Source organism: Pseudophryne corroboree, unplaced genomic scaffold (assembly GCF_028390025.1).
Source record: "Pseudophryne corroboree isolate aPseCor3 unplaced genomic scaffold, aPseCor3.hap2 scaffold_375, whole genome shotgun sequence".
NCBI lineage: Eukaryota > Metazoa > Chordata > Amphibia > Anura > Myobatrachidae > Pseudophryne > Pseudophryne corroboree.
In genome coordinates this window covers 188,626-260,714 of record NW_026970025.1, presented here as the reverse complement: position 1 = coordinate 260,714, position 72,089 = coordinate 188,626, and the positions used below count along the sequence as shown (strand labels likewise).

At 42.9% G+C, this 72,089-nt stretch overlaps 2 non-coding genes across 2 annotated transcripts; one reads left to right on the top strand and one right to left on the bottom strand.

The window, feature by feature from the left end:
• Window positions 1-35,188: 35,188 nt before the first annotated feature.
• TRNAN-AUU (transfer RNA asparagine (anticodon AUU)) lies at window positions 35,189-35,262 on the bottom strand. Its single transcript has one exon. It is a non-coding gene; the product is annotated as a tRNA-Asn (tRNA).
• Window positions 35,263-47,407: 12,145 nt separating this feature from the next.
• Window positions 47,408-47,481, top strand: TRNAN-AUU (transfer RNA asparagine (anticodon AUU)). Its single transcript has one exon. It is a non-coding gene; the product is annotated as a tRNA-Asn (tRNA).
• The last annotated feature ends 24,608 nt before the right edge of the window (window positions 47,482-72,089 follow it).

The window sequence follows — 72,089 nt, the reverse complement described above, 5'->3', positions numbered from 1 at the left end:
ACAGTGGAGTTAAAATATCTCACATGGAAGGTGGTCATGTTATTAGCCTTGGCTTCGGCTAGGCGAGTGTCGGAATTAGCGGCTTTGTCACATAAAAGCCCATATTTGGTATTCCATGTGGATAGAGCGGAATTGCAGACCCGTCCTCAATTCCTACCAAAAGTGGTCTCATCTTTTCATATGAACCAACCTATTGTGGTGCCTGTGGCTACGCGTGACTTGGAGGATTCCGAGTTACTTGATGTGGTTAGGGCTTTGAAAATTTACGTGGCCAGGACGGCTAGAGTCAGGAAAACTGAAGCGCTGTTTGTCCTGTATGCAACCAACAAGATTGGTGCCCCTGCTTCAAAGCAGGCTATTGCTCGCCGGATTTGTAACACGATTCAGCAAGCGCATTCTATGGCTGGATTGCAGTTACTGAAATCGGTCAAGGCCCATTCCACGAGGAAAGTGGGCTCTTCTTGGGCGGCTGCCCGAGGGGTCTCGGCACTACAGCTGTGTCAAGCTGCTACTTGGTCGGGTTCACACACCTTTGCAAAATACTATAAGTTTGATACCCTGGCTGAGGAGGAACTCATGTTTGCTCAATCGGTGCTGCAGAGTCATCCGCACTCTCCCGCCCGTTTTGGAGCATTGGTATAATCCCCATGGTCCTTACGGAGTCCCCAGCATCCTCTAGGACGTTAGAGAAAATAAGATTTTAAACCTACTGGTAAATCTTTTTCTCGTAGTCCGTAGATGATGCTGGGCGCCCGTCCCAAGTGCGGACTACTTCTGCAATACTTGTATATAGTTATTGCTTCAATAAGGGTTATGTTATAGTTGCATCGGTCCTGCACTGATGCTATGTTGTTTTTTCATACTGATAACTGGGTAGTTTATCACAAGTTATACGGTGTGATTGGTGTGGCTGGTATGAATCTTGCCCTGGATTAACAAAATCCTTTCCTCATACTGTCCGTCTCCTCTGGGCACAGTTTCTCTAACTGTGGCATAGAGGGAGGAGCCAGTGCACACCCAGAACTAAAGTCTTTCTTAAAGTGCCCATGTCTCCTGTGGAGCCCGTCTATCCCCATGGTCCTTACGGAGTCCCCAGCATCCTCTACGGACTACGAGAAAAAGATTTACCGGTAGGTTTAAAATCTTATTTTCTACTTTATTCTTTTCTATCCTAGTTTATTACGACCAACTCTCATCCAAGGAGTTTGATATTCTACTACCTGCATGCAATTTAAATTGCTTAAATTGTTTATATGGTTGATTTGTCCTTCACAATCCATAATCTGCAACTTGGATGTACTTGTGTCATTGAAAATCTTATAATAAAAATGTATATACAGATACTCAACCTGTATATTGAAAAAAAAAAAAGTTATAAGACATATGCATTCAATATTTGAAGAAACAAAATAAAATAAAGCTATCTATTGGGTTTCACTAACAAGCACATTGGAAGACTTGACTACTGTTAAAAGACATGCATTACATGGTATAGAGCCACAAACCACAATGTAGTAAAATAAAAACAAACTTACATGTGTATCAAACCTATGTGAGGCTTACATTGATAGTGCAAGATCAACACTCTATCAACTGTGCAAACTAGACTGCACATAAATGCCATAAAATTTATCTGAGATTTTAGTAAATAAGGCCCGTTGCTGTCCGGGTCACGCAGCCGTCACGGCCCGCCCCCATACGGTCCGGTCATGTCTGCGTTGTCCTGACTGTGCCCCCAAAATGGCGGCACAACGCCGCTGGCCCGACTCCTCCTGCCCAGTGACCGCCTCTGCCTGTCAATCAGGCAGAGGCGCTCACTGGGCAGAGATGCTGATCGCATCTCTGGCATGTGCCGGTGCACTGCGGCACCAGCACACACGCACTTCAGACCTGATCTCCTGTTGTGTGAATATGCACAGCAGGGATCAGGTCTGAATTAGGCCCTATATACAGCTGTCAGTAAGGCAGGGATGTGCTGCTGCCAGTGAGGCAGGGATGTGCTGCTGGTAGTGAAGCAGTGATGTGCTGCTGTCAGCGAAGCAGTGCTGTGCTGCTGTCAGCGAGACAGGGATGTGCTGCTGTCAGCGAGGCAGGGATGTGCTGCTGTCAGCGAAGCAGGGATGTGCTGCTGTCAGCGAAGCAGGGATGTGCTGCTGTCAGTGAAGCAGGGATGTGCTGCTGTCAGCGAGGCAGGGATGTGCTGCTGTCAGCGAGGCAGGGATGTGCTGCTGTCAGCGAGGCAGGGATGTGCTGCTATAAGTGAGGTAGGGATGTGCTGCTGTCATTGAAGCAGGAATGTGCTGCTGCAGTGAGGCAGAGATATGCAGCCCACTATCTCCCTATCACCCCTGCCTGAGTCACACACTTTCCCTGTCACCCCTGCCTCAGTTACCCACTATCTCCCAGTCACCGCTGCCTCAGTCAACCACTATATCTGCGATCCCTGCCTCAGTCACCCACTATACCAGTCACCCCTGCTTTAGTCACCCACTGTCACCCTATCACCCCTGCTTCAGTCACCCACTATCCCTGTCAACCCTGCCTCAGTCACCCACTATCTCCCAGTCACCCCTGCCTCAGTCAGCCACTATCCCTGTCACCCCTGCCTCAGTCTCTTACTGTCCCTGTCACCCCTGCCACAGTCATCCACTATCTCCCTATCACCCCTGCCTTAGTCATTTATTATACCTGTCACCCACTTTCTTCCCATACTTACCCAACCCCTTCCTATCACCCCTCCCTCAGTAACCCACTATCTCCCTGTCACCCACTATCTCCCAGTCACCCCGGCCTCAGTCACCCACTATCTCCCACTCATACATGCTTCAGTCACCCACTATCTCCCAGTCATCCCTGCCTCAGTCACCTACTGACACCAGTGCAGACATTTCTGCTGCGGCCTCTCCACTCTCCAGCGTGAACGTCCTGACGACTGAGGAAATCCGCTTCCTAGTTGAGGACTCCGGGAATGAACACTGCCGATATTGCTGTCAGATGACTTTCTACCCAACGGAGGATTTTTGATACTTCCAGCTTTGCCATGCAGTTTCGAGTGCCGCCTTGATGATTTGTGTACACTACCGTGGTGGCGTTGTCAGATTGTACTTGAACAGGCCTGTTCTGTACTAGAGGCAGGGCCAGTGTCAATTAATTGAACACTGCCTGCAATTCCAGAATGTATATCAGGAGGAGAGATTCCTCCCTGGTCCACCGACCCTGGAGAAAGTGTTGCTCCAACACCATGGCCCAGCCCAAAAGACTGGCATCCATTGTCAGGAGGACACAGTTGGAGATCCAGAAGGGATGGCCCCTGCTCAACTGTTGGTCCTGTAGCCACCAGCTCAGTGTCAGACGAACCTCCGGAGTCAAGGAGATCATTTGAGACATCATCCGATGAGGCAGGCCGTCCCACTTGGAGAGGATTAACCTCTGCAGAGGGCGGTAATGAAATTGAGCGTACTCTACCATATCGAAAGCCGACACCATGAGGTCTAGTACTTGCATCGCTGTGTGTATCAACACTCTTGGGCGAGAGAGGACGATACTGTCCTGAATTTTCAGGACTTTCTCTGGAGACAGAAACAATTGTTGGCTGTGTGTGTCCAGCAGTGCCCCTAGGTGCACAATGTTCCGAGCAGGGACCAGCGAGGACTTTTTTCAGTTGATGAGCCACCCGTGGACTTTTAGGAATTGGACCGCCAGTTCCAGATAACTGTGGAGAACCTCTTGGGAGTTCACCAGGATCAGCAAGTCGTCCAGATTTGGCAGGATCCTGATTCTCTGATGGTGAAGGGTCGTCATCACGGCCATGACCTTGGTGAATATCCGAGGTGCCATGGCCAAACCAGAAGGCAGGACTTGAAATCCAAAAACAAACCAGGCACAACACTGCTTAGCTTCCATCATCAGATGAGATTGGACCAGTGGCGTAACTACTGCCCCCGCAGTCCTCGCGGTGGCTTGGGGGCGAGAGGCTGCGGGGGCGCCACTGATTTACAGCAGACTGACATGCGGACGAGCGTCCGCATGTCAGTCTGCAGTCTCCTTCCCTCCGCCGCTTTTTGGAGGGACACGGAGGGCACACAGCGCGCCTCCCTGTGTCCCTCCTGCTGCATCATCTCCGGCGGCCGCGGGTCTAATAGGGGGAAGTGCCGTCCGTGAGCTCTAATTGGCTCACGAACCGGCACTTCCCCCTATTAGACCCGCGGCCGCCGGAGATGATGCAGCAGGAGGGACACAGGAGAGACGAGCTGTGCCCTCCGTGTCCCTCCAAAAAGCGACGGCGGGGGGGGGGGGGGTAAATATCTGGCACTGGGGGCATATATGGCACGGGGGGGGGAGGGAGGAATATCTGGCACTGGGGCATTTCTGGCACTGGGGGGAATATCTGGCACTGGGGGCATATCTGGCACTGGGGGGGATATCTGGCACTGGGGCATATATGGCACTGGGGGGGAATATCTGGCACTGGGGGCATATATGGCACTGGGGGGGGGTATCTGGCACTGGGGGCATATATGGCACGGGGGGCATATATGGCACTGGGGGGAATATCTGGCACTGGGGGCATATATGGCACTGGGGGGGAATATCTGGCACTGGGGGCATATGTGTACCTGGCACATGGGGGGACGACTATATTTGGCACTGGGGCATGTAAGTACCTGGCACCGTGGGGGAATATCTGGCACTGGGGACATATGTGGCACTGGGAGCACAGCCCTAGCAACAAAGACTACCTCCTAGCAACGAGCATGACACCCAGTGCATGAAACATCTGGCAACGAGCATGACACCCAGTGCATGAAACACCTGGCAACGAGCATGACACCCAGTGCATGAAACCCCTGGCAACGAGCATGACACCCTGAGCATGAAAACCCCTGGCACCGTGCATGGAACCAAGAGCATGAAACCCCTGGCAACGAGCATGACACCCAGTGCATGAAACCCCTGACAACGAGCAGGTAATTGAAAAGTAATTAGAAGCCTTACTGTAGGACTTAATGTGTAATGGGCATTACGGTGTGTGGCATAATGTATCACGGACATTGCGGTGTGTGTCATAATGTGTCGCAGGCATTACGGTGTATGGTATACTATATCGCGGGCATTGTGATATGTGGTATAATGTCTCAGGGTCATTGCAGTGTGTGGCATAATGTATCACGGACATTGCGGTGTGTGTCATAATGTGTCAGGCATTACGGTGTGTGGTATACTATATCACGGGCATTGTGGTATGTGGTATAATGTCTCAGGGTCATTGCAGTGTGGCATAATACATAACGGGCATTGCGATGTGTGGCATAGGGTATAACGGGCAGGGCATTGCGGTATGTGTCACAGGCATTACGGTGTATGGTATACTATATCACGGGCATTGTGGTATAATGTCTCAAGGTCATTGCAGTGTGTGGCATAATGTGTCACAGGCATTGTATGTGCTATAATGTATCGGGCATTGCAGTTAGAGATGAGCGCCGGAAATTTTTCGGGTTTTGTGTTTTGGTTTTGGGTTCGGTTCCGCGGCCGTGTTTTGGGTTCAACCGCGTTTTGGCAAAACCTCACCGAATTTTTTTTGTCGGATTCGGGTGTGTTTTGGATTCGGGTGTTTTTTTCCAAAAAACCTAAAAAACAGCTTAAATCATAGAATTTGGCGGTCATTTTGATCCCAAAGTATTATTAACCTCAAAAACCATAATTTCCACTCATTTTCAGTCTATTCTGAATACCTCACACCTCACAATATTATTTTTAGTCCTAAAATTTGCACCGAGGTCGCTGTGTGAGTAAGATAAGCGACCCTAGTGGCCGACACAAACACCGGGCCCATCTAGGAGTGGCACTGCAGTGTCACGCAGGATGGCCCTTCCAAAAAACCCTCCCCAAACAGCACATGACGCAAAGAAAAAAAGAGGCGCAATGAGGTAGCTGTGTGAGTAAGATTAGCGACCCTAGTGGCCGACACAAACACCGGGCCCATCTAGGAGTGGCACTGCAGTGTCACGCAGGATGTCCCTTCCAAAAAACCCTCCCCAAACAGCACATGACGCAAAGAAAAAAAGAGGCGCAATGAGGTAGCTGTGTGAGTAAGATAAGCGACCCTAGTGGCCGACACAAACACCGGGCCCATCTAGGAGTGTCACTGCAGTGTCACGCAGGATGTCCCTTCCAAAAAACCCTCCCCAAACAGCACATGACGCAAAGAAAAAAAGAGGCGCAATGAGGTAGCTGTGTGAGTAAGATAAGCGACCCTAGTGGCCGACACAAACACCGGGCCCATCTAGGAGTGGCACTGCAGTGTCACGCAGGATGTCCCTTCCAAAAAACCCTCCCCAAACAGCACATGACGCAAAGAAAAAGAAAAGAAAAAAGAGGTGCAAGATGGAATTGTCCTTGGGCCCTCCCACCCACCCTTATGTTGTATAAACAAAACAGGACATGCACACTTTAACACCCATCATTTCAGTGACAGGGTCTGCCACACGACTGTGACTGATATGACGGGTTGGTTTGGACCCCCCAAAAAAAGAAGCAATTAATCTCTCCTTGCACAAACTGGCTCTACAGAGGCAAGATGTCCACCTCATCATCACCCTCCGATATATCACCGTGTACATCCCCCTCCTCACAGATTATCAATTCGTCCCCACTGGAATCCACCATCTCAGCTCCCTGTGTACTTTGTGGAGGCAATTGCTGCTGGTCAATGTCTCCGCGGAGGAATTGATTATAATTCATTTTAATGAACATCATCTTCTCCACATTTTCTGGATGTAACCTCGTACGCCGATTGCTGACAAGGTGAGCGGCGGCACTAAACACTCTTTCGGAGTACACACTTGTGGGAGGGCAACTTAGGTAGAATAAAGCCAGTTTGTGCAAGGGCCTCCAAATTGCCTCTTTTTCCTGCCAGTATAAGTACGGACTGTGTGACGTGCCTACTTGGATGCGGTCACTCATATAATCCTCCACCATTCTATCAATGTTGAGAGAATCATATGCAGTGACAGTAGACGACATGTCCGTAATCGTTGTCAGGTCCTTCAGTCCGGACCAGATGTCAGCATCAGCAGTCGCTCCAGACTGCCCTGCATCACCGCCAGCGGGTGGGCTCGGAATTCTGAGCCTTTTCCTCGCACCCCCAGTTGCGGGAGAATGTGAAGGAGGAGATGTTGACAGGTCGCGTTCCGCTTGACTTGACAATTTTGTCACCAGCAGGTCTTTCAACCCCAGCAGACTTGTGTCTGCCGGAAAGAGAGATCCAAGGTAGGCTTTAAATCTAGGATCGAGCACGGTGGCCAAAATGTAGTGCTCTGATTTCAACAGATTGACCACCCGTGAATCCTTGTTAAGCGAATTAAGGGCTCCATCCACAAGTCCCACATGCCTAGCGGAATCGCTCCGTGTTAGCTCCTCCTTCAATGTCTCCAGCTTCTTCTGCAAAAGCCTGATGAGGGGAATGACCTGACTCAGGCTGGCAGTGTCTGAACTGACTTCACGTGTGGCAAGTTCAAAGGGCATCAGAACCTTGCACAACGTTGAAATCATTCTCCACTGCGCTTGAGACAGGTGCATTCCACCTACTATATCGTGCTCAATTGTATAGGCTTGAATGGCCTTTTGCTGCTCCTCCAACCTCTGAAGCATATAGAGGGTTGAATTCCACCTCGTTACCACTTCTTGCTTCAGATGATGGCAGGGCAGGTTCAGTAGTTTTTGGTGGTGCTCCAGTCTTCTGTACGTGGTGCCTGTACGCCGAAAGTGTCCCGCAATTCTTCTGGCCACCGACAGCATCTCTTGCACGCCCCTGTCGTTTTTTAAAAAATTCTGCACCACCAAATTCAAGGTATGTGCAAAACATGGGACGTGCTGGAATTTGCCCATATTTAATGCACACACAATATTGCTGGCGTTGTCCGATGCCACAAATCCACAGGAGAGTCCAATTGGGGTAAGCCATTCCGCGATGATCTTCCTCAGTTGCCGTAAGAGGTTTTCAGCTGTGTGCGTATTCTGGAAAGCGGTGATACAAAGCGTAGCCTGCCTAGGAAAGAGTTGGCGTTTGCGAGATGCTGCTACTGGTGCCGCCGCTGCTGTTCTTGCGGCGGGAGTCCATACATCTACCCAGTGGGCTGTCACAGTCATATAGTCCTGACCCTGCCCTGCTCCACTTGTCCACATGTCCGTGGTTAAGTGGACATTGGGTACAACTGCATTTTTTAGGACACTGGTGAGTCTTTTTCTGACGTCCGTGTACATTCTCGGTATCGCCTGCCTAGAGAAGTGGAACCTAGATGGTATTTGGTAACGGGGGCACACTGCCTCAATAAATTGTCTAGTTCCCTGTGAACTAACGGCGGATACCGGACGCACGTCTAACACCAACATAGTTGTCAAGGCCTCAGTTATCCGCTTTGCAGCAGGATGACTGCTGTGATATTTCATCTTCCTCGCAAAGGACTGTTGAACAGTCAATTGCTTACTGGAAGTAGTACAAGTGGGCTTACGACTTCCCCTCTGGGATGACCATCGACTCCCAGCAGCAACAACAGCAGCGCCAGCAGCAGTAGGCGTTACACGCAAGGATGCATCGGAGGAATCCCAGGCAGGAGAGGACTCGTCAGAATTGCCAGTGACATTGCCTGCAGGACTATTGGCATTCCTGGGGAAGGAGGAAATTGACACTGAGGGAGTTGGTGGGGTGGTTTGCGTGAGCTTGGTTACAAGAGGAAGGGATTTACTGGTCAGTGGACTGCTTCCGCTGTCACCCAAAGTTTTTGAACTTGTCACTGACTTATTATGAATGTGCTGCAGGTGACGTATAAGGGAGGATGTTCCGAGGTGGTTAACGTCCTTACCCCTACTTATTACAGCTTGACAAAGGGAACACACGGCTTGACACCTGTTGTCCGCATTTCTGGTGAAATACTTCCACACCGAAGAGCTGATTTTTTTGGTATTTTCACCAGGCATGTCAACGGCCATATTCCTACCACGGACAACAGGTGTCTCCCCGGGTGCCTGACTTAAACAAACCACCTCACCATCAGAATCCTCCTGGTCAATTTCCTCCCCAGCGCCAGCAACACCCATATCCTCCTCATCCTGGTGTACTTCAACACTGACATCTTCAATCTGACTATCAGGAACTGGACTGCGGGTGCTCCTTCCATCACTTGCAGGGGGCGTGCAAATGGTGGAAGGCGCATGCTCTTCACGTCCAGTGTTGGGAAGGTCAGGCATCGCAACCGACACAATTGGAGTCGGACTCTCCTTGTGGATTTGGGATTTCGAAGAACGCACAGTTCTTTGCGGTGCTACTGCTTTTGCCAGCTTGAGTCTTTTCATTTTTCTAGCGAGAGGCTGAGTGCTTCCATCCTCATGTGAAGCTGAACCACTAGCCATGAACATAGGCCAGGGCCTCAGCCGTTCCTTGCCACTCCGTGTGGTAAATGGCATATTGGCAAGTTTACGCTTCTCCTCCGACAATTTTATTTTAGGTTTTGGAGTCCTTTTTTTACTGATATTTGGTGTTTTGGATTTGACATGCTCTGTACTATGACATTGGGCATCGGCCTTGGCAGACGACGTTGCTGGCATTTCATCGTCTCGGCCATGACTAGTGGCAGCAGCTTCAGCACGAGGAGGAAGTGGATCTTGATCTTTCCCTAATTTTGGAACCTCAACATTTTTGTTCTCCATATTTTAATAGGCACAACTAAAAGGCACCTCAGGTAAACAATGGAGATGGATGGATTGGATACTAGTATACAATTATGGACGGGCTGCCGAGTGCCGACACAGAGGTAGCCACAGCCGTGAACTACCGCACTGTACTGTGTCTGCTGCTAATATATAGACTGGTTGATAAAGAGATAGTATACTCGTAACTAGTATGTATGTATAAAGAAAGAAAAAAAAACCACGGTTAGGTGGTATATACAATTATGGACGGGCTGCCGAGTGCCGACACAGAGGTAGCCACAGCCGTGAACTACCGCACTGTACTGTGTCTGCTGCTAATATAGACTGGTTGATAAAGAGATAGTATACTCGTAACTAGTATGACTATAAAGAAAGAAAAAAAAACCACGGTTAGGTGGTATATACAATTATGGACGGGCTGCCGAGTGCCGACACAGAGGTAGCCACAGCCGTGAACTACCGCACTGTACTGTGTCTGCTGCTAATATATAGACTGGTTGATAAAGAGATAGTATACTCGTAACTAGTATGTATGTATAAAGAAAGAGAAAAAAAACACGGTTAGGTGGTATATACAATTATGGACGGGCTGCCGAGTGCCGACACAGAGGTAGCCACAGCCGTGAACTACCGCACTGTACTGTGTCTGCTGCTAATATAGACTGGTTGATAAAGAGATAGTATACTCGTAACTAGTATGACTATAAAGAAAGAAAAAAAAAACACGGTTAGGTGGTATATACAATTATGGACGGGCTGCCGAGTGCCGACACAGAGGTAGCCACAGCCGTGAACTACCGCACTGTACTGTGTCTGCTGCTAATATATAGACTGGTTGATAAAGAGATAGTATACTCGTAACTAGTATGTATGTATAAAGAAAGAAAAAAAAACCACGGTTAGGTGGTATATACAATTATGGACGGGCTGCCGAGTGCCGACACAGAGGTAGCCACAGCCGTGAACTACCGCACTGTACTGTGTCTGCTGCTAATATATAGACTGGTTGATAAAGAGATAGTATACTCGTAACTAGTATGTATGTATAAAGAAAGAGAAAAAAAACACGGTTAGGTGGTATATACAATTATGGACGGGCTGCCGAGTGCCGACACAGAGGTAGCCACAGCCGTGAACTACCGCACTGTACTGTGTCTGCTGCTAATATATAGACTGGTTGATAAAGAGATAGTATACTCGTAACTAGTATGTATGTATAAAGAAAGAAAAAAAAACCACGGTTAGGTGGTATATACAATTATGGACGGGCTGCCGAGTGCCGACACAGAGGTAGCCACAGCCGTGAACTACCACACTGTACTGTGTCTGCTGCTAATATAGACTGGTTGATAAAGAGATAGTATACTCGTAACTAGTATGTATGTATAAAGAAAGAAAAAAAAACCACGGTTAGGTGGTATATACAATTATGGACGGGCTGCCGAGTGCCGACACAGAGGTAGCCACATCCGTGAACTACCGCACTGTACTGTGTCTGCTGCTAATATATAGACTGGTTGATAAAGAGATAGTATACTCGTAACTAGTATGTATGTATAAAGAAAGAAAAAAAAACCACGGTTAGGTGGTATATACAATTATGGACGGGCTGCCGAGTGCCGACACAGAGGTAGCCACAGCCATGAACTACCGCACTGTACTGTGTCTGCTGCTAATATATAGACTGGTTGATAAAGAGATAGTATACTCGTAACTAGTATGTATGTATAAAGAAAGAAAAAAAAACCACGGTTAGGTGGTATATACAATTATGGACGGGCTGCCGAGTGCTGACACAGAGGTAGCCACAGCCGTGAACTACCGCACTGTACTGTGTCTGCTGCTAATATAGACTGGTTGATAAAGAGATAGTATACTCGTAACTAGTATGTATGTATAAAGAAAGAAAAAAAAAACACGGTTAGGTGGTATATACAATTATGGACGGGCTGCCGAGTGCCGACACAGAGGTAGCCACAGCCGTGAACTACCGCACCGTACTGTGTCTGCTGCTAATATAGACTGGTTGATAAAGAGATAGTATACTCGTAACTAGTATGACTATAAAGAAAGAAAAAAAAACCACGGTTAGGTGGTATATACAATTATGGACGGGCTGCCGAGTGCCGACACAGAGGTAGCCACAGCCGTGAACTACCGCACTGTACTGTGTCTGCTGCTAATATAGACTGGTTGATAAAGAGATAGTATACTACTAATATTATATATACTGGTGGTCAGGTCACTGGTCACTAGTCACACTGGCAGTGGCACTCCTGCAGCAAAAGTGTGCACTGTTTAATTTTAATATAATATTATGTACTCCTGGCTCCTGCTATAACCTATAACTGGCACTGCAGTGCTCCCCAGTCTCCCCCACAATTATAAGCTGTGTGAGCTGAGCACAGTCAGATATATATATACATTGATGCAGCACACTGGGCTGAGCAGTGCACACAGATATGGTATGTGACTGAGTCACTGTGTGTATCGTTTTTTTCAGGCAGAGAACGGATATATTAAATAAAACAAACAACTGCACTGTCTGGTGGTCACTGTGGTCGTCAGTCACTAAACTCTGCACTCTCTTCTACAGTATCACAGCCTCAGGTCAATCTCTCTCTCTCTCTCTCAACCCTAATCTAAATGGAGAGGACGCCAGCCACGTCCTCTCCCTATCAATCTCAATGCACGTGTGAAAATGGCGGCGACGCGCGGCTCCTTATATAGAATCCGAGTCTCGCGAGAATCCGACAGCGTTATGATGACGTTCGGGCGCGCTCGGGTTAACCGAGCAAGGCGGGAGGATCCGAGTCTGCTCGGACCCGTGAAAAAAACATGAAGTTCGTGCGGGTTCGGATTCAGAGAAACCGAACCCGCTCATCTCTAATTGCAGTGTGTGGCATAATGTATCACGGACATTGCGGTGTGTGTCATAATGTGTCACAGACATTGTATGTGCTATAATGTATCAGGGGCATTGCAGTGTGTAGCATAATGTATAACGGGCATTGCGATTCCTGTCATAATGTGTCACAGGCATTACGGTGTGTGGCATAATGTGTCACAGACATTACGGTGTGTGGCATAATGTGTCGGGGGCATTACAGTGTGTGCATATTGTGTCGTGCATTATTGTGTGCGGCATAATGTCTAAGGGCCATTGCAGTATGTGGCATAATGTATACTGGGCATTACTATAAGGAGGAAAAATGACAAATAATGTAAGGGGCATGAATCAGGATTATTTTTCTTTCCTGTGGTGGCCAACGTATGGGCGTGCAGGTTGCAAAACTGGGGTATAAGGTAGTCTTTCCCTGCAATGCCACGCCCCTTTATGTGAAACCACGCCCACTCCAACAAAACCACGCCCCTTTTTTGACGCGCGCGCCTTAGGCGCGCGCATATTTATCCCTTTCTTGCTCCCAATTATGGAGCATGAAGGGGGGGGGGGGGGGCGCCGAAGAATTTTTTGGCTTGGGGGAGAAAAATTTCTAGTTACGCCACTGGATTGGACATATCCAGTGTGATGCGGCTGTAGATGATTTTTGCTGTTTCTAACTTCTACATCAATGAATAAGTTTCAAAATAGAATGCATCAAGAGAACGGTGTTGGTAGTATAAAACTACCTACAGCACCTGGTATTCCCAGGTGGTCTCACATCCAAGAACAAACCAGGCCTAAGATCAGGTGATATTGGGCATATACAGTGTGGTGTGGCTGTAGATGAGCTTAGTGGTTTCTGTTAGAGTTCTTCTACTTCTAACTACTCGTACATAAATGAATAAGCGGACGATTTATTAAACCTGGTGAAATGATAATTTGCATGGTGATAAAGTACCAGCCAATCAACTCCTAATTGCCATGTCACAGGCTGGGTTTGAAAAATGACAGTTAGGAGCTGACTGGCTGGTACTTTATCACCTTGCACTTTATCAGTTCACCAGGCTTAATAGATCTGCCCCAATGTTTCAAAATGGAATGCATCAAGAGAACGGTGTTGGTATTGTAAAAATACACACAGCTCCTGGTATTTCCTGGTGGTCTCCCATCCAAGTACTAAAACCAGGACCAACACTGCTCAGCTTCCATGATCAGGAGAGATTGGGCAAATCCAGTGTGCTGTGGCTGTAGATGAGCTCGTGGTTTCTGTTAGAGCTCTTCTACTTCTAACTTCTGGTACATAAAAGAATATGTGTAAAAATTAAATGTACAGTACCAAGAAAAGGGTGTTGATAGTTTAAAAACACCTAAAGAATCTGATAATACATGGATGGGAGACTGCTTGGTAGTAACAAAGTCCAATACTGCTTTGCTTCAAAGATCAAATGAGATTGGGCATATCCAGTGTGGTGTGGCTTTAGATAAGCTTTGTGGTTTCTGTTAGAGCTCTTCTACTTCTAACTACTGGTACATTAATGAACATGTATAAGGTTGTAGTTTATCCAATATCCCTTTACTACCTTACCTCCCCCCCCCCCTCCCCTCCCCTCCCCTCCCCTCCTTATAGCTTCCTTTGTTCTCTCCTCCTCGTGTGTGCGTTATTTGTTTTCTCATACGTCCTAGAGGATGCTGGGATCACATTAAGAACCATGGGGTATAGACGGGATCCGCAGGAGACATGGGCACTTTAAGACTTTCAAAGGGTGTGAACTGTCTCCTCCCTCTATGCCCCTCCTCCAGACTCCAGTTTTAGAATTGTGCCCAGTGAGACTGGATGCACTACAGGGGAGCTCTACTGAGTTTCTCTGAAAAGACTTATGTTAGTTTTTCTTATTTTCAGGGAGGCTGCTGGCAACAGTCTCCCTGCTTCGTGGAACTTAGGGGAGAGAAGTATGACCAACTTCTAGTGAGTTCAATGGCTCTGCTTCTGGCTGACAGGACACCATTAGCTCCTGAGGGTGCTGATCGCTGGGTACGCCTAGATGCCCACTCCCGTAGCCTGCCATCACCCCCTTACAGAGCCAGAAGTCAGAAGACAGGCGAGTAGCAGAAGAACAGAAGACTTCTTCTCCAGTGACGGCATTCTGAGGTACCACGCAGCGAGCGGAATGCTGTGCGCCATGCTTCCACACAAACACAGGCACTGCAGGGTGCAGGGCATGTGGGTGGGTGGGGGGGGGGCACCGTGGGCAGCATAAATTCCTCACAAAAGGCTGGCAAAAGTGGACATTAGTGCCTGGGCACTGTCCTTACCCCGCCAGCGTAATTAATTATTTGTTTCTGAGCGGGACAGAAGCGTGCCATTACAGCGGCGGGGCTTCTTCCTCACCTCACCAGCACATCTATAGAGCGTTACAAGTCTATCACTATAGAGTTTATTATTTCCCAGACTGTGTACTTTTGGCGCTGGGTTGTGAGCTGAAAAATCCTCTCTGTCCCTCTGACAGATTTACTGTAGGTCTATCCCCCATAAGCCGATGTGTCTGTGGGTACTTGGTACATGTGTGTCAACATGTCGGTGGCTGAATGTTTTTCCCAAGAGGAAACTATATTAGGAATGCAGACATATGATGGTGGCCCTGTTGGCACCACCAATAACTGACTGGGTGAAAGTTTCAATAATATCAGAGTGAGGTTGGATAAATCTGTGTCCCAGACACAGACGTAGAGAATAGATGTGATGTTCATGGCTATGCTTCTTTTCCCTCAGGCCCGCAAAAATGTTACTACACACTGATACTGACTCGGATACTGATTCCTATGTCGACCATAATATTTCCTGATTAGATCCAATATTGGCAAGGAGCATTCAGTACATGATTGTGGATATTAAGGACATATTAACATCACTGAGGACCCTGCTGTTCCTGACAAAGGGGTCTATATGTATGTATATATAGATATATAATGAAAGCTGATGTAACGTTCCTCCATCTCTGTTTGAGAAAGTCTGATCCAGCTCGACAAGATGGTTTCAAATCCCCAAAAGGTTTCCGATTGTTTATTCATTTCCTGCTGCGGACAGAATAAAGTGGGAGTCACCCCCTGTTCTGCACGGGGCCCTGTCACAAATCCAGCGGATCATATGCAGGAAGCTACATTATTTCTAGTTATGTAACCACGGGTACATTACTTAGACCTGCCATTACATGCGCATGGGTGAGTAGTAGTATTCAAGAATTGGTCGAATACCTTGTCTTCCGATATAGATATCTTGGAGAGATGGGATACTCCTTACGTTGGATCATATCAAGGACACTGCAGCATACTTACGACTGCAAGGGATATAGGACTCTTGAGTTCACGGGCCAATTTCATGGCAGTCTCGGATAGGAGGGCATTGTGGATTCACCAAGGGAATGCTGATGCTGACTCCAAGAAGAAAGGGAGTCTCTTCCCTATGAAGGTGAAGCCTTGTTTGGCAACGGCCTAGTTAATTTGATCTCGGCAGCTCCCGCAGGTAAGTCAACCTTCTTGCCCTATGTTCCCTCTCAACGGATGAAGACGCATCATTGTCTAACGCAGTCATTTTGTCCCAATAGATATGCAAGAAGTTAAGATTCCCCTTTCTTTGCAGGTAGAGGAAGGAGAAGAGGGAAGAGGTCTGTAGCCTCTTCAAGATCGCAGGAGCAGAGATCGTCCTCTGCTTCTGCCAAATCCACTGCATGACGCTGGGGCTCTCTTGCAGGAGCCCACACCAGTGGGGGCACGTCTAAAACACTTCAGTCAGTTCTGGATTAATTTGGACCTGGACTCGTGGGTTTTACAAATAGTGTCACAAGGGTACAAACTGGGGTTTCAAGACGTTCCCCCTCACCGATTGTTCAAATCGGCCTTAGTCAGCAGGGAGAAGGTTTTTATTCAAGCCTCTTCGTGCTCCCGAAGCCGGACGGCTCAGTCAGACCAATCTTAAATCTGAAATCCCTCAATTTCTACCTAAAGAAATTCAATTTCAAGATGGAATCTCTCAGGGTAGGGATCTCCAGTCCGGAGGAAGGAGATTTCATGGTTTTGGTAGACATAAGGATGCCTAATTACATGTTCCCGTTTAGCCACTGCATCAAGCTACCTGAGGTTTGCAATTCAGGATTGTCATTACCAATTTCAGACGTTGCCGTTTGGTCTGTCCACGGCTCCGAGGATTTTCACCAGGGTGATGGTGGAAATGATGGTTCTCCTTCGCAAGCAAGGAGTCACAATTATGCCGTACTTGGATGATCTCCTGATAAAGGCGAGATCCAGGGACCAGTTGGTGCAAAACATCTACTCTCCCTGACAGTTCTTCAACAACATGGTTGGCTCCTAAACTTGCCAAAATCGCAGTTGGTCCCAATGACGCGGTTGTTGTTTCTGGGAGTAATACTGGACACAGAAGAGGCTTTCTTCCAGTGGAAAGGCTATGGAGTTCCAGAGTCTGGTCAAACAAATTCTGAAACCAGCAAGAGTGTTAATCCATCAATGCATTCTGTTGCTGGGGAAGATGGTTGCGGCCTACGAGGCCATTCAGTTTGGCAGGTTCCATGCCAGAGTGTTCCAGTGGGACCTGTTGGACAAGTGGTCCGGATCCCACCTACACATGCACCGGAGGATAATCCTGTCTTCCAAGACCAGAATCTTACTCCATTGGTGGCTGCACAGTTCTCACCTCCTAGAGGGGCGATGGTTCGGGATCCAGGACTGGATCCTAGGGACCATGGATGCAACCCTCCGAGGCTGGGGAGCAGTCACACAGGGGGAAAACATCCAAGGAAGATGGTCAAGTCAGGAAAGTTTTCTCCACATAAATGTTCTGGAGTTAAGGGCCATTTAATAACTGCAGACACAGTACGCACTGGGACGGGTGCCCAGCATCCTCTACGGACTAAGAGAAAAGGATTTACCGGTAGGTATTAAAATCCTATTTTCTCTAACGTCCTAGAGGATGCTGGGGACTCCGTAAGGACCATGGGGATAGATAGGCTCCGCAGGAGACATGGGCACTTTAAGAAAGACTTTAGTTCTGGGTGTGCACTGGCTCCTCCCTCTATGCCCCTCCTCCAGACCTCAGTTTGATACTGTGCCCAGTGGAGACTGGGTGCTTTTCAGGAGCTCTCCTGAGCTTTCTGACAGAAAGTATTTTGTTAGGTTTTTAATTTTCAGGGAGCACTGCTGGCAACAGACTCCCTCATCGAGGGACTGAGGGGAGAGAAGCAGCCCTACTCTCTGAGTTGCAAGGTCCTGCTTCTTAGGCTACTGGACACCATTAGCTCCAGAGGGATTGGTACGCAGGATCTCACCCTCGCCGTCCGTCCCAGAGCCGCGCCTCCGTCCCCCTTGCAGAGCCGGAAGATAGAAGCCGGGTGAGTATGAGAAGAAAAGAAGACTTCAGAGGCGGCAGAAGACTTCATGATCTTCACTGAAGTAACGCACAGCACTGCAGCTGTGCGCCATTGCTCCCATACACCTCACACACTCCGGTCACTGTAAGGGTGCAGGGCGCAGGGGGGGGCACCCTGGGCAGCAATATAAACCTCTTTTTGGCAAAAATATAACACATATACAGCGGGGCACTGTATATATGTATGAGCCCCCGCCAATTTTACAGTTTAAGCGGGACAGAAGCCTGCCGCCGAGGGTGCGGGGCTTCTCCCTCAGCACTCACCAGCGCCATTTTTTCTTCACAGCACCGCTGAGAGGAAGCTCCCCGGACTCTCCCCTGCTTATACCACGGTAGACAAGAGAGTTGAAAAGAGGGGGGGGGCACATAATTTGGCGCAAATTACATGCTGCAGTACTACTGGGCAAACATTAAGTTACTGTGTATTCCTGGGTTATAGCGCTGGGGGGTGTGCTGGCATACTCTCTCTCTGTCTCTCCAAAGGGCCTTGTGGGGAAACTGTCTTCAGAAAAAGCATTCCCTGTGTGTGTGGTGTGTCGGTACACGTGTGTCGACATGTCTGAGGAAGAAGGCTATATTAGAGAGGAGCAGGAGCAAATGAATGTGGTGTCTCCGCCGACAGCTGATTGGATGGATATGTGGAATGTTTTAAATGCTAGTGTAAACTCATTGCACAAAAGATTAGACAAGGCTGAAGCTTTGGGACAGTCAGGGTCTCAACCCATGCCTGATCCTATGTTGCAGGGACTGTCAGGGTCTCATAAGCGCCCACTATCCCAGATTGTTGACACAGATACAGACACGGATTCTGACTCCAGTGTCGATTACGATGATGCAAAGTTACAGCCAAAATTGGCAAAATCCATTCGATATATGATTATGGCAATAAAAGATGTTTTGCACATCAGAGAGGAACCCCCTGTCCCTGACAAGAGGGTACATATGTACAAGGTGAAAAAGCCTGAGGTAACCTTTGAGGGGGTCACACGAGCTGAACGAGTTATGTGAAAAAGCTTGGGAATCTCCAGATAAAAGACTGCAGATTTCCAAAAGGATTCTTATGGCGTATCCTTTCCCATCAATGGATAGGTTACGATGGGAATCCTCCCCTAGGGTGGACAAAGCATTAACACGCTTATCCAAGAAGGTAGCCCTCCCGTCCCAGTATACGGCTACCCTCAAAGAGTCTGCTGACCGCAAACAGGAGATTACCCTGAAGTCCATTTATACACATTCAGGTACCTTACTCAGACCGACAATTGCGTCGGCCTGGGTGTGTAGTGCTGTAGCGACATGGACGGATACCTTATCTGAGGGGATGGATACCCTAGATAAGGATACTATTTTATTGACCCTGGGGCATATAAGAGATGCTGTCCTATATATGTGTGTATGCAAACTACAGGTGGTGCTGCAGGGCTCACACCCTTTTACTTGTCTTGTAGAGCAACTCTGGAGCTGTTTCTGGGTCCAGCTGCTGCAAGAAATCAGCTTGAATGCTTCAGGGGCTGGGGCATGGCCAACATGAGCCCACACTGATGGGGGGTGGGGGTGTATAAAGCGATTTAGGGGTCATCCAAGCGCAACCCCACAAAGGCCGCCATGCCCTGCGTGACCCTTTTCTCTTTTCATATGCAGACGAGGGTTGCAGCCAACTATGCCCACTGCTTGGATGACATCACTATATGCAAATCCATCTGCTGCAGGCCTTCCCCCAGGAATTCTTGCAGTAGTTGTTGCATTTGGTTTGTTGTTTGGGGGTGCTCCAGTATTAGGCAGCCTTCTGCCCTCCCACATTCGTCTGAAAATGTGTTCTCCCTGCAGTTGTTGTTCCCAGATGAGAGTTCCCTTGTGCTTCCTCAGTTGAATCTCCTTAACTTGACAGGGGTGTGCCCGAGCAGCCGCCCTCCACAGCCCTATCCCAACACATACTTATCTTGCATATGAGATCTCTTGATCATGAAGATAGTTCTCACAGGGTGAGTTTCATCCATTACATTTTAAAGTAGGAAGGTACAAATTACATATTCAAATTACATATATGTGCTGGATTCAAATGTTTTCCCCCCTTCCTTTCTCAATTGTGCCCATCAGCAGCTATTCTAATGTTGCTGCCAATGGGTGTGACGCATTCATTTCTTCTGTGGGGTACACTGGACTCCACAAGGATTCACATTGTATGTACACCAGAGTAGGATCTTGATCTGAGGCACCCACAGGCTCAAAGCTTTTGACTGTTCCCAAGATGCTCAGCGCCCCCTCCTCTATAACCTCGCTTCCATGAACAGGGAGCTCAGTTTGTAGTTGGTGCCTTCAGTAGCAGGCCACTTAACAGGGGGCTGCCTCAGGCAGCCTATTCTTAGCTATTAATTTTGGCAAGAAAATAATAACTTTTTTTATAAGAATCTACAAGGGCTGCAGCAGGCTAGGTCTAATAGACCTCTTTACTGCAGCTCCATCACTCCCAGTGGCGCAGTATACTCCCGTGCCCCGGTTGCTGGGTCACTGCAGCGGAGGCTCCGGTTTCTTCCTAAGGTCAGTCACACACACACCGCCCTCCGGGATCACGAGGCCGCTGATGGGGGCGGGCCGTGTGCGCACTGGCGTGGACACTGATTACTGGGCAGTCGCTCCACTAGCCACCAGGGACAGTTAAGGAGCACAGCTCTGGGGTTTTTTCTCCTATATTAACCCCATTTTGTACTACCCGCAGTGCATTGTGATAGGTAATGGGGCCTGATTCAGGTTGGATCGCAATCCAACTGCAAAAACTGCTAAGAGCATACGCATCCGCCTGCATTTTCTGCGGCACCCCGCAGATAATGCGATCACCTCTGCCTGTGAATCGGTGAAGGGGGGGGGGGGGGGGGGGGTCAACAACACTCCATTTCCAAGTCGGAGATGGAGCGGTGCGGGGGCACGGTTTCAAAATGGGGTCGGCAACGGAGAAACAGGAGGCGTGGTCAGAGCAGCTGCATGACATCACATGGGCCGGACTCTGCCAGTGGAGCCCCAGCGTCATGAGGTAGATTTTGTAGAGGCCGGGGAGGACTTCTGTTCCTGGGAACTAGCTGTGTTGTGCAGCTTTATTCCTCTGCCCCTACCTCTGGCAAGAAAGGACGCACCTCGCACTTTCTTGTTTCTTTGTGACCGAAAGGACTGCATTTGATAATGCGGAGCTTTCTTATGCTGTGAGGGAACATAAGGTAAAAAATTTGATTTTCCAACTGTAGCTGTGCGTGTTAATGCTTTGTCCATCCTACGGGAGGATTTCCATCGTAACCTATCCGTTGATGGAAAAGGATACGCCATAAGAATCCTTTTGGAAATCTGCAGTCTTTTATCTGGAGATTCCCAAGCTTTTTCACATAACTCGTTCAGCTCGTGTGACCCCCTCAAAGGTTACCTCAGGCTTCTTTCCCTTGTACATATGTACCCTCTTGTCAGGGACAGGGGGTTCCTCTGTGATGTGCAAAACATCTTTTATTGCCATAATCATATATCGAATGGATTTTGCCAATTTTGGCTGTAACTTTGCATCATCGTAATCGACACTGGAGTCAGAATCCGTGTCGGTATCTGTGTCAACAATCTGGGATAGTGGGCGCTTATGAGACCCTGACAGTCCCTGCAACATAGGATCAGGCATGGGTTGAGTCCCTGACTGTCCCAAAGCTTCAGCCTTGTCTAATCTTTTGTACAATGAGTTTACACTAGCATTTAAAACATTCCACATATCCATCCAATCAGGTGTCAGCGGAGACACCACATTCATTTGCTCCCGCTCCTCTCTAATATAGCCTTCTTCCTCAGACATGTCGACACACGTGTACCGACACACCACACACACAGGGAATACTTTTTCTGAAGACAGTTTCCCCACAAGGCCCTTTGGAGAGACAGAGAGAGAGTATGCCAGCACACTCCCCAGCGCTATATAACCCAGGAATAACACAGTAACTTAATGTTTGTCCAGTAGCGCTGCTGTATGTAATTTGCGCCGAATTATGTGCCCCCCCTCTCTTTTCAACCCTCTTCTCTACCGTGGTATAAGCAGGGGAGAGTCCGGGGAGCTTCCTCTCAGCGGTGCTGAGGAGAAAAAATGGCGCTGGTGAGTGCTGAGGGAGAAGCCCCGCCCCCTCGGCGGCGGGCTTCTGTCCCGCTTAAACTGTAAAATTGGTGGGGGCTCATACATATATACAGTGCCCAGCTGTATATATGTTATATTTTTGCCAAAAAGAGGTTTATATTGCTGCCCAGGGCGCCCCCCCTGCGCCCTGCACCCTTACAGTGACCGGAGTATGTGAGGTGTATGGGAGCAATGGCGCACAGCTGCAGTGCTGTGCGCTACCTCAGTGAAGATCATGAACTCTGTGGAGCCCGTCTATCCCCATGGTCCTTACGGAGTCCCCAGCATCCTCTAGGACTTTAGAGAAACTAGGATTTTAATACCTACCGGTAAATCCTTTTCTCTTAGTCTGTTGAGGATGCTGGGCACCCGTCCCAGTGTGTACTGTGTCTGCAGTTATTAAATGGCCCTTAACTCCAGAACATTTATGTGGAGACAACTTTCCTGACTTGACCATCTTCCTTGGACGTTTTCCCCCTGTGTGACTGCTCCCCAGCCTCGGAGGGTTGCATCTGTGGTCCCTAGGATCCAGTCCTGGATCCCGAACCATCGCCCCTCTAGGAGGTGAGAACTGTGCAGCCACCAATGGAGTGAGATTCTGGTCTTGGAAGACAGGATTATCCTCCGGTGCATGTGTAGGTGGGATCCGGACCAATTGTCCAACAGGTCCCACTGGAACACTCTGGCATGGAACCTGCCAAACTGAATGGCCTCGTAGGCCACAACCATCTTCCCCAGCAACTGAATGCATTGATGGATTAACACTCTTGCTGGTTTCAGAATTTGTTTGACCAGACTCTGGAACTCCATAGCCTTTCCACTGGAAGAAAACCTCTTCTGTGTCCAGTATGTGTTATGATTCCAGCACTCTAGTCAGAGAAGATCTTATGGCAAGGACCGGAGCACTGGAACGGAATGCTGGGGAAGGGAGCAGGACAGGAAAAATAGCCCCTGGCGCCCTAACTCTGTTGTCTCACCCGTGTTGTCAGAAATCCCCTGCGAGACTATGGTTTCTTGAGCCCTTGGCAGCCGCGTTTGAAGGGCGGATTATGTCTGCCCAACTTCGATGCCCCCCGGTCTTAATGAGAGACAAAGGGAAACCCGAGACAGGGTGATAACAAGAGGCCCTCTAACTAAACAACCAGGCCAGGGGCTAAGCAAACTCAAAACTATAATATGTGCGGAGAAACCGCCAGGAAAAAGGACAACCAAAATATCCACTTGTCCAATTCTCCTACCCGGCACCGCCGAGTACCAGAGAGGACTTGTGGAAGCGGAACCCTCCGCAAATGCTCCAAACACAAAATATAAAAGGTAAAGCGGCTGAGCCGCAACACACGGCAGAGCCGCAACTCACGAACACCACTGGATATAAAACGGTGATCAGTCAGGACTCCAGGGAACCAAACGACCTCTTGGGATGAGATGACAACTCCCGAATACCGGACTTCTGCGGACTGGAATGACCGGATACAGCAGGACTGGAAACAGACTCTCAGCAAACAAAGGCAGCATGCAGGAAGCTATTACCGGCATCTGTGAGAAGCCCTGGGAGTGTATTTAACAAGGAGTCCTCCAATCAGCTGCTAAAGGCTGATTAGAATAAATGCCGTGCAGCTGCCTTGCTGCACGGCCAGAGAACAGGTGAATATCTTAATTTCCTAAAGCCTAGCAACGGGGAACGCGGTCCACCAGTGGCGTCCCCGTTGCTAGGGTCCGTGCGGCTCAGCGCGCCCGGCGTCTACCGTTGCTAGGGAGCCGGCGGCTGTACGTGCACGGCATCTCTAGTTGCTAGGCGCCGGGCCGCGCAGACCATCAAGCGGACCCCGGCGCCTAACAGTACCCCCCCCTTGAGGAGGGGTCAAGGAACCCCTAAAGCCAGGTTTCTGAGGAAATTCCCGAAAAAATGCCCTCTTGAGCCTCGGGGCATGAAGATCCTTATCCAGGACCCAAGACCTTTCCTCCGGACCATAGCCTTTCCAGGGAACCAGAAAATACAGCCGATCCCGGGACAATTTGGAATCGAGAACCTTCTCTACCAAGAACTCCTGTTGTCCCTGTACATCCACTGGAGATCTACCCTGAGAGATCTTCCGAGGAAATCTACTGGAAGAAACGTATTGTTTCAACAGGGAACAATGAAACGTATTTCCAATCCTGAGAGATCTTGGTAAACGTAACCGAAAGGCAACTGGGTTGACTCTTTTAATAATAAGAAATGGCCCAATAAATTTGGGTCCCAGTCTAGCTGAGGATTGTCGAAGCCTGATGTTGCGAGTCGACAACCACACCCTATCTCCCACCTTAAAAGTGCAAGGACGTCGGAGCCTGTCAGAAAATTTCTTCTCTCGAAAGGCCGCTTTTCTGAGAGCAAGGTGCACCTTTTTCCAAATGGCTCTGAGATGGGAGGTTAAGGTAAGCGAGGAGACTGAGGAATGATGAAAAAAAGAATTAGCTCTGGGGTGAAAACCAAAAACTGAAAAGAATGGAGACTCTTTAGTGGAGGAATGACAAGAATTATTGTAAGCAAATTCAGCCAACGGAAGAAACTCGGACCAATCATTCTGGAGTTTGGCTGAATACAAGCGCAAATATTGTTTCAATGATTGGTTAACTCGTTCGGTTTGCCCGTTGGATTGTGGGTGGTAACCGGATGTTAACGACAATTTCATCTTCAATGAGGCACAAAAACATTTCCAGAATTGTGCGATGAATTGTGGACCCCGATCAGAAACAATATCAGTAGGCAACCCATGAAGCCTGAATACATGGCGGAGAAACAAAACTGCCAACCCTTGGGCAGAAGGCAATCGGGGAAGAGCAATAAAATGAGCCATTTTACTAAAACGGTCCACTACCACCCATATGACTCGGAATCCGGCTGAAAGGGGAAGGTCAACCACAAAATCCATGGAAATATGAGACCACGGCCTGAGAGGAACATTTAAGGGCATAAGTTGCCCGATGGGCAAGGAACGGGGAACCTTATGCTGTGCACAAACCTGACATGAATAAACAAATTCCTTGACGTCTTTAGAAAGACCAGGCCACCATACTGAGCGAGAGACTAACTCCAATGTCTTAGAGACTCCTGGATGCCCTGAAACTTTGTTATCATGGAATTCCGTTAAAACAGTAACTCTCAAAAACTCAGGGACGTAAAGACGACCAGCAGGAGTAATTCTAGGAGCTTGGTGTTGAAGCTGTTTTAACTGGGTAAATAAATCTTGTGTGAGGCCCGCCCAGATGACCGAAGATGGAAGTATGGGGGTAACAGGATTGTTATTGTGAACCGGAAGAAAGCTATGTGACAGGGCATCAGCCTTAGTATTCTTGGAACCAGGCCTGAAAGTGATTATAAATTTGAAACGCGTAAAAAATAATGCCCAACGTGCCTGCCGGGCATTAAGCCGCTTAGCTGATTCAATCTATTGCAGGTTCTTATGGTCAGTCAATACCGAAATAGTATGTTTTGCTCCCTCCAGCCAATGCCTCCACTCCTCGAAAGCCCATTTTACCGCCAGTAACTCCCGATTACCAACGTCATAGTTGGATTCAGCGGAGGAGAATTTCCTGGACATAAAGGCACAAGGATGTAACTCCAGAGACTCCGGATCCTTTTGAGAAAGGATAGCCCCCACTCCAACCTCCGAGGCATCAACCTCCACCACAAAGGGCAATTCCGGATTAGGATGTCTGAGGACTGGAGCCGAGACAAAGGCTTGTTTCAAGGCCCGGAAGGACAACTCAGCTTCACGCGACCAGTTGGTAGGATCCGCTCCTTTCTTTGTCAGAGCTACAATGGGAGCAACCAGGTCAGAAAAAGAATGAATGAACCTCCTATAATAATTTGCAAACCCTAAAAAACGCTTAATTGCTTTTAAATTGGTGGGTTGCGCCCAACTAAGGATGGCCTGGAGTTTCTTTGGTTCCATGGAAAATCCCTGAGGGGAAATTATGTACCCTAAAAAAGATACTTCCGTGACATGAAACTCACACTTCTCCAGCTTGGCATATAAATGATTCTCACATAACTTTTGAAGAACCAGACGCACCTGGGTAACATGTTGTTCCATTGATTTAGAAAAAATCAGGATGTCGTCTAAGTAAACGACCACGAATTTCCCTAGGAAGTCACGGAGCACATCGTTAATGAGGTCTTGAAAAACTGCCGGAGCATTGGACAGGCCGAACGGCATCACCAGGTATTCGTAGTGACCCGACTGAGTACTGAAGGCCGTTTTCCACTCATCTCCAGATTTAATTCGGATGAGGTTGTACGCTCCTCTAAGGTCAATTTTAGAAAAAATCACAGCAGAACGTAACTGATCAAAGAGTACAGAAATCAACGGCAAAGGATAGGTGTTTTTAACTGAGATCTTATTCAGGGCTCTAAAATCAATGCAAGGTCTAAGCGAGCCATCCTTTTTCTCCACAAAGAAGAAGCCTGCACTTAAAGGAGATTTTGATGGTCTAATAAATCCTTTCTCAAGGCTCTCCTTTACATAATCATTCATAGCCGCAGTTTCTGGCCCGGATAATGCATATAATCTTCCCTTTGGCAATGCGGCACCAGGAATTAACTCAATAGCACAATCATAAGGCCGATGGGGAGGCAGAATGTCCGCATTGCCTTTGGAGAAAACATCAGCAAACTCCTGGTATTCCACCGGAATGAGTTCTGGAATGATAGCTGCTACTCTGACTGGAAACGTGATACATTCCTTATCACAAAAAGTACCCCAATGTGAAATCTCCCCCGACCGCCAATCAATGGTGGGATTATGAAAGGCCAGCCAAGGGTGACCCAAAACAACTGGAACTGCTGGGCAATGTGTAAGAAAGAACTCGATTTTCTCGGAATGTAGAGCTCCTACTGTAAGTAGTACAGGGGGTGTACGGAGAGAAATAATCCCATTAGACAGCGGACTCCCATCTAAGCCATGCATGGTGACACACCTACCCAAAGGTAACTGAGGAATGCCTAAGGCCTTAGCCCAAGTTAAATCCATAAAGTTTCCTGCAGCTCCACTGTCAACAAAAGCCGACACCAAAGAACTGAGGCTGCCAAAGGAAACTTTAACTGGGACTAAAAGGGAGTTATTCGAGGAGATAAGCTGCAGACCTAGGTGAACCCCCTCACAATTCACCTGGTCAAAGCGTTTCCCGACTTGTTCGGACAATTACGAGCAAAATGTCCCTTACCCCCACAGTACAGACAAAGACCAGAATTTTGCCTTCTGGCTCTTTCTTCAGGAGACAGCCGGGAGAGACCCATCTGCATGGTCTCCTCTACGTCTTCAGGAATGGAATATACACACGGACTTGACCTTACAGGTGCTCCTTTTTCAGCCCTCCGCTCTCTGAGACGACGATCAATCTTAATAGAAAGCTCCATGAGTTTATCGAGAGTCTCAGGAGCGGGGTACTGAAGGAGACTGTCTTTTATAGACTCTGATAAGCCGAGGCGAAACTGACTGCGCAGGGCTGGGTCATTCCAGCCACAGTCGTTCGACCAACGGCGAAACTCCGTACAATAAACCTCTGCAGGATTTCTACCCTGTCTGAGAGCGCGCAACTGACTTTCAGCGGACGCCTCTCTATCAGGGTCATCATACAAGAGCCCTAAAGACTCAAAAAAAGCGTCAATTGACAACAATGCCGGATCCTCTGCTCTTAAACCAAATGCCCAGGTCTGAGGATCCCCCTGGAGCAAAGAAATAATAAACCCGACCCGCTGAGATTCAGTACCCGAGGAAGTCGGTCTTAAACGAAAATAAAGTTTACAGTATTCTTTAAAATTAAAAAAACTCTTTTCTATCACCAGAAAAACGGTCAGGCAAATGCATCTTTGGTTCATGGACTACCCTTGGGGAAGCTCGCAAAAGATCTTCCTGCGACTTCACCCGAAGAGAAAGATCCTGAACCATCTGAGTAAGTTCTTGAATCTGGCTGACTAAGAGCTGACCAGGATTTGGCCCTAAACCTGTTGGATTCATGAGGCCGATAAACTCTCACAAAACTGAATGAGAAAAAATTAAACCCCGTTTAATTTTAAGTTTTGGTATGGCCGGTAATAATGTTATGATTCCAGCACTCTGGTCAGAGAAGATCTTATGGCAAGGACTGGAGCACTGGAACGGAATGCTGGGGAAGGGAGCAGGACAGGAAAATAGCCCCTTGCGCCCTAACTCTGTTGTCTCACCCGTGTTGTCAGAAATCCCCTGCGAGACTATGGTTTCTTGAGCCCTTGGCAGCCGCGTTTGAAGGGCGGATTATGTCTGCCCAACTTCGATGCCCCCCGGTCTTAATGAGAGACAAAGGGAAACCTGAGACAGGGTGATAACAAGAGGCCCTCTAACTAAACAACCAGGCCAGGGGCTAAGCAAACTCAAAACTATAATATGTGCGGAGAAACCGCCAGGAAAAAGGACAACCAAAATATCCACTTGTCCAATTCTCCTACCCGGCACCGCCAAGTACCAGAGAGGACTTGTGGAAGCGGAACCCTCCGCAAATGCTCCAAACATAAAATATAAAAGGTAAAGCGGCTGAGCCGCAACACACGGCAGAGCCGCAACTCACGAACACCACTGGATATAAAACGGTGATCAGTCAGGACTCCAGGGAACCAAACGACCTCTTGGGATGAGATGACAACTCCCGAATACCGGACTTCTGCGGACTGGAATGACCGGATACAGCAGGACTGGAAACAGACTCTCAGCAAACAAAGGCAGCATGCAGGAAGCTATTACCGGCGTCTGTGAGAAGCCCTGGGAGTGTATTTAACAAGGAGTCCTCCAATCAGCTGCTAAAGGCTGATTAGAATAAATGCCGTGCAGCTGCCTTGCTGCACGGCCAGAGAGCAGGTGAATATCTTAATTTCCTAAAGCCTAGCAACGGGGAACGCGGTCCGCCAGTGGCGTCCCCGTTGCTAGGGTCCGTGCGGCTCAGCGCGCCCGGCGTCTAGCGTTGCTAGGGAGCCGGCGGCTGTACGTGCACGGCGTCTCTAGTTGCTAGGCGCCGGGCCGCGCAGACCATCAAGCGGACCCTGGCGCCTAACAGTATGACTCCCAAAAACAACAACCGCGTCATTGGGACCAACTGCGATTTTGGCAAGTTTAGGAGCCAACCATGTTGTTGAAGAACTGTCAGGGAGAGTGCAATGTTTTGCACCAACTGGTCCCTGGATCTCGCCTTTATCAGGAGATCATCCAAGTACGGGATAATTGTGACTCCTTGCTTGCGAAGGAGAACCATAATTTCCGCCATCACCCTGGTGAAAATCCTCGGAGCCGTGGACAGACCAAACGGCAATGTCTGAAATTGGTAATGACAATCCTGAATTGCAAACCTTAGGTAGCTTGAGGCAGTGGCTAAATGGGAACATGTAAGTAGGCATCCTTTATGTCTACCAAAACCATGAAATCTCCGTCCTCCGGACTGGAGATCACTGCCCTGAGAAATTCCATCTTGAAATTGAATTTCTTTAGGAAGAAATTGAGGGATTTCAGATTTAAGATTGGTCTGACTGAGCCGTCCGGCTTCGGGACCACGAAGAGGCTTGAATAAAAACCTTCTCCCTGCTGAATAAGGCCAATTTGAACAATCGGTGAGGGGGAACGTCTTGAAACCCCAGTTTGTACCCTTGGGACACTATTTGTAAAACCCACGAGTCCAGGTCCGAATGAATCCAGAACTGACTGAAGAGTTTTAGACGTGCCCCCACTGGTGTGGGCTCCTGCAAGAAAGCCCCAGTGTCATGCAGTGGATTTGGCAGAAGCAGAGGACAATCTCTGGTCCTGCGATCTTGAAGAGGCTACAGACCTCTTCCTTTTCCTTCCTCTACCTGCAAAGAAAGGGGAATCTAAACTTCTTGCATATCTATTGGGCCAAAATGACTGCGGTAGATAATGATGCGTCTTCATCCGTTGACAGGGAACATAGGGCAAGAAGGTTGACTTACCATTGAAATGAGGATGCATCTTGCTGCCTTTCCAATGAAGAAAGTTTAATTTAGTAATAGGTGAAAAACCATCCTTACAAAGGTGTTAATCAGAGACTTGGCTTTGTGGACACTTTTCAGAGAACAAATTTGTTAGCATAAAAATAAAGCCAGAAAATGAAGAGCTGTTTAATCACTCAATTGGATTTTTCTGCCAGCATATTTTTTTTCTCTGCAACCCACTGCTAAATTGTGCTTCCTAGCTGTTTTTATAAAATCACTGAATCAAATCTAACTCTGATTACATCAGAGAAGGCCAGGTACCCTACACCATAACAGGGAGTTTGAAATTTTGACTTGTCTACTTAAAGTTCACCAAAATCTGATAACAAGGTCAATTAGGTCCCTGGGTGGGATTGAACCACCAACCTTATGGTTAATAGCCGTACATACTAACTGATTGCGCCACAGAGACACTTTGCGAAAGTCCATACTGACAAAGGCTAATAAGCATTCATCTAAAACGTTTCCTAGAAAAACTTTAAAAAGTCAATAATCTGGAGAGTTTTTGTAAGATGTTTCTTCCATCAACCAACGAAGAAACACATTGGTACTTTCCCATGATGAGTGAGTGCTTCAGGATCTCTTGCACTTACATGTGCAGCAGAGTACTGCAATGGAAGCATGCTGGGCCCATAACCCAGAGGTAGGCAGATTGAAACTATCCTCTGCTATATGCATTTTTTTTTTGTTAATTAAAGTAATCCAAAACTGGGATTGATATTTTGTCTCTTTCATTTTTACTTAAAGTACAATAACTTTTACCATTTTAATTTGTTTTAATAGTATATTGACAGTATTGTTTTCTTTCAAAAATCCACTTCATTTTCTTTACCCTATTATTAAAATGGTAATTGACAAAAACAAACTACATTGTCACCAGAAGAGCAATACAAAATGTACAAGTGATATATTAAAATCATCTTTCCAGCTTGAATTTCAATGATGCATTGGGTCAACAATTTTGTGAGAAACATCTTCACCCTTAAATAAAGATTTTCTTAATTCCTTACCTGTGTGCTAATTAGATATCACCTTGTTTTCACATTAAACAGACTTCCACATGAGAAAGCAGCAAGGATGCAGTGGCGTTAATGTTTCCTGGTGTCAACCTGTATTATTTCAGTAGACATTGAAATGAGGATACATCTTGCTGCCTTTCCAATGAAGCAAGTTTAATTTAGTAATAGGTGAAAAACCATCCCTACAAAGGTGTTAATCAGAGACTTGGCTTTGTGGACACTTTTCAGAGAACAAATTTGTTAGCATAAAAATAAAGCCAGAAAATGAAGAGCTGTTTAATCACGCAATTTGATTTTTTTGCCAGCATATTTCTTTTTCTCTGCATCCCACTGCTAAATTGTGCTTCCTAGATGTTTTTATAAAATCACTGAATCAAATCTAACTCTGATTACATCAGAGAAGGCCAGGTACCCTACACCATAACAGGGGGTATGAAATTTGACTTGTCTACTTAAAGATCACCAAAATCTGATAACAAGGTCAAGTACGTCCCTGGGTGGAATTGAACCACCAACCTTTTGATTAATAGCCGTACACACTAACTGATTGCGCCACAGAGACACTTTGCAAAAGTCCATACTGACAAATGCTAATAAGCATTCATCTAAAACGTTTCCTAGAAAAACTTAAAAAAGTCAATAATCTGGAGAGTTTTTGTAAGATGTTTCTTCTATCAACCAATGAAGAAACACATTGGTACTTTCCCATGATGAGTGAGTGCTTCAGGATCTCTTGCACTTACATGTGCAGCAGAGTACAGCAATGGAAGCATGCTGGGCCCATAACCCAGAGGTAGGCAGATTGAAACTATCCTCTGCTATATGCATTTTTTTGTTTGTTAATTAAAGTAATCCAAAACTGGGATTGATATTTTGGCTCTTTTATTTTTACTTAAAGTACAATAACTTTTACCATTTTAATTTGTTTTAATAGTATATTGACAGTATAGTTTTCTTTCAAAAATCCACTTAATTTTCTTTACCCTATTATTAAAATGGTAATTGACAAAAACAAACTACATTGTCACCAGAAGAGCAATACAAAATGTACAAGTGATATATTAAAATCATCTTTCCAGCTTGAATTTCAATGATGCATTGGGGCAACGATTTTGTGAGAAACATCTTCACCCTTAAATAAAGATTTTCTTAATTCCTTACCTGTGTGCTAATTAGATATCACCTTGTTTTCACATTAAACAGACTTCCACATGAGAAAGCAGCAAGGATGCAGTGGCGTTAATGTTTCCTGGTGTCAACCTGTATTATTTCAGTAGACATTGAAATGAGGATGCATCTTGCTGCCTTTCCAATGAAGCAAGTTTAATTTAGTAATAGGTGAAAAACCATCCTTACAAAGGTGTTAATCAGAGACTTGGCTTTGTGGACACTTTTCAGAGAACAAATTTGTTAGCATAAAAATAAAGCCAGAAAATAAAGAGCTGTTTAATCACTCAATTGGATTTTTCTGCCAGCATATTTTTTTTCTCTGCAAACCACTGCTAAATTGTGCTTCCTAGCTGTTTTTATAAAATCACTGAATCAAATCTAACTCTGATTACATCAGAGAAGGCCAGGTACCCTACACCATAACAGGGGGTTTGAAATTTTGACTTGTCTACTTAGAAATCACCAAAATCTGATAACAAGGTCAATTAGGTCCCTGGGTGGGATTGAACCACCAACCTTTTGGTTAATAGCCGTACATACTAACTGATTGCGCCACAGAGACACTTTGCAAAAGTACATACTGACAAAGGCTAATAAGCATTCATCTAAAACGTTTCCTAGAAAAACTTTAAAAAGTCAATAATCTGGAGAGTTTTTGTAAGATGTTTCTTCCATCAACCAACGAAGAAACACATTGGTACTTTCCCATGATGAGTGAGTGCTTCAGGATCTCTTGCACTTACATGTGCAGCAGAGTACAGCAATGGAAGCATGCTGGGCCCATAACCCAGAGGTAGGCAGATTGAAACTATCTTCTGCTATATGCATTTTTTTTTGTTAATTAAAGTAATCCAAAACTGGGATTGATATTTTGGCTCTTTTATTTTTACTTAAAGTACAACAACTTTTACCATTTTAATTTGTTTTAATAGTATATTGACAGTATTGTTTTCTTTCAAAAATCCACTTCATTTTCTTTACCCTATTATTAAAATGGTAATTGACAAAAACAAACTACATTGTCACCAGAAGAGCAATACAAAATGTACAAGTGATATATTAAAATCATCTTTCCAGCTTGAATTTCAATGATGCATTGGGGCAACGATTTTGTGAGAAACATCTTCACCCTTAAATAAAGATTTTCTTAATTCCTTACCTGTGTGCTAATTAGATATCACCTTGTTTTCATATTAAACAGACTTCCACATGAGAAAGCAGCAAGGATGCAGTGGCGTTAATGTTTCCTGGTGTCAACTTGTATTATTTCAGTAGACATTGAAATGAGGATGCATCTTGCTGCCTTTCCAATGAAGCAAGTTTAATTTAGTAATAGGTGAAAAACCATCCTTACAAAGGTGTTAATCAGAGACTAGGCTTTGTGGACACTTTTCAGAGAACAAATTTGTTAGCATAAAAATAAAGCCAGAAAATGAAGAGCTGTTTAATCACTCAATTGGATTTTTCTGCCAGCATATTTTTTTTCTCTGCAACCCACTGCTAAATTGTGCTTCCTAGCTGTTTTTATAAAATCACTGAATCAAATCTAACTCTGATTACATCAGAGAAGGCCAGGTACCCTACACCGTAACAGGGGGTTTGAAATTTTGACTTGTCTACTTAAAGATCACCAAAATCTGATAACAAGGGAAATTAGGTCCCTGGGTGGGATTGAACCACCAACCTTATGGTTAATAGCCGTACATACTAACTGATTGCGCCACAGAGACATTTTGCAAAAGTCCATACTGACAAAGGCTAATAAGCATTCATCTAAAACGTTTCCTAGAAAAACTTTAAAAAGTCAATAATCTGGAGAGTTTTTGTAAGATGTTTCTTCCATCAACCAACGAAGAAACACATTGGTACTTTCCCATGATGAGTGAGTGCTTCAGGATCTCTTGCACTTACATGTGCAGCAGAGTACTGCAATGGAAGCATGATGGGCCCATAACCCAGAGGTAGGCAGATTGAAACTATCCTCTGCTATATGCATTTTTTTTTGTTAATTAAAGTAATCCAAAACTGGGATTGATATTTTGTCTCTTTTATTTTTACTTAAAGTACAATAACTTTTACCATTTTAATTTGTTTTAATAGTATATTGACAGTATTGTTTTCTTTCAAAAATCCACTTCATTTTCTTTACCCTATTATTAAAATGGTAATTGACAAAAACAAACTACATTGTCACCAGAAGAGCAATACAAAATGTACAAGTGATATATTAAAATCATCTTTCCAGCTTGAATTTCAATGATGCATTGGGTCAACAAATTTGTGAGAAACATCTTCACCCTTAAATAAAGATTTTCTTAATTCCTTACCTGTGTGCTAATTAGATATCACCTTGTTTTCACATTAAACAGACTTCCACATGAGAAAGCAGCAAGGAAGCAGTGGCGTTAATGTTTCCTGGTGTCAACTTGTATTATTTCAGTAGACATTGAAATGAGGATGCATCTTGCTGCCTTTCCAATGAAGCAAGTTTAATTTAGTAATAGGTGAAAAACCATCCTTACAAAGGTGTTAATCAGAGACTTGGCTTTGTGGACACTTTTCAGAGAACAAATTTGTTAGCATAAAAATAAAGCCAGAAAATGAAGAGCTGTTTAATCACTCGATTGGATTTTTCTGCCAGCATATTTTTTTTCTCTGCAACCCACTGCTAAATTGTGCTTCCTAGCTGTTTTTTTTATAAAATCACTGAATCAAATCTAACTCTGATTACATCAGAGAAGGCCATGTACCCTACACCATAAGAGGGGGTTTGAAATTTTGACTTGTCTACTTAAATATCACCAAAATCTGATCACAAGTTTAATTAGGTCCCTGGGTGGGATTGAACCACCAACCTTTCGGTTAATAGCCGAACACACTAACCGATTGCGCCACAGAGACACTTTGCAAAAAGTGCCTACTGACAAAGGCTAATAAGCATACATCTAGAACGTTTCCTAGAAAAACATTAAAAAATCAATAATCTGGAGAGTTTTTGTAAGATGTTTCTTCCATCAACTAACGAATAAACACATTGGTACTTTCCCATGATGAGTGAGTGCTTCAGGATCTCTTGCACTTACATGTGCAGCAGAGTACTGCAATGGAAGCATGCTGGACCCATAACCCAGAGGTAGGCAGATTGAAACTATCCTTTGCTATATGCATTTTTTTTGTTAATTTAAGTAATCAAAACTGGGATTGATATTTTTGCTCTTTTATTTTTACTTAAAGTACAATAACTTTTACCATTTTAATTTGTTTTAATAGTATATTGACAGTATAGTTTTCTTTCAAAAATCCACTTAATTTTCTTTACCCTGTTATTAAAATGGTAATTGACAAAAAAAACTACATTGTCACCAGAAGAGCAATACAAAATGTACAAGTGATATATTAAAATCATCTTTCCAGCTTGAATTTCAATGATGCATTGGGGCAACAATTTTGTGAGAAACATCTTCACCCTTAAATAAAGATTTTCGTAATTCCTTACCTGTGTGCTAATTAGATATCACCTTGTTTTCACATTAAACAGACTTCCACATGAGAAAGCAGCAAGGATGCAGTGGCGTTAATGTTTCCTGGTGTCAACCTGTATTATTTCAGTAGACATTGAAATGAGGATGCATCTTGCTGCCTTTCCAATGAAGCAAGTTTAATTTAGTAATAGGTGAAAAACCATCCCTACAAAGGTGTTAATCAGAGACTTGGCTTTGTGGACACTTTTCAGAGAACAAATTTGTTAGCATAAAAATAAAGCAAGAAAATTAAGAGCTGTTTAATCACTCAATTGGATTTTTATGCCAGCATATTTTTTTTCTCTGCAAACCACTGCTAAATTGTGCTTCCTAGCTGTTTTTATAAAATCACTGAATCAAATCTAACTCTGATTACATCAGAGAAGGCCAGGTACCCTACACAATAAGAGGGGGTTTGAAATTTTGACTTGTCTACTTAAATATCACCAAAATCTGATAACAAGGTCAATTACGTCCCTGGGTGGGATTGAACCACCAACCTTTTGGTTAATAGCCGTACACACTAACTGATTGCGCCACAGAGACACTTTGCAAAAGTACATACTGACAAAGGCTAATAAGCATTCATCTAAAACGTTTCCTAGAAAAACTTAATAAAGTCAATAATCTGGAGAGTTTTTGTAAGATGTTTCTTCTATCAACCAACGAAGAAACACATTGGTACTTTCCCATGATGAGTGAGTGCTTCAGGATCTCTTGCACTTACATGTGCAGCAGAGTACAGCAATGGAAGCATGCTGGGCCCATAACCCAGAGGTAGGCAGATTGAAACTATCCTCTGCTATATGCATTTTTTTGTTTGTTAATTAAAGTATTCCAAAACTGGGATTGATATTTTGGCTCTTTTATTTTTACTTAAAGTACAATAACTTTTACCATTTTAATTTGTTTTAATAGTATATTGACAGTATTGTTTTCTTTCAAAAATCCACTTCATTTTCTTTACCCTATTATTAAAATGGTAATTGACAAAAACAAACTACATTGTCACCAGAAGAGCAATACAAACTGTACAAGTGATATATTAAAATCATCTTTCCAGCTTGAATTTCAATGATGCATTGGGGCAACGATTTTGTGAGAAACATCTTCACCCTTAAATAAAGATTTTCTTAATTCCTTACCTGTGTGCTAATTAGATATCACCTTGTTTTCACATTAAACAGACTTCCACATGAGAAAGCAGCAAGGATGCAGTGGCGTTAATGTTTCCTGGTGTCAACCTGTATTATTTCAGTAGACATTGAAATGAGGATGCATCTTGCTGCCTTTCCAATGAAGCAAGTTTAATTTAGTAATAGGTGAAAAACCATCCTTACAAAGGTGTTAATCAGAGACTTGGCTTTGTGGACACTTTTCAGAGAACAAATTTGTTAGCATAAAAATAAAGCCAGAAAATAAAGAGCTGTTTAATCACTCAATTGGATTTTTCTGCCAGCATATTTTTTTTCTCTGCAACCCACTGCTAAATTGTGCTTCCTAGCTTTTTTTATAAAATCACTGAATCAAATCTAACTCTGATAACATCAGAGAAGGCCAGGTACCCTACACAATAACAGGGGGTATGAAATTTGACTTGTCTACTTAAAGTTCACCAAAATCTGATAACAAGGTCAATTAGGTCCCTGGGTGGGATTGAACCACCAACCTTATGGTTAATAGCTGTACATACTAACTGATTGCGCCACAGAGACACTTTGCAAAAGTCCATACTGACAAAGGCTAATAAGCATTCATCTAAAACGTTTCCTAGAAAAACTTTAAAAAGTCAATAATCTGGAGAGTTTTTGTAAGATGTTTCTTCCATCAACCAACGAAGAAACACATTGGTACTTTCCCATGATGAGTGAGTGCTTCAGGATCTCTTGCACTTACATGTGCAGCAGAGTACTGCAATGGAAGCATGCTGGGCCCATAACCCAGAGGTAGGCAGATTGAAACTATCCTCTGCTATATGCATTTTTTTTTGTTAATTAAAGTAATCCAAAACTGGGATTGATATTTTGTCTCTTTTATTTTTACTTAAAGTACAATAACTTTTACCATTTTAATTTGTTTTAATAGTATATTGACAGTATTGTTTTCTTTCAAAAATCCACTTCATTTTCTTTACCCTATTATTAAAATGGTAATTGACAAAAACAAACTACATTGTCACCAGAAGAGCAATACAAAATGTACAAGTGATATATTAAAATCATCTTTCCAGCTTGAATTTCAATGATGCATTGGGTCAACAATTTTGTGAGAAACATCTTCACCCTTAAATAAAGATTTTCTTAATTCCTTACCTGTGTGCTAATTAGATATCACCTTGTTTTCACATTAAACAGACTTCCACATGAGAAAGCAGCAAGGATGCAGTGGCGTTAATGTTTCCCGGTGTCAACCTGTATTATTTCAGTAGACATTGAAATGAGGATACATCTTGCTGCCTTTCCAATGAAGCAAGTTTAATTTAGTAATAGGTGAAAAACCATCCCTACAAAGGTGTTAATCAGAGACTTGGCTTTGTGGACACTTTTCAGAGAACAAATTTGTTAGCATAAAAATAAAGCCAGAAAATGAAGAGCTGTTTAATCACGCAATTTGATTTTTTTGCCAGCATATTTCTTTTTCTCTGCAACCCACTGCTAAATTGTGCTTCCTAGATGTTTTTATAAAATCACTTAATCAAATCTAACTCTGATTACATCAGAGAAGGCCAGGTACCCTACACCATAACAGGGGGTATGAAATTTGACTTGTCTACTTAAAGATCACCAAAATCTGATAACAAGGTCAAGTACGTCCCTGGGTGGGATTGAACCACCAACCTTTTGGTTAATAGCCGTACACACTAACTGATTGCGCCACAGAGACACTTTGCAAAAGTACATACTGACAAATGCTAATAAGCATTCATCTAAAACGTTTCCTAGAAAAACTTAAAAAAGTCAATAATCTGGAGAGTTTTTGTAAGATGTTTCTTCTATCAACCAACGAAGAAACACATTGGTACTTTCCCATGATGAGTGAGTGCTTCAGGATCTCTTGCACTTACATGTGCAGCAGAGTACAGCAATGGAAGCATGCTGGGCCCATAACCCAGAGGTAGGCAGATTGAAACTATCCTCTGCTATATGCATTTTTTTGTTTGTTAATTAAAGTAATCCAAAACTGGGATTGATATTTTGGCTCTTTTATTTTTACTTAAAGTACAATAACTTTTACCATTTTAATTTGTTTTAATAGTATATTGACAGTATTGTTTTCTTTCAAAAATCCACTTAATTTTCTTTACCCTATTATTAAAATGGTAATTGACAAAAACAAACTACATTGTCACCAGAAGAGCAATACAAAATGTACAAGTGATATATTAAAATCATCTTTCCAGCTTGAATTTCAATGATGCATTGGGGCAACGATTTTGTGAGAAACATCTTCACCCTTAAATAAAGATTTTCTTAATTCCTTACCTGTGTGCTAATTAGATATCACCTTGTTTTCACATTAAACAGACTTCCACATGAGAAAGCAGCAAGGATGCAGTGGCGTTAATGTTTCCTGGTGTCAACCTGTATTATTTCAGTAGACATTGAAATGAGGATGCATCTTGCTGCCTTTCCAATGAAGCAAGTTTAATTTAGTAATAGGTGAAAAACCATCCTTACAAAGGTGTTAATCAGAGACTTGGCTTTGTGGACACTTTTCAGAGAACAAATTTGTTAGCATAAAAATAAAGCCAGAAAATAAAGAGCTGTTTAATCACTCAATTGGATTTTTCTGCCAGCATATTTTTTTTCTCTGCAAACCACTGCTAAATTGTGCTTCCTAGCTGTTTTTATAAAATCACTGAATCAAATCTAACTCTGATTACATCAGAGAAGGCCAGGTACCCTACACCATAACAGGGGGTTTGAAATTTTGACTTGTCTACTTAAAAATCACCAAAATCTGATAACAAGGTCAATTAGGTCCCTGGGTGGGATTGAACCACCAACCTTTTGGTTAATAGCCGTACATACTAACTGATTGCGCCACAGAGACACTTTGCAAAAGTACATACTGACAAAGGCTAATAAGCATTCATCTAAAACGTTTCCTAGAAAAACTTTAAAAAGTCAATAATCTGGAGAGTTTTTGTAAGATGTTTCTTCCATCAACCAACGAAGAAACACATTGGTACTTTCCCATGATGAGTGAGTGCTTCAGGATCTCTTGCACTTACATGTGCAGCAGAGTACAGCAATGGAAGCATGCTGGGCCCATAACCCAGAGGTAGGCAGATTGAAACTATCTTCTGCTATATGCATTTTTTTTTGTTAATTAAAGTAATCCAAAACTGGGATTGATATTTTGGCTCTTTTATTTTTACATAAAGTACAATAACTTTTACCATTTTAATTTGTTTTAATAGTATATTGACAGTATTATTTTCTTTCAAAAATCCACTTCATTTTCTTTACCCTATTATTAAAATGGTAATTGACAAAAACAAACTACATTGTCACCAGAAGAGCAATACAAAATGTACAAGTGATATATTAAAATCATCTTTCCAGCTTGAATTTCAATGATGCATTGGGGCAACGATTTTGTGAGAAACATCTTCACCCTTAAATAAAGATTTTCTTAATTCCTTACCTGTGTGCTAATTAGATATCACCTTGTTTTCATATTAAACAGACTTCCACATGAGAAAGCAGCAAGGATGCAGTGGCGTTAATGTTTCCTGGTGTCAACTTGTATTATTTCAGTAGACATTGAAATGAGGATGCATCTTGCTGCCTTTCCAATGAAGCAAGTTTAATTTAGTAATAGGTGAAAAACCATCCTTACAAAGGTGTTAATCAGAGACTTGGCTTTGTGGACACTTTTCAGAGAACAAATTTGTTAGCATAAAAATAAAGCCAGAAAATGAAGAGCTGTTTAATCACTCAATTGGATTTTTCTGCCAGCATATTTTTTTTCTCTGCAACCCACTGCTAAATTGTGCTTCCTAGCTGTTTTTATAAAATCACTGAATCAAATCTAACTCTGATTACATCAGAGAAGGCCAGGTACCCTACACCGTAACAGGGGGTTTGAAATTTTGACTTGTCTACTTAAAGATCACCAAAATCTGATAACAAGGGAAATTAGGTCCCTGGGTGGGATTGAACCACCAACCTTTCGGTTAATAGCCAAACACACTAACCGATTGCGCCACAGAGACACTTTGCAAAAAGTGCCTACTGACAAAGGCTAATAAGCATACATCTGGAACGTTTCCTAGAAAAACATTAAAAAATCAATAATCTGGAGAGTTTTTGTAAGATGTTTCTTCCATCAACTAACGAATAAACACATTGGTACTTTCCCATGATGAGTGAGTGCTTCAGGATCTCTTGCACTTACATGTGCAGCAGAGTACTGCAATGGAAGCATGCTGGACCCATAACCCAGAGGTAGGCAGATTGAAACTATCCTTTGCTATATGCATTTTTTTTGTTAATTTAAGTAATCAAAACTGGGATTGATATTTTTGCTCTTTTATTTTTACTTTAAGTACAATAACTTTTACCATTTTAATTTGTTTTAATAGTATATTGACAGTATAGTTTTCTTTCAAAAATCCACTTAATTTTCTTTACCCTGTTATTAAAATGGTAATTGACAAAAAAACTACATTGTCACCAGAAGAGCAATACAAAATGTACAAGTGATATATTAAAATCATCTTTCCAGCTTGAATTTCAACGATGCATTGGGGCAACAATTTTGTGAGAAACATCTTCACCCTTAAATAAAGATTTTCGTAATTCCTTACCTGTGTGCTAATTAGATATCACCTTGTTTTCACATTAAACAGACTTCCACATGAGAAAGCAGCAAGGATGCAGTGGCGTTAATGTTTCCTGGTGTCAACCTGTATTATTTCAGTAGACATTGAAATGAGGATGCATCTTGCTGCCTTTCCAATGAAGCAAGTTTAATTTAGTAATAGGTGAAAAACCATCCCTACAAAGGTGTTAATCAGAGACTTGGCTTTGTGGACACTTTTCAGAGAACAAATTTGTTAGCATAAAAATAAAGCAAGAAAATTAAGAGCTGTTTAATCACTCAATTGGATTTTCTGCCAGCATATTTTTTTTCTCTGCAAACCACTGCTAAATTGTGCTTCCTAGCTGTTTTTATAAAATCACTGAATCAAATCTAACTCTGATTACATCAGAGAAGGCCAGGTACCCTACACAATAAGAGGGGGTTTGAAATTTTGACTTGTCTTCTTAAATATCACCAAAATCTGATAACAAGGTCAATTACGTCCCTGGGTGGGATTGAACCACCAACCTTTTGGTTAATAGCCGTACACACTAACTGATTGCGCCACAGAGACACTTTGCAAACAGTACATACTGACAAAGGCTAATAAGCATTCATCTAAAACGTTTCCTAGAAAAACTTAATAAAGTCAATAAACTGGAGAGTTTTTGTAAGATGTTTCTTCTATCAACCAACGAAGAAACACATTGGTACTTTCCCATGATGAGTGAGTGCTTCAGGATCTCTTGCACTTACATGTGCAGCAGAGTACAGCAATGGAAGCATGCTGGGCCCATAACCCAGAGGTAGGCAGATTGAAACTATCCTCTGCTATATGCATTTTTTTGTTTGTTAATTAAAGTATTCCAAAACTGGGATTGATATTTTGGCTCTTTTATTTTTACTTTAAGTACAATAACTTTTACCATTTTAATTTGTTTTAATAGTATATTGACAGTATTGTTTTCTTTCAAAAATCCACTTCATTTTCTTTACCCTATTATTAAAATGGTAATTGACAAAAACAAACTACATTGTCACCAGAAGAGCAATACAAAATGTACAAGTGATATATTAAAATCATCTTTCCAGCTTGAATTTCAATGATGCATTGGGGCAACGATTTTGTGAGAAACATCTTCACCCTTAAATAAAGATTTTCTTAATTCCTTACCTGTGTGCTAATTAGATATCACCTTGATTTCATATTAAACAGACTTCCACATGAGAAAGCAGCAAGGATGCAGTGGCGTTAATGTTTCCTGGTGTCAACTTGTATTATTTCAGTAGACATTGAAATGAGGATGCATCTTGCTGCCTTTCCAATGAAGCAAGTTTAATTTAGTAATAGGTGAAAAACCATCCTTACAAAGGTGTTAATCAGAGACTTGGCTTTGTGGACACTTTTCAGAGAACAAATTTGTTAGCATAAAAATAAAGCCAGAAAATGAAGAGCTGTTTAATCACTCAATTGGATTTTTCTGCCAGCATATTTTTTTTCTCTGCAACCCACTGCTAAATTGTGCTTCCTAGCTGTTTTTATAAAATCACTGAATCAAATCTAACTCTGATTACATCAGAGAAGGCCAGGTACCCTACACCGTAACAGGGGGTTTGAAATTTTGACTTGTCTACTTAAAGATCACCAAAATCTGATAACAAGGGAAATTAGGTCCCTGGGTGGGATTGAACCACCAACCTTTCGGTTAATAGCCAAACACACTAACCGATTGCGCCACAGAGACACTTTGCAAAAAGTGCCTACTGACAAAGGCTAATAAGCATACATCTGGAACGTTTCCTAGAAAAACATTAAAAAATCAATAATCTGGAGAGTTTTTGTAAGATGTTTCTTCCATCAACTAACGAATAAACACATTGGTACTTTCCCATGATGAGTGAGTGCTTCAGGATCTCTTGCACTTACATGTGCAGCAGAGTACTGCAATGGAAGCATGCTGGACCCATAACCCAGAGGTAGGCAGATTGAAACTATCCTTTGCTATATGCATTTTTTTTGTTAATTTAAGTAATCAAAACTGGGATTGATATTTTTGCTCTTTTATTTTTACTTTAAGTACAATAACTTTTACCATTTTAATTTGTTTTAATAGTATATTGACAGTATAGTTTTCTTTCAAAAATCCACTTAATTTTCTTTACCCTGTTATTAAAATGGTAATTGACAAAAAAAACTACATTGTCACCAGAAGAGCAATACAAAATGTACAAGTGATATATTAAAATCATCTTTCCAGCTTGAATTTCAATGATGCATTGGGGCAACAATTTTGTGAGAAACATCTTCACCCTTAAATAAAGATTTTCGTAATTCCTTACCTGTGTGCTAATTAGATATCACCTTGTTTTCACATTAAACAGACTTCCACATGAGAAAGCAGCAAGGATGCAGTGGCGTTAATGTTTCCTGGTGTCAACCTGTATTATTTCAGTAGACATTGAAATGAGGATGCATCTTGCTGCCTTTCCAATGAAGCAAGTTTAATTTAGTAATAGGTGAAAAACCATCCCTACAAAGGTGTTAATCAGAGACTTGGCTTTGTGGACACTTTTCAGAGAACAAATTTGTTAGCATAAAAATAAAGCAAGAAAATTAAGAGCTGTTTAATCACTCAATTGGATTTTCTGCCAGCATATTTTTTTTCTCTGCAAACCACTGCTAAATTGTGCTTCCTAGCTGTTTTTATAAAATCACTGAATCAAATCTAACTCTGATTACATCAGAGAAGGCCAGGTACCCTACACAATAAGAGGGGGTTTGAAATTTTGACTTGTCTTCTTAAATATCACCAAAATCTGATAACAAGGTCAATTACGTCCCTGGGTGGGATTGAACCACCAACCTTTTGGTTAATAGCCGTACACACTAACTGATTGCGCCACAGAGACACTTTGCAAAAGTATATACTGACAAATGCTGATAAGCATTCATCTAAAACGTTTCCTAGAAAAACTTAAAAAAGTCAATAATCTGGAGAGTTTTTTTAAGATGTTTCTTCTATCAACCAACGAAGAAACACATTGGTACTTTCCCATGATGAGTGAGTGCTTCAGGATCTCTTGCACGTACGTGTGCAGCAGAGTACAGCAATGGAAGCATGCTGGGCCCATAACCCAGAGGTAGGCAGATTGAAACTATCCTCTGCTATATGCATTTTTTTTTGTTAATTAAAGTAATCCAAAACTGGGATTGATATTTTGGCTCTTTTATTTTTACTTAAAGTACAATAACTCTTACCATTTTAATTTGTTTTAATAGTATATTGACAGTATTGTTTTCTTTCAAAAATCCACTTCATTTTCTTTACCCTATTATTAAAATGGTAATTGACAAAAACAAACTACATTGTCACCAGAAGAGCAATACAAAATGTACAAGTGATATATTAAAATCATCTTTCCAGCTTGAATTTCAATGATGCATTGGGGCAACGATTTTGTGAGAAACATCTTCACCCTTAAATAAAGATTTTCTTAATTCCTTACCTGTGTGCTAATTAGATATCACCTTGTTTTCACATTAAACAGACTTCCACATGAGAAAGCAGCAAGGATGCAGTGGCGTTAATGTTTCCTGGTGTCAACCTGTATTATTTCAGTAGACATTGAAATGAGGATGCATCTTGCTGCCTTTCCAATGAAGCAAGTTTAATTTAGTAATAGGTGAAAAACCATCCCTACAAAGGTGTTAATCAGAGACTTTACTTTGTGGACACTTTTCAGAGAACAAATTTGTTAGCATAAAAATAAAGCCAGAAAATGAAGAGCTGTTTAATCACTCAATTGGATTTTTCTGCCAGCATATTTCTTTTTCTCTACAACCCACTGCTAAATTGTGCTTCCTAGCTGTTTTTATAAATCACTGAATCAAATCTAACTCTGATTACATCAGAGAAGGCCAGGTACCCTACACCATAACAGGGGGTTTGAAATTTTGACTTGTCTACTTAAAGATCACCAAAATCTGATAACAAGGTCAATTACGTACCTGGGTGGGATTGAACCACCAACCTTTTGGTTAATAGCCGTACACACTAACTGATTGCGCCACAGAAACACATTGCAAAAGTATATACTGACAAGGGCTAATAAGCATTCATCTAAAACGTTTCCTAGAAAAACTTTAAAAAGTCAATAATCTGGAGAGTTTTTGTAAGATGTTTCTTCCATCAACCAACGAAGAAACACATTGGTACTTTCCCATGATGAGTGAGTGCTTCAGGATCTCTTGCACTTACATGTGCAGCAGAGTACAGCAATGGAAGCATGCTGGGCTCATAACCCAGAGGTAGGCAGATTGAAACTATCCTCTGCTGTATGCTTTTTTTTTTAAATTAAAGTAATCCAAAACTGGGATTGATATTTTGGCTCTTTTATTTTTACTTAAAGTACAATAACTTTTACCATTTTAATTTGTTTTAATAGTATATTGACAGTATTGTTTTCTTTCAAAAATCCACTTCATTTTCTTTACCCTATTATTAAAATGGTAATTGACAAAAACAAACTACATTGTCACCAGAAGAGCAATACAAAATGTACAAGTGATATATTAAAATCATCTTTCCAGCTTGAATTTCAATGATGCATTGGGGCAACGATTTTGTGAGAAACATCTTCACCCTTAAATAAAGATTTTCTTAATTCCTTACCTGTGTGCTAATTAGATATCACCTTGTTTTCATATTAAACAGACTTCCACATGAGAAAACAGCAAGGATGCAGTGGCGTTAATGTTTCCTGGTGTCAACTTGTATTATTTCAGTAGACATTGAAATGAGGATGCATCTTGCTGCCTTTCCAATGAAGCAAGTTTAATTTAGTAATAGGTGAAAAACCATCCTTACAAAGGTGTTAATCAGAGACTTGGCTTTGTGGACACTTTTCAGAGAACAAATTTGTTAGCATAAAAATAAAGCCAGAAAATAAAGAGCTGTTTAATCACTCAATTGGATTTTTCTGCCAGCATATTTTTTTTCTCTGCAACCCACTGCTAAATTGTGCTTCCTAGCTTTTTTTATAAAATCACTGAATCAAATCTAACTCTGATAACATCAGAGAAGGCCAGGTACCCTACACAATAACAGGGGGTATGAAATTTGACTTGTCTACTTAAAGATCACCACTACTTGAAGATGTTTCTCACAAAATTGTTGCCCCAATGCATCATTGAAATTCAAGCTGGAAAGATGATTTTAATATATCACTTGTACATTTTGTATTGCTCTTCTGGTGACAATGTAGTTTTTTTTGTCAATTACCATTTTAATAACAGGGTAAAGAAAATTAAGTGGATTTTTGAAAGAAAACTATACTGTCAATATACTATTAAAACAAATTAAAATGGTAAAAGTTATTGTACTTTAAGTAAAAATAAAAGAGCAAAAATATCAATCCCAGTTTTGATTACTTAAATTAACAAAAAAATGCATATAGCAAAGGATAGTTTCAATCTGCCTACCTCTGGGTTATGGGTCCAGCATGCTTCCATTGCAGTACTCTGCTGCACATGTAAGTGCAAGAGATCCTGAAGCACTCACTCATCATGGGAAAGTACCAATGTGTTTATTCGTTAGTTGATGGAAGAAACATCTTACAAAAACTCTCCAGATTATTGATTTTTTAATGTTTTTCTAGGAAACGTTCTAGATGTATGCTTATTAGCCTTTGTCAGTAGGCACTTTTCGCAAAGTGTCTCTGTGGCGCAATCGGTTAGTGTGTTCGGCTATTAACCGAAAGGTTGGTGGTTCAATCCCACCCAGGGACCTAATTAAACTTGTGATCAGATTTTGGTGATATTTAAGTAGACAAGTCAAAATTTCAAACCCCCTCTTATGGTGTAGGGTACATGGCCTTCTCTGATGTAATCAGAGTTAGATTTGATTCAGTGATTTTATAAAAAAAACAGCTAGGAAGCACAATTTAGCAGTGGGTTGCAGAGAAAAAAAATATGCTGGCAGAAAAATCCAATCGAGTGATTAAACAGCTCTTCATTTTCTGGCTTTATTTTTATGCTAACAAATTTGTTCTCTGAAAAGTGTCCACAAAGCCAAGTCTCTGATTAACACCTTTGTAAGGATGGTTTTTCACCTATTACTAAATTAAACTTGCTTCATTGGAAAGGCAGCAAGATGCATCCTCATTTCAATGTCTACTGAAATAATACAAGTTGACACCAGGAAACATTAACGCCACTGCTTCCTTGCTGCTTTCTCATGTGGAAGTCTGTTTAATGTGAAAACAAGGTGATATCTAATTAGCACACAGGTAAGGAATTAAGAAAATCTTTATTTAAGGGTGAAGATGTTTCTCACAAATTTGTTGACCCAATGCATCATTGAAATTCAAGCTGGAAAGATGATTTTAATATATCACTTGTACATTTTGTATTGCTCTTCTGGTGACAATGTAGTTTGTTTTTGTCAATTACCATTTTAATAATAGGGTAAAGAAAATGAAGTGGATTTTTGAAAGAAAACAATACTGTCAATATACTATTAAAACAAATTAAAATGGTAAAAGTTATTGTACTTTAAGTAAAAATAAAAGAGACAAAATATCAATCCCTGTTTTGGATTACTTTAATTAACAAAAAAAAAATGCATATAGCAGAGGATAGTTTCAATCTGCCTACCTCTGGGTTATGGGCCTATCATGCTTCCATTGCAGTACTCTGCTGCACATGTAAGTGCAAGAGATCCTGAAGCACTCACTCATCATGGGAAAGTACCAATGTGTTTCTTCGTTGGTTGATGGAAGAAACATCTTACAAAAACTCTCCAGATTATTGACTTTTTAAAGTTTTTCTAGGAAACGTTTTAGATGAATGCTTATTAGCCTTTGTCAGTATGGACTTTTGCAAAATGTCTCTGTGGCGCAATCAGTTAGTATGTACGGCTATTAACCATAAGGTTGGTGGTTCAATCCCACCCAGGGACCTAATTTCCCTTGTTATCAGATTTTGGTGATCTTTAAGTAGACAAGTCAAAATTTCAAACCCCCTGTTACGGTGTAGGGTACCTGGCCTTCTCTGATGTAATCAGAGTTAGATTTGATTCAGTGATTTTATAAAAACAGCTAGGAAGCACAATTTAGCAGTGGGTTGCAGAGAAAAAAAATATGCTGGCAGAAAAATCCAATTGAGTGATTAAACAGCTCTTCATTTTCTGGCTTTATTTTTATGCTAACAAATTTGTTCTCTGAAAAGTGTCCACAAAGCCAAGTCTCTGATTAACACCTTTGTAAGGATGGTTTTTCACCTATTACTAAATTAAACTTGCTTCATTGGAAAGGCAGCAAGATGCATCCTCATTTCAATGTCTACTGAAATAATACAAGTTGACACCAGGAAACATTAACGCCACTGCATCCTTGCTGTTTTCTCATGTGGAAGTCTGTTTAATATGAAAACAAGGTGATATCTAATTAGCACACAGGTAAGGAATTAAGAAAATCTTTATTTAAGGGTGAAGATGTTTCTCACAAAATCGTTGCCCCAATGCATCATTGAAATTCAAGCTGGAAAGATGATTTTAATATATCACTTGTACATTTTGTATTGCTCTTCTGGTGACAATGTAGTTTGTTTTTGTCAATTACCATTTTAATAATAGGGTAAAGAAAATGAAGTGGATTTTTGAAAGAAAACAATACTGTCAATATACTATTAAAACAAATTAAAATGGTAAAAGTTATTGTACTTTAAGTAAAAATAAAAGAGCCAAAATATCAATCCCAGTTTTGGATTACTTTAATTAAAAAAAAAAAGCATACAGCAGAGGATAGTTTCAATCTGCCTACCTCTGGGTTATGAGCCCAGCATGCTTCCATTGCTGTACTCTGCTGCACATGTAAGTGCAAGAGATCCTGAAGCACTCACTCATCATGGGAAAGTACCAATGTGTTTCTTCGTTGGTTGATGGAAGAAACATCTTACAAAAACTCTCCAGATTATTGACTTTTTAAAGTTTTTCTAGGAAACGTTTTAGATGAATGCTTATTAGCCCTTGTCAGTATATACTTTTGCAATGTGTTTCTGTGGCGCAATCAGTTAGTGTGTACGGCTATTAACCAAAAGGTTGGTGGTTCAATCCCACCCAGGTACGTAATTGACCTTGTTATCAGATTTTGGTGATCTTTAAGTAGACAAGTCAAAATTTCAAACCCCCTGTTATGGTGTAGGGTACCTGGCCTTCTCTGATGTAATCAGAGTTAGATTTGATTCAGTGATTTATAAAAACAGCTAGGAAGCACAATTTAGCAGTGGGTTGTAGAGAAAAAGAAATATGCTGGCAGAAAAATCCAATTGAGTGATTAAACAGCTCTTCATTTTCTGGCTTTATTTTTATGCTAACAAATTTGTTCTCTGAAAAGTGTCCACAAAGTAAAGTCTCTGATTAACACCTTTGTAGGGATGGTTTTTCACCTATTACTAAATTAAACTTGCTTCATTGGAAAGGCAGCAAGATGCATCCTCATTTCAATGTCTACTGAAATAATACAGGTTGACACCAGGAAACATTAACGCCACTGCATCCTTGCTGCTTTCTCATGTGGAAGTCTGTTTAATGTGAAAACAAGGTGATATCTAATTAGCACACAGGTAAGGAATTAAGAAAATCTTTATTTAAGGGTGAAGATGTTTCTCACAAAATCGTTGCCCCAATGCATCATTGAAATTCAAGCTGGAAAGATGATTTTAATATATCACTTGTACATTTTGTATTGCTCTTCTGGTGACAATGTAGTTTGTTTTTGTCAATTACCATTTTAATAATAGGGTAAAGAAAATGAAGTGGATTTTTGAAAGAAAACAATACTGTCAATATACTATTAAAACAAATTAAAATGGTAAGAGTTATTGTACTTTAAGTAAAAATAAAAGAGCCAAAATATCAATCCCAGTTTTGGATTACTTTAATTAACAAAAAAAAATGCATATAGCAGAGGATAGTTTCAATCTGCCTACCTCTGGGTTATGGGCCCAGCATGCTTCCATTGCTGTACTCTGCTGCACACGTACGTGCAAGAGATCCTGAAGCACTCACTCATCATGGGAAAGTACCAATGTGTTTCTTCGTTGGTTGATAGAAGAAACATCTTAAAAAAACTCTCCAGATTATTGACTTTTTTAAGTTTTTCTAGGAAACGTTTTAGATGAATGCTTATTAGCATTTGTCAGTATATACTTTTGCAAAGTGTCTCTGTGGCGCAATCAGTTAGTGTGTACGGCTATTAACCAAAAGGTTAGTGGTTCAATCCCACCCAGGGACGTAATTGACCTTGTGGTCAGATTTTGGTGATCTTTAAGTAGACAAGTCAAATTTCATACCCCCTGTTATTGTGTAGGGTACCTGGCCTTCTCTGATGTTATCAGAGTTAGATTTGATTCAGTGATTTTATAAAAAAAGCTAGGAAGCACAATTTAGCAGTGGGTTGCAGAGAAAAAAAATATGCTGGCAGAAAAATCCAATTGAGTGATTAAACAGCTCTTTATTTTCTGGCTTTATTTTTATGCTAACAAATTTGTTCTCTGAAAAGTGTCCACAAAGCCAAGTCTCTGATTAACACCTTTGTAAGGATGGTTTTTCACCTATTACTAAATTAAACTTGCTTCATTGGAAAGGCAGCAAGATGCATCCTCATTTCAATGTCTACTGAAATAATACAGGTTGACACCAGGAAACATTAACGCCACTGCATCCTTGCTGCTTTCTCATGTGGAAGTCTGTTTAATGTGAAAACAAGGTGATATCTAATTAGCACACAGGTAAGGAATTAAGAAAATCTTTATTTAAGGGTGAAGATGTTTCTCACAAAATCGTTGCCCCAATGCATCATTGAAATTCAAGCTGGAAAGATGATTTTAATATATCACTTGTACATTTTGTATTGCTCTTCTGGTGACAATGTAGTTTGTTTTTGTCAATTACCATTTTAATAATAGGGTAAAGAAAATGAAGTGGATTTTTGAAAGAAAACAATACTGTCAATATACTATTAAAACAAATTAAAATGGTAAAAGTTATTGTACTTAAAGTAAAAATAAAAGAGCAAAAATATCAATCCCAGTTTTGGAATACTTTAATTAACAAACAAAAAAATGCATATAGCAGAGGATAGTTTCAATCTGCCTACCTCTGGGTTATGGGCCCAGCATGCTTCCATTGCTGTACTCTGCTGCACATGTAAGTGCAAGAGATCCTGAAGCACTCACTCATCATGGGAAAGTACCAATGTGTTTCTTCGTTGGTTGATAGAAGAAACATCTTACAAAAACTCTCCAGATTATTGACTTTATTAAGTTTTTCTAGGAAACGTTTTAGATGAATGCTTATTAGCCTTTGTCAGTATGTACTGTTTGCAAAGTGTCTCTGTGGCGCAATCAGTTAGTGTGTACGGCTATTAACCAAAAGGTTGGTGGTTCAATCCCACCCAGGGACGTAATTGACCTTGTTATCAGATTTTGGTGATATTTAAGAAGACAAGTCAAAATTTCAAACCCCCTCTTATTGTGTAGGGTACCTGGCCTTCTCTGATGTAATCAGAGTTAGATTTGATTCAGTGATTTTATAAAAACAGCTAGGAAGCACAATTTAGCAGTGGTTTGCAGAGAAAAAAAATATGCTGGCAGAAAATCCAATTGAGTGATTAAACAGCTCTTAATTTTCTTGCTTTATTTTTATGCTAACAAATTTGTTCTCTGAAAAGTGTCCACAAAGCCAAGTCTCTGATTAACACCTTTGTAGGGATGGTTTTTCACCTATTACTAAATTAAACTTGCTTCATTGGAAAGGCAGCAAGATGCATCCTCATTTCAATGTCTACTGAAATAATACAGGTTGACACCAGGAAACATTAACGCCACTGCATCCTTGCTGCTTTCTCATGTGGAAGTCTGTTTAATGTGAAAACAAGGTGATATCTAATTAGCACACAGGTAAGGAATTACGAAAATCTTTATTTAAGGGTGAAGATGTTTCTCACAAAATTGTTGCCCCAATGCATCATTGAAATTCAAGCTGGAAAGATGATTTTAATATATCACTTGTACATTTTGTATTGCTCTTCTGGTGACAATGTAGTTTTTTTTGTCAATTACCATTTTAATAACAGGGTAAAGAAAATTAAGTGGATTTTTGAAAGAAAACTATAATGTCAATATACTATTAAAACAAATTAAAATGGTAAAAGTTATTGTACTTAAAGTAAAAATAAAAGAGCAAAAATATCAATCCCAGTTTTAATTACTTAAATTAACAAAAAAAATGCATATAGCAAAGGATAGTTTCAATCTGCCTACCTCTGGGTTATGGGTCCAGCATGCTTCCATTGCAGTACTCTGCTGCACATGTAAGTGCAAGAGATCCTGAAGCACTCACTCATCATGGGAAAGTACCAATGTGTTTATTCGTTAGTTGATGGAAGAAACATCTTACAAAAACTCTCCAGATTATTGATTTTTTAATGTTTTTCTAGGAAACGTTCCAGATGTATGCTTATTAGCCTTTGTCAGTAGGCACTTTTTGCAAAGTGTCTCTGTGGCGCAATCGGTTAGTGTGATTGGCTATTAACCGAAAGGTTGGTGGTTCAATCCCACCCAGGGACCTAATTTCCCTTGTTATCAGATTTTGGTGATCTTTAAGTAGACAAGTCAAAATTTCAAACCCCCTGTTACGGTGTAGGGTACCTGGCCTTCTCTGATGTAATCAGAGTTAGATTTGATTCAGTGATTTTATAAAAACAGCTAGGAAGCACAATTTAGCAGTGGGTTGCAGAGAAAAAAAATATGCTGGCAGAAAAATCCAATTGAGTGATTAAACAGCTCTTCATTTTCTGGCTTTATTTTTATGCTAACAAATTTGTTCTCTGAAAAGTGTCCACAAAGCCAAGTCTCTGATTAACACCTTTGTAAGGATGGTTTTTCACCTATTACTAAATTAAACTTGCTTCATTGGAAAGGCAGCAAGATGCATCCTCATTTCAATGTCTACTGAAATAATACAAGTTGACACCAGGAAACATTAACGCCACTGCATCCTTGCTGCTTTCTCATGTGGAAGTCTGTTTAATATGAAATCAAGGTGATATCTAATTAGCACACAGGTAAGGAATTAAGAAAATCTTTATTTAAGGGTGAAGATGTTTCTCACAAAATCGTTGCCCCAATGCATCATTGAAATTCAAGCTGGAAAGATGATTTTAATATATCACTTGTACATTTTGTATTGCTCTTCTGGTGACAATGTAGTTTGTTTTTGTCAATTACCATTTTAATAATAGGGTAAAGAAAATGAAGTGGATTTTTGAAAGAAAACAATACTGTCAATATACTATTAAAACAAATTAAAATGGTAAAAGTTATTGTACTTAAAGTAAAAATAAAAGAGCCAAAATATCAATCCCAGTTTTGGAATACTTTAATTAACAAACAAAAAAATGCATATAGCAGAGGATAGTTTCAATCTGCCTACCTCTGGGTTATGGGCCCAGCATGCTTCCATTGCTGTACTCTGCTGCACATGTAAGTGCAAGAGATCCCGAAGCACTCACTCATCATGGGAAAGTACCAATGTGTTTCTTCGTTGGTTGATAGAAGAAACATCTTACAAAAACTCTCCAGATTATTGACTTTATTAAGTTTTTCTAGGAAACGTTTTAGATGAATGCTTATTAGCCTTTGTCAGTATGTACTGTTTGCAAAGTGTCTCTGTGGCGCAATCAGTTAGTGTGTACGGCTATTAACCAAAAGGTTGGTGGTTCAATCCCACCCAGGGACGTAATTGACCTTGTTATCAGATTTTGGTGATATTTAAGAAGACAAGTCAAAATTTCAAACCCCCTCTTATTGTGTAGGGTACCTGGCCTTCTCTGATGTAATCAGAGTTAGATTTGATTCAGTGATTTTATAAAAACAGCTAGGAAGCACAATTTAGCAGTGGTTTGCAGAGAAAAAAAATATGCTGGCAGAAAATCCAATTGAGTGATTAAACAGCTCTTAATTTTCTTGCTTTATTTTTATGCTAACAAATTTGTTCTCTGAAAAGTGTCCACAAAGCCAAGTCTCTGATTAACACCTTTGTAGGGATGGTTTTTCACCTATTACTAAATTAAACTTGCTTCATTGGAAAGGCAGCAAGATGCATCCTCATTTCAATGTCTACTGAAATAATACAGGTTGACACCAGGAAACATTAACGCCACTGCATCCTTGCTGCTTTCTCATGTGGAAGTCTGTTTAATGTGAAAACAAGGTGATATCTAATTAGCACACAGGTAAGGAATTACGAAAATCTTTATTTAAGGGTGAAGATGTTTCTCACAAAATTGTTGCCCCAATGCATCATTGAAATTCAAGCTGGAAAGATGATTTTAATATATCACTTGTACATTTTGTATTGCTCTTCTGGTGACAATGTAGTTTTTTTTGTCAATTACCATTTTAATAACAGGGTAAAGAAAATTAAGTGGATTTTTGAAAGAAAACTATACTGTCAATATACTATTAAAACAAATTAAAATGGTAAAAGTTATTGTACTTAAAGTAAAAATAAAAGAGACAAAATATCAATCCCAGTTTTGGATTACTTTAATTAACAAAAAAAATGCATATAGCAGAGGATAGTTTCAATCTGCCTACCTCTGGGTTATGGGCCCATCATGCTTCCATTGCAGTACTCTGCTGCACATGTAAGTGCAAGAGATCCTGAAGCACTTACTCATCATGGGAAAGTACCAATGTGTTTCTTCGTTGGTTGATGGAAGAAACATCTTACAAAAACTCTCCAGATTATTGACTTTTTAAAGTTTTTCTAGGAAACGTTTTAGATGAATGCTTATTAGCCTTTGTCAGTATTGACTTTTGCAAAATGTCTCTGTGGCGCAATCAGTTAGTATGTACGGCTATTAACCATAAGGTTGGTGGTTCAATCCCACCCAGGGACCTAATTTCCCTTGTTATCAGATTTTGGTGATCTTTAAGTAGACAAGTCAAAATTTCAAACCCCCTGTTACGGTGTAGGGTACCTGGCCTTCTCTGATGTAATCAGAGTTAGATTTGATTCAGTGATTTTATAAAAACAGCTAGGAAGCACAATTTAGCAGTGGGTTGCAGAGAAAAAAAATATGCTGGCAGAAAAATCCAATTGAGTGATTAAACAGCTCTTCATTTTCTGGCTTTATTTTTATGCTAACAAATTTGTTCTCTGAAAAGTGTCCACAAAGCCAAGTCTCTGATTAACACCTTTGTAAGGATGGTTTTTCACCTATTACTAAATTAAACTTGCTTCATTGGAAAGGCAGCAAGATGCATCCTCATTTCAATGTCTACTGAAATAATACAAGTTGACACCAGGAAACATTAACGCCACTGCATCCTTGCTGCTTTCTCATGTGGAAGTCTGTTTAATATGAAAACAAGGTGATATCTAATTAGCACACAGGTAAGGAATTAAGAAAATCTTTATTTAAGGGTGAAGATGTTTCTCACAAAATCGTTGCCCCAATGCATCATTGAAATTCAAGCTGGAAAGATGATTTTAATATATCACTTGTACATTTTGTATTGCTCTTCTGGTGACAATGTAGTTTGTTTTTGTCAATTACCATTTTAATAATAGGGTAAAGAAAATGAAGTGGATTTTTGAAAGAAAACAATACTGTCAATATACTATTAAAACAAATTAAAATGGTAAAAGTTGTTGTACTTTAAGTAAAAATAAAAGAGCCAAAATATCAATCCCAGTTTTGGATTACTTTAATTAACAAAAAAAAATGCATATAGCAGAAGATAGTTTCAATCTGCCTACCTCTGGGTTATGGGCCCAGCATGCTTCCATTGCTGTACTCTGCTGCACATGTAAGTGCAAGAGATCCTGAAGCACTCACTCATCATGGGAAAGTACCAATGTGTTTCTTCGTTGGTTGATGGAAGAAACATCTTACAAAAACTCTCCAGATTATTGACTTTTTAAAGTTTTTCTAGGAAACGTTTTAGATGAATGCTTATTAGCCTTTGTCAGTATGTACTTTTGCAAAGTGTCTCTGTGGCGCAATCAGTTAGTATGTACGGCTATTAACCAAAAGGTTGGTGGTTCAATCCCACCCAGGGACCTAATTGACCTTGTTATCAGATTTTGGTGATTTTTAAGTAGACAAGTCAAAATTTCAAACCCCCTGTTATGGTGTAGGGTACCTGGCCTTCTCTGATGTAATCAGAGTTAGATTTGATTCAGTGATTTTATAAAAACAGCTAGGAAGCACAATTTAGCAGTGGTTTGCAGAGAAAAAAAATATGCTGGCAGAAAAATCCAATTGAGTGATTAAACAGCTCTTTATTTTCTGGCTTTATTTTTATGCTAACAAATTTGTTCTCTGAAAAGTGTCCACAAAGCCAAGTCTCTGATTAACACCTTTGTAAGGATGGTTTTTCACCTATTACTAAATTAAACTTGCTTCATTGGAAAGGCAGCAAGATGCATCCTCATTTCAATGTCTACTGAAATAATACAGGTTGACACCAGGAAACATTAACGCCACTGCATCCTTGCTGCTTTCTCATGTGGAAGTCTGTTTAATGTGAAAACAAGGTGATATCTAATTAGCACACAGGTAAGGAATTAAGAAAATCTTTATTTAAGGGTGAAGATGTTTCTCACAAAATCGTTGCCCCAATGCATCATTGAAATTCAAGCTGGAAAGATGATTTTAATATATCACTTGTACATTTTGTATTGCTCTTCTGGTGACAATGTAGTTTGTTTTTGTCAATTACCATTTTAATAATAGGGTAAAGAAAATTAAGTGGATTTTTGAAAGAAAACAATACTGTCAATATACTATTAAAACAAATTAAAATGGTAAAAGTTATTGTACTTTAAGTAAAAATAAAAGAGCCAAAATATCAATCCCAGTTTTGGATTACTTTAATTAACAAACAAAAAAATGCATATAGCAGAGGATAGTTTCAATCTGCCTACCTCTGGGTTATGGGCCCAGCATGCTTCCATTGCTGTACTCTGCTGCACATGTAAGTGCAAGAGATCCTGAAGCACTCACTCATCATGGGAAAGTACCAATGTGTTTCTTCATTGGTTGATAGAAGAAACATCTTACAAAAACTCTCCAGATTATTGACTTTTTTAAGTTTTTCTAGGAAACGTTTTAGATGAATGCTTATTAGCATTTGTCAGTATGGACTTTTGCAAAGTGTCTCTGTGGCGCAATCAGTTAGTGTGTACGGCTATTAATCAAAAGGTTGGTGGTTCAATTCCACCCAGGGACGTACTTGACCTTGTTATCAGATTTTGGTGATCTTTAAGTAGACAAGTCAAATTTCATACCCCCTGTTATGGTGTAGGGTACCTGGCCTTCTCTGATGTAATCAGAGTTAGATTTGATTCAGTGATTTTATAAAAACATCTAGGAAGCACAATTTAGCAGTGGGATGCAGAGAAAAAGAAATATGCTGGCAAAAAAATCAAATTGCGTGATTAAACAGCTTTTCATTTTCTGGCTTTATTTTTATGCTAACAAATTTGTTCTCTGAAAAGTGTCCACAAAGCCAAGTCTCTGATTAACACCTTTGTAGGGATGGTTTTTCACCTATTACTAAATTAAACTTGCTTCATTGGAAAGGCAGCAAGATGTATCCTCATTTCAATGTCTACTGAAATAATACAGGTTGACACCAGGAAACATTAACGCCACTGCATCCTTGCTGCTTTCTCATGTGGAAGTCTGTTTAATGTGAAAACAAGGTGATATCTAATTAGCACACAGGTAAGGAATTAAGAAAATCTTTATTTAAGGGTGAAGATGTTTCTCACAAAATTGTTGACCCAATGCATCATTGAAATTCAAGCTGGAAAGATGATTTTAATATATCACTTGTACATTTTGTATTGCTCTTCTGGTGACAATGTAGTTTGTTTTTGTCAATTACCATTTTAATAATAGGGTAAAGAAAATGAAGTGGATTTTTGAAAGAAAACAATACTGTCAATATACTATTAAAACAAATTAAAATGGTAAAAGTTATTGTACTTTAAGTAAAAATAAAAGAGACAAAATATCAATCCCAGTTTTGGATTACTTTAATTAACAAAAAAAAATGCATATAGCAGAGGATAGTTTCAATCTGCCTACCTCTGGGTTATGGGCCCAGCATGCTTCCATTGCAGTACTCTGCTGCACATGTAAGTGCAAGAGATCCTGAAGCACTCACTCATCATGGGAAAGTACCAATGTGTTTCTTCGTTGGTTGATGGAAGAAACATCTTACAAAAACTCTCCAGATTATTGACTTTTTAAAGTTTTTCTAGGAAACGTTTTAGATGAATGCTTATTAGCCTTTGTCAGTATAGACTTTCGCAAAGTGTCTCTGTGGCGCAATCAGTTAGTATGTACGGCTATTAACCATAAGGTTGGTGGTTCAATCCCACCCAGGGACCTAATTGACCTTGTTATCAGATTTTGGTGAACTTTAAGTAGACAAGTCAAAATTTCAAACTCCCTGTTATGGTGTAGGGTACCTGGCCTTCTCTGATGTAATCAGAGTTAGATTTGATTCAGTGATTTTATAAAAACAGCTAGGAAGCACAATTTAGCAGTGGGTTGCAGAGAAAAAAAATATGCTGGCAGAAAAATCCAATTGAGTGATTAAACAGCTCTTCATTTTCTGGCTTTATTTTTATGCTAACAAATTTGTTCTCTGAAAAGTGTCCACAAAGCCAAGTCTCTGATTAACACCTTTGTAAGGATGGTTTTTCACCTATTACTAAATTAAACTTTCTTCATTGGAAAGGCAGCAAGATGCATCCTCATTTCAATGGTAAGTCAACCTTCTTGCCCTATGTTCCCTGTCAACGGATGAAGACGCATCATTATCTACCGCAGTCATTTTGGCCCAATAGATATGCAAGAAGTTTAGATTCCCCTTTCTTTGCAGGTAGAGGAAGGAAAAGGAAGAGGTCTGTAGCCTCTTCAAGATCGCAGGACCAGAGATTGTCCTCTGCTTCTGCCAAATCCACTGCATGACACTGGGGCTTTCTTGCAGGAGCCCACACCAGTGGGGGCACGTCTAAAACTCTTCAGTCAGTTCTGGATTCATTCGGACCTGGACTCGTGGGTTTTACAAATAGTGTCCCAAGGGTACAAACTGGGGTTTCAAGACGTTCCCCCTCACCGATTGTTCAAATTGGCCTTATTCAGCAGGGAGAAGGTTTTTATTCAAGCCTCTTCGTGGTCCCAAAGCCGGACGGCTCAGTCAGACCAATCTTAAATCTGAAATCCCTCAATTTCTTCCTAAAGAAATTCAATTTCAAGATGGAATTTCTCAGGGCAGTGATCTCCAGTCCGGAGGACGGAGATTTCATGGTTTTGGTAGACATAAAGGATGCCTACTTACATGTTCCCATTTAGCCACTGCCTCAAGCTACCTAAGGTTTGCAATTCAGGATTGTCATTACCAATTTCAGACATTGCCGTTTGGTCTGTCCACGGCTCCGAGGATTTTCACCAGGGTGATGGCGGAAATTATGGTTCTCCTTCGCAAGCAAGGAGTCACAATTATCCCGTACTTGGATGATCTCCTGATAAAGGCGAGATCCAGGGACCAGTTGGTGCAAAACATTGCACTCTCCCTGACAGTTCTTCAACAACATGGTTGGCTCCTAAACTTGCCAAAATCGCAGTTGGTCCCAATGACGCGGTTGTTGTTTTTGGGAGTCATACTGTTAGGCGCCAGGGTCCGCTTGATGGTCTGCGCGGCCCGGCGCCTAGCAACTAGAGACGCCGTGCACGTACAGCCGCCGGCTCCCTAGCAACGCTAGACGCCGGGCGCGCTGAGCCGCACGGACCCTAGCAACGGGGACGCCACTGGCGGACCGCGTTCCCCGTTGCTAGGCTTTAGGAAATTAAGATATTCACCTGCTCTCTGGCCGTGCAGCAAGGCAGCTGCACGGCATTTATTCTAATCAGCCTTTAGCAGCTGATTGGAGGACTCCTTGTTAAATACACTCCCAGGGCTTCTCACAGACGCCGGTAATAGCTTCCTGCATGCTGCCTTTGTTTGCTGAGAGTCTGTTTCCAGTCCTGCTGTATCCGGTCATTCCAGTCCGCAGAAGTCCGGTATTCGGGAGTTGTCATCTCATCCCAAGAGGTCGTTTGGTTCCCTGGAGTCCTGACTGATCACCGTTTTATATCCAGTGGTGTTCGTGAGTTGCGGCTCTGCCGTGTGATGCGGCTCAGCCGCTTTACCTTTTATATTTTGTGTTTGGAGCATTTGCGGAGGGTTCCGCTTCCACAAGTCCTCTCTGGTACTTGGCGGTGCCGGGTAGGAGAATTGGACAAGTGGATATTTTGGTTGTCCTTTTTCCTGGCGGTTTCTCCGCACATATTATAGTTTTGAGTTTGCTTAGCCCCTGGCCTGGTTGTTTAGTTAGAGGGCCTCTTGTTATCACCCTGTCTCAGGTTTCCCTTTGTCTCTCATTAAGACCGGGGGGCATCGAAGTTGGGCAGACATAATCCGCCCTTCAAACGCGGCTGCCAAGGGCTCAAGAAACCATAGTCTCGCAGGGGATTTCTGACAACACGGGTGAGACAACAGAGTTAGGGCGCAAGGGGCTATTTTCCTGTCCTGCTCCCTTCCCCAGCATTCCGTTCCAGTGCTCCAGTCCTTGCCATAAGATCTTCTCTGACCAGAGTGCTGGAATCATAACATTATTACCGGCCATACCAAAACTTAAAATTAAACGGGGTTTAATTTTTTCTCATTCAGTTTTGTGAGAGTTTATCGGCCTCATGAATCCAACAGGTTTAGGGCCAAATCCTGGTCAGCTCTTAGTCAGCCAGATTCAAGAACTTACTCAGATGGTTCAGGATCTTTCTCTTCGGGTGAAGTCGCAGGAAGATCTTTTGCGAGCTTCCCCAAGGGTAGTCCATGAACCAAAGATGCATTTGCCTGACCGTTTTTCTGGTGATAGAAAAGAGTTTTTTTAATTTTAAAGAATCCTGTAAACTTTATTTTCGTTTAAGACCGACTTCCTCGGGTACTGAATCTCAGCGGGTCGGGTTTATTATTTCTTTGCTCCAGGGGGATCCTCAGACCTGGGCATTTGGTTTAAGAGCAGAGGATCCGGCATTGTTGTCAATTGACGCTTTTTTTGAGTCTTTAGGGCTCTTGTATGATGACCCTGATAGAGAGGCGTCCGCTGAAAGTCAGTTGCGCGCTCTCAGACAGGGTAGAAATCCTGCAGAGGTTTATTGTACGGAGTTTCGCCGTTGGTCGAACGACTGTGGCTGGAATGACCCAGCCCTGCGCAGTCAGTTTCGCCTCGGCTTATCAGAGTCTATAAAAGACAGTCTCCTTCAGTACCCCGCTCCTGAGACTCTCGATAAACTCATGGAGCTTTCTATTAAGATTGATCGTCGTCTCAGAGAGCGGAGGGCTGAAAAAGGAGCACCTGTAAGGTCAAGTCCGTGTGTATATTCCATTCCTGAAGACGTAGAGGAGACCATGCAGATGGGTCTCTCCCGGCTGTCTCCTGAAGAAAGAGCCAGAAGGCAAAATTCTGGTCTTTGTCTGTACTGTGGGGGTAAGGGACATTTTGCTCGTAATTGTCCGAACAAGTCGGGAAACGCTTTGACCAGGTGAATTGTGAGAGGGTTCACCTAGGTCTGCAGCTTATCTCCTCGAATAACTCCCTTTTAGTCCCAGTTAAAGTTTCCTTTGGCAGCCTCAGTTCTTTGGTGTCGGCTTTTGTTGACAGTGGAGCTGCAGGAAACTTTATGGATTTAACTTGGGCTAAGGCCTTAGGCATTCCTCAGTTACCTTTGGGTAGGTGTGTCACCATGCATGGCTTAGATGGGAGTCCGCTGTCTAATGGGATTATTTCTCTCCGTACACCCCCTGTACTACTTACAGTAGGAGCTCTACATTCCGAGAAAATCGAGTTCTTTCTTACACATTGCCCAGCAGTTCCAGTTGTTCTGGGTCACCCTTGGCTGGCCTTTCATAATCCCACCATTGATTGGCGGTCGGGGGAGATTTCACATTGGGGTACTTTTTGTGATAAGGAATGTATCACGTTTCCAGTCAGAGTAGCAGCTATCATTCCAGAACTCATTCCGGTGGAATACCAGGAGTTTGCTGATGTTTTCTCCAAAGGCAATGCGGACATTCTGCCTCCCCATCGGCCTTATGATTGTGCTATTGAGTTAATTCCTGGTGCCGCATTGCCAAAGGGAAGATTATATGCATTATCCGGGCCAGAAACTGCGGCTATGAATGATTATGTAAAGGAGAGCCTTGAGAAAGGATTTATTAGACCATCAAAATCTCCTTTAAGTGCAGGCTTCTTCTTTGTGGAGAAAAAGGATGGCTCGCTTAGACCTTGCATTGATTTTAGAGCCCTGAATAAGATCTCAGTTAAAAACACCTATCCTTTGCCGTTGATTTCTGTACTCTTTGATCAGTTACGTTCTGCTGTGATTTTTTCTAAAATTGACCTTAGAGGAGCGTACAACCTCATCCGAATTAAATCTGGAGATGAGTGGAAAACGGCCTTCAGTACTCAGTCGGGTCACTACGAATACCTGGTGATGCCGTTCGGCCTGTCCAATGCTCCGGCAGTTTTTCAAGACCTCATTAACGATGTGCTCCGTGACTTTCTAGGGAAATTCGTGGTCGTTTACTTAGACGACATCCTGATTTTTTCTAAATCAATGGAACAACATGTTACCCAGGTGCGTCTGGTTCTTCAAAAGTTATGTGAGAATCATTTATATGCCAAGCTGGAGAAGTGTGAGTTTCATGTCACGGAAGTATCTTTTTTAGGGTACATAATTTCCCCTCAGGGATTTTCCATGGAACCAAAGAAACTCCAGGCCATCCTTAGTTGGGCGCAACCCACCAATTTAAAAGCAATTAAGCGTTTTTTAGGGTTTGCGAATTATTATAGGAGGTTCATTCATTCTTTTTCTGACCTGGTTGCTCCCATTGTAGCTCTGACAAAGAAAGGAGCGGATCCTACCAACTGGTCGCGTGAAGCTGAGTTGTCCTTCCGGGCCTTGAAACAAGCCTTTGTCTCGGCTCCAGTCCTCAGACATCCTAATCCGGAATTGCCCTTTGTGGTGGAGGTTGATGCCTCGGAGGTTGGAGTGGGGGCTATCCTTTCTCAAAAGGATCCGGAGTCTCTGGAGTTACATCCTTGTGCCTTTATGTCCAGGAAATTCTCCTCCGCTGAATCCAACTATGACGTTGGTAATCGGGAGTTACTGGCGGTAAAATGGGCTTTCGAGGAGTGGAGGCATTGGCTGGAGGGAGCAAAACATACTATTTCGGTATTGACTGACCATAAGAACCTGCAATAGATTGAATCAGCAAAGCGGCTTAATGCCCGGCAGGCACGTTGGGCATTATTTTTTACGCGTTTCAAATTTATAATCACTTTCAGGCCTGGTTCCAAGAATACTAAGGCTGATGCCCTGTCACATAGCTTTCTTCCGGTTCACAACTTCAATCCTGTTACCCCCATACTTCCATCTTCGGTCATCTGGGCGGGCCTCACACAAGATTTATTTACCCAGTTAAAACAGCTTCAACACCAAGCTCCTAGAATTACTCCTGCTGGTCGTCTTTACGTCCCTGAGTTTTTGAGAGTTACTGTTTTAACGGAATTCCATGATAACAAAGTTTCAGGGCATCCAGGAGTCTCTAAGACATTGGAGTTAGTCTCTCGCTCAGTATGGTGGCCTGGTCTTTCTAAAGACGTCAAGGAATTTGTTTATTCATGTCAGGTTTGTGCACAGCATAAGGTTCCCCGTTCCTTGCCCATCGGGCAACTTATGCCCTTAAATGTTCCTCTCAGGCCGTGGTCTCATATTTCCATGGATTTTGTGGTTGACCTTCCCCTTTCAGCCGGATTCCGAGTCATATGGGTGGTAGTGGACCGTTTTAGTAAAATGGCTCATTTTATTGCTCTTCCCCGATTGCCTTCTGCCCAAGGGTTGGCAGTTTTGTTTCTCCGCCATGTATTCAGGCTTCATGGGTTGCCTACTGATATTGTTTCTGATCGGGGTCCACAATTCATCGCACAATTCTGGAAATGTTTTTGTGCCTCATTGAAGATGAAATTGTCGTTAACATCCGGTTACCACCCACAATCCAACGGGCAAACCGAACGAGTTAACCAATCATTGAAACAATATTTGCGCTTGTATTCAGCCAAACTCCAGAATGATTGGTCCGAGTTTCTTCCGTTGGCTGAATTTGCTTACAATAATTCTTGTCATTCCTCCACTAAAGAGTCTCCATTCTTTTCAGTTTTTGGTTTTCACCCCAGAGCTAATTCTTTTTTTCATCATTCCTCAGTCTCCTCGCTTACCTTAACCTCCCATCTCAGAGCCATTTGGAAAAAGGTGCACCTTGCTCTCAGAAAAGCGGCCTTTCGAGAGAAGAAATTTTCTGACAGGCTCCGACGTCCTTGCACTTTTAAGGTGGGAGATAGGGTGTGGTTGTCGACTCGCAACATCAGGCTTCGACAATCCTCAGCTAGACTGGGACCCAAATTTATTGGGCCATTTCTTATTATTAAAAGAGTCAACCCAGTTGCCTTTCGGTTACGTTTACCAAGATCTCTCAGGATTGGAAATACGTTTCATTGTTCCCTGTTGAAACAATACGTTTCTTCCAGTAGATTTCCTCGGAAGATCTCTCAGGGTAGATCTCCAGTGGATGTACAGGGACAACAGGAGTTCTTGGTAGAGAAGGTTCTCGATTCCAAATTGTCCCGGGATCGGCTGTATTTTCTGGTTCCCTGGAAAGGCTATGGTCCGGAGGAAAGGTCTTGGGTCCTGGATAAGGATCTTCATGCCCCGAGGCTCAAGAGGGCATTTTTTCGGGAATTTCCTCAGAAACCTGGCTTTAGGGGTTCCTTGACCCCTCCTCAAGGGGGGGGTACTGTTAGGCGCCGGGGTCCGCTTGATGGTCTGCGCGGCCCGGCGCCTAGCAACTAGAGATGCCGTGCACGTACAGCCGCCGGCTCCCTAGCAACGCTAGACGCCGGGCGCGCTGAGCCGCACGGACCCTAGCAACGGGGACGCCACTGGTGGACCGCGTTCCCCGTTGCTAGGCTTTAGGAAATTAAGATATTCACCTGTTTTCTGGCCGTGCAGCAAGGCAGCTGCACGGCATTTATTCTAATCAGCCTTTAGCAGCTGATTGGAGGACTCCTTGTTAAATACACTCCCAGGGCTTCTCACAGATGCCGGTAATAGCTTCCTGCATGCTGCCTTTGTTTGCTGAGAGTCTGTTTCCAGTCCTGCTGTATCCGGTCATTCCAGTCCGCAGAAGTCCGGTATTCGGGAGTTGTCATCTCATCCCAAGAGGTCGTTTGGTTCCCTGGAGTCCTGACTGATCACCGTTTTATATCCAGTGGTGTTCGTGAGTTGCGGCTCTGCCGTGTGTTGCGGCTCAGCCGCTTTACCTTTTATATTTTGTGTTTGGAGCATTTGCGGAGGGTTCCGCTTCCACAAGTCCTCTCTGGTACTTGGCGGTGCCGGGTAGGAGAATTGGACAAGTGGATATTTTGGTTGTCCTTTTTCCTGGCGGTTTCTCCGCACATATTATAGTTTTGAGTTTGCTTAGCCCCTGGCCTGGTTGTTTAGTTAGAGGGCCTCTTGTTATCACCCTGTCTCGGGTTTCCCTTTGTCTCTCATTAAGACCGGGGGGCATCGAAGTTGGGCAGACATAATCCGCCCTTCAAACGCGGCTGCCAAGGGCTCAAGAAACCATAGTCTCGCAGGGGATTTCTGACAACACGGGTGAGACAACAGAGTTAGGGCGCCAGGGGCTATTTTCCTGTCCTGCTCCCTTCCCCAGCATTCCGTTCCAGTGCTCCGGTCCTTGCCATAAGATCTTCTCTGACTAGAGTGCTGGAATCATAACACATACTGGACACAGAAGAGGTTTTCTTCCAGTGGAAAGGCTATGGAGTTCCAGAGTCTGGTCAAACAAATTCTGAAACCAGCAAGAGTGTTAATCCATCAATGCATTCAGTTGCTGGGGAAGATGGTTGTGGCCTACGAGGCCATTCAGTTTGGCAGGTTCCATGCCAGAGTGTTCCAGTGGGACCTGTTGGACAATTGGTCCGGATCCCACCTACACATGCACCGGAGGATAATCCAGTCTTCCAAGACCAGAATCTCACTCCATTGGTGGCTGCACAGTTCTCACCTCCTAGAGGGGCGATGGTTCGGGATCCAGGACTGGATCCTAGGGACCACAGATGCAACCCTCCGAGGCTGGGGAGCAGTCACACAGGGGGAAAACGTCCAAGGAAGATGGTCAAGTCAGGAAAGTTGTCTCCACATAAATGTTCTGGAGTTAAGGGCCATTTAATAACTGCAGACACAGTACACACTGGGACGGGTGCCCAGCATCCTCAACAGACTAAGAGAAAAGGATTTACCGGTAGGTATTAAAATCCTAGTTTCTCTAAAGTCCTAGAGGATGCTGGGGACTCCGTAAGGACCATGGGGATAGACGGGCTCCACAGAGTTCATGATCTTCACTGAGGTAGCGCACAGCACTGCAGCTGTGCGCCATTGCTCCCATACACCTCACATACTCCGGTCACTGTAAGGGTGCAGGGCGCAGGGGGGGCGCCCTGGGCAGCAATATAAACCTCTTTTTGGCAAAAATATAACATATATACAGCTGGGCACTGTATATATGTATGAGCCCCCACCAATTTTACAGTTTAAGCGGGACAGAAGCCCGCCGCCGAGGGGGCGGGGCTTCTCCCTCAGCACTCACCAGCGCCATTTTTTCTCCTCAGCACCGCTGAGAGGAAGCTCCCCGGACTCTCCCCTGCTTATACCACGGTAGAGAAGAGGGTTGAAAAGAGAGGGGGGGCACATAATTCGGCGCAAATTACATACAGCAGCGCTACTGGACAAACATTAAGTTACTGTGTTATTCCTGGGTTATATAGCGCTGGGGAGTGTGCTGGCATACTCTCTCTCTGTCTCTCCAAAGGGCCTTGTGGGGAAACTGTCTTCAGAAAAAGTATTCCCTGTGTGTGTGGTGTGTCGGTACACGTGTGTCGACATGTCTGAGGAAGAAGGCTATATTAGAGAGGAGCGGGAGCAAATGAATGTGGTGTCTCCGCTGACACCTGATTGGATGGATATGTGGAATGTTTTAAATGCTAGTGTAAACTCATTGTACAAAAGATTAGACAAGGCTGAAGCTTTGGGACAGTCAGGGACTCAACCCATGCCTGATCCTATGTTGCAGGGACTGTCAGGGTCTCATAAGCGCCCACTATCCCAGATTGTTGACACAGATACCGACACGGATTCTGACTCCAGTGTCGATTACGATGATGCAAAGTTACAGCCAAAATTGGCAAAATCCATTCGATATATGATTATGGCAATAAAAGATGTTTTGCACATCACAGAGGAACCCCCTGTCCCTGACAAGAGGGTACATATGTACAAGGGAAAGAAGCCTGAGGTAACCTTTGAGGGGGTCACACGAGCTGAACGAGTTATGTGAAAAAGCTTGGGAATCTCCAGATAAAAGACTGCAGATTTCCAAAAGGATTCTTATGGCGTATCCTTTTCCATCAACGGATAGGTTACGATGGAAATCCTCCCGTAGGATGGACAAAGCATTAACACGCACAGCTACAGTTGGAAAATCAAATTTTTTACCTTATGTTCCCTCACAGCATAAGAAAGCTCCGCATTATCAAATGCAGTCCTTTCGGTCACAAAGAAACAAGAAAGTGCGAGGTGCGTCCTTTCTTGCCAGAGGTAGGGGCAGAGGAATAAAGCTGCACAACACAGCTAGTTCCCAGGAACAGAAGTCCTCCCCGGCCTCTACAAAATCTACCTCATGACGCTGGGGCTCCACTGGCAGAGTCCGGCCCATGTGATGTCATGCAGCTGCTCTGACCACGCCTCCTGTTTCTCCGTTGCCGACCCCATTTTGAAACCGTGCCCCCGCACCGCTCCATCTCCGACTTGGAAATGGAGTGTTGTTGACCCCCCTCCCCCCCCCCCTTCACCGATTCACAGGCAAAGGTGATCGCATTATCTGCGGGGTGCCGCAGAAAATGCAGGCGGATGCGTATGCTCTTAGCAGTTTTTGCAGTTGGATTGCGATCCAACCTGAATCAGGCCCCATTACCTATCACAATGCACTGCGGGTAGTACAAAATGGGGTTAATATAGGAGAAAAAACCCCAGAGCTGTGCTCCTTAACTGTCCCTGGTGGCTAGTGGAGCGACTGCCCAGTAATCAGTGTCCACGCCAGTGCGCACACGGCCCGCCCCCATCAGCGGCCTCGTGATCCCGGAGGGCGGTGTGTGTGTGACTGACCTTAGGAAGAAACCGGAGCCTCCGCTGCAGTGACCCAGCAACCGGGGCACGGGAGTATACTGCGCCACTGGGAGTGATGGAGCTGCAGTAAAGAGGTCTATTAGACCTAGCCTGCTGCAGCCCTTGTAGATTCTTATAAAAAAAGTTATTATTTTCTTGCCAAAATTAATAGCTAAGAATAGGCTGCCTGAGGCAGCCCCCTGTTAAGTGGCCTGCTACTGAAGGCACCAACTACAAACTGAGCTCCCTGTTCATGGAAGCGAGGTTATAGAGGAGGGGGCGCTGAGCATCTTGGGAACAGTCAAAAGCTTTGAGCCTGTGGGTGCCTCAGATCAAGATCCTACTCTGGTGTACATACAATGTGAATCCTTGTGGAGTCCAGTGTACCCCACAGAAGAAATGAATGCGTCACACCCATTGGCAGCAACATTAGAATAGCTGCTGATGGGCACAATTGAGAAAGGAAGGGGGGAAAACATTTGAATCCAGCACATATATGTAATTTGAATATGTAATTTGTACATTCCTACTTTAAAATGTAATGGATGAAACTCACCCTGTGAGAACTATCTTCATGATCAAGAGATCTCATATGCAAGATAAGTATGTGTTGGGATAGGGCTGTGGAGGGCGGCTGCTCGGGCACACCCCTGTCAAGTTAAGGAGATTCAACTGAGGAAGCACAAGGGAGCTCTCATCTGGGAACAACAACTGCAGGGAGAACACATTTTCAGACGAATGTGGGAGGGCAGAAGGCTGCCTAATACTGGAGCACCCCCAAACAACAAACCAAATGCAACAACTACTGCAAGAATTCCTGGGGGAAGGCCTGCAGCAGATGGATTTGCATATAGTGATGTCATCCAAGCAGTGGGCATAGTTGGCTGCAACCCTCGTCTGCATATGAAAAGAGAAAAGGGTCACGCAGGGCATGGCGGCCTTTGTGGGGTTGCGCTTGGATGACCCCTAAATCGCTTTATACACCCCCACCCCCCATCAGTGTGGGCTCATGTTGGCCATGCCCCAGCCCCTGAAGCATTCAAGCTGATTTCTTGCAGCAGCTGGACCCAGAAACAGCTCCAGAGTTGCTCTACAAGACAAGTAAAAGGGTGTGAGCCCTGCAGCACCACCTGTAGTTTGCATACACACATATATAGGACAGCATCTCTTATATGCCCCAGGGTCAATAAAATAGTATCCTTATCTAGGGTATCCATCCCCTCAGATAAGGTATCCGTCCATGCCGCTACAGCACTACACACCCAGGCCGACGCAATTGTCGGTCTGAGTAAGGTACCTGAATGTGTATAAATGGACTTCAGGGTAATCTCCTGTTTGCGGTCAGCAGACTCTTTGAGGGTAGCCGTATACTGGGACGGGAGGGCTACCTTCTTGGATAAGCGTGTTAATGCTTTGTCCACCCTAGGGGAGGATTCCCATCGTAACCTATCCATTGATGGGAAAGGATACGCCATAAGAATCCTTTTGGAAATCTGCAGTCTTTTATCTGGAGATTCCCAAGCTTTTTCACATAACTCGTTCAGCTCGTGTGACCCCCTCAAAGGTTACCTCAGGCTTTTTCACCTTGTACATATGTACCCTCTTGTCAGGGACAGGGGGTTCCTCTCTGATGTGCAAAACATCTTTTATTGCCATAATCATATATCGAATGGATTTTGCCAATTTTGGCTGTAACTTTGCATCATCGTAATCGACACTGGAGTCAGAATCCGTGTCTGTATCTGTGTCAACAATCTGGGATAGTGGGCGCTTATGAGACCCTGACAGTCCCTGCAACATAGGATCAGGCATGGGTTGAGACCCTGACTGTCCCAAAGCTTCAGCCTTGTCTAATCTTTTGTGCAATGAGTTTACACTAGCATTTAAAACATTCCACATATCCATCCAATCAGCTGTCGGCGGAGACACCACATTCATTTGCTCCTGCTCCTCTCTAATATAGCCTTCTTCCTCAGACATGTCGACACACGTGTACCGACACACCACACACACAGGGAATGCTTTTTCTGAAGACAGTTTCCCCACAAGGCCCTTTGGAGAGACAGAGAGAGAGTATGCCAGCACACCCCCCAGCGCTATAACCCAGGAATACACAGTAACTTAATGTTTGCCCAGTAGTACTGCAGCATGTAATTTGCGCCAAATTATGTGCCCCCCCCCCTCTTTTCAACTCTCTTGTCTACCGTGGTATAAGCAGGGGAGAGTCCGGGGAGCTTCCTCTCAGCGGTGCTGTGAAGAAAAAATGGCGCTGGTGAGTGCTGAGGGAGAAGCCCCGCACCCTCGGCGGCAGGCTTCTGTCCCGCTTAAACTGTAAAATTGGCGGGGGCTCATACATATATACAGTGCCCCGCTGTATATGTGTTATATTTTTGCCAAAAAGAGGTTTATATTGCTGCCCAGGGTGCCCCCCCCTGCGCCCTGCACCCTTACAGTGACCGGAGTGTGTGAGGTGTATGGGAGCAATGGCGCACAGCTGCAGTGCTGTGCGTTACTTCAGTGAAGATCATGAAGTCTTCTGCCGCCTCTGAAGTCTTCTTTTCTTCTCATACTCACCCGGCTTCTATCTTCCGGCTCTGCAAGGGGGACGGAGGCGCGGCTCTGGGACGGACGGCGAGGGTGAGATCCTGCGTACCAATCCCTCTGGAGCTAATGGTGTCCAGTAGCCTAAGAAGCAGGACCTTGCAACTCAGAGAGTAGGGCTGCTTCTCTCCCCTCAGTCCCTCGATGAGGGAGTCTGTTGCCAGCAGTGCTCCCTGAAAATTAAAAACCTAACAAAATACTTTCTGTCAGAAAGCTCAGGAGAGCTCCTGAAAAGCACCCAGTCTCCACTGGGCACAGTATCAAACTGAGGTCTGGAGGAGGGGCATAGAGGGAGGAGCCAGTGCACACCCAGAACTAAAGTCTTTCTTAAAGTGCCCATGTCTCCTGCGGAGCCTATCTATCCCCATGGTCCTTACGGAGTCC